The 65,557-nt window shown below is 39.7% G+C and overlaps 2 protein-coding genes across 5 annotated transcripts in view; one reads left to right on the top strand and one right to left on the bottom strand.

Annotated features, from left to right (window-relative positions):
- Window positions 1–5,380: 5,380 nt before the first annotated feature.
- Window positions 5,381–29,511, bottom strand: LOC310729582 (tripartite motif-containing protein 16-like). Of its 4 annotated transcripts, XM_083547959.1 has the most exons (9): window positions 28,871–29,511; window positions 26,446–26,541; window positions 25,532–25,765; window positions 25,192–25,351; window positions 23,920–23,979; window positions 22,943–23,002; window positions 11,573–11,632; window positions 6,026–6,085; window positions 5,381–5,904 (listed from the first exon to the last, which is right to left on the bottom strand). In XM_083547959.1, exons 1-9 carry the CDS (start codon window positions 29,438–29,440, stop codon window positions 5,387–5,389), a joined length of 1,818 nt encoding a protein of 605 aa, XP_083404085.1. In that variant the 5' UTR covers window positions 29,441–29,511; the 3' UTR covers window positions 5,381–5,386. The 4 variants fall into 4 exon arrangements, with proteins under 4 accessions (XP_083404085.1, XP_083404086.1, XP_083404087.1 ...); XM_083547960.1 differs by lacking the exons at window positions 11,573–11,632; window positions 22,943–23,002; XM_083547961.1 differs by lacking the exons at window positions 22,943–23,002; window positions 23,920–23,979; window positions 25,192–25,351 and adding an exon at window positions 14,203–14,356.
- A 22,919-nt stretch (window positions 29,512–52,430) lies between these two features.
- pkn2a (protein kinase N2a) overlaps window positions 52,431–65,557 on the top strand; it is a 41,984-nt gene continuing 28,857 nt past the window's right edge. The window contains exon 1 of the mRNA XM_083547848.1: window positions 52,431–52,757. Within this exon, the coding sequence (XP_083403974.1) occupies window positions 52,737–52,757 (21 nt within the window). The 5' untranslated portion in view covers window positions 52,431–52,736. The remainder of the gene's footprint in view (window positions 52,758–65,557) is intronic.

The raw sequence follows: 65,557 nt of genomic DNA, 5'->3' as shown, positions 1-65,557 counted from the left end.
TAACAGCGTCCACACACACTCTGAAGAAACCTTGAGAGGAACCACACTCAAAAAGGAACTCATCCTCGTCTACATCACCAAATGTACATTCATTATAGTTCCATCATTGTTCAGTGATGGGCGCAGTTCATGTAGCCTGTGGTCCTAAACCCTTGTAGCAGACTCTTGATATTATTTCCACTCCAAATCCATCCTTAAAGTTCTTGAGGTGATCAGTAACTTCAAGCCTCTTTAGGCTGTTGATTTATGATTTATGGATCCTCAGCCAGACACATCTCCAAGAAGTTAAACTTGATTTAGAGCTTCAATCTAAACAGGAACCTTTAGATTAGCGGTGTCCAAACTCAAACTCAAACACAACAGGCCGTTGTGGAACCAAACCAGTCCACACCAAATTCCACCTGCTTAAATCGAATTCTTTTCATTTTCAATGACTATAAGCTGTGGCCCTGGCCTGGTTCGAATAAAAACCTGCACCCACACTGTCTCTTTGTGGAAAAGGTTAGACACCTACGGTGGCTGAGAAGTGCAAAACACATTAACAAATCCAAAAACAAATTAACAAATTAGAAAACACAACAACAAAATTCAGACAAACCTGGAAAAGGTAGGTATAGTTTGTGAACGGAAACTTACCGATGATTGGACGAGACACCTGTCATTCAAAATATACAGGAAGTATAAAATCTTATAACTTTCTTGTATATGTGTAAAATTGTCCGTTTTCTTTAAACTTTTTATATTATTTGGATTAGTGCACCTTTAAATATAAAAAATAACAGAAATAAACATTGGCAAGCAAGGAGACACTGGAATTAATCCAAAGATACTTTGAGGAAGGAAATTCATATGCAGTGATGTTGGAGATGCTGCAGTATATCATGACAAAAAGATCTAACCTTCCACTGTTTGTACGACCCTAATGGCTGGGTTCGGTTCCCTGACCGGGAATTGAACCCGGGCCGCAGTGGTGAGAGCAACAAATCCTAACCACTAGACCACCAAGGAACCCAAACTGTGATAAACAATAACAGAGACGACTTTCTTGTTAATGATATACTTCTGATGGGAACATTTTATATACAAAATCGAAATACTTGAAACAAACGTTTTTAACGAGTTTATTTCTTTCACAACAGCCCTAAAAGTGATTAGAAAGAAAAATGCAATGAATCTTTTGTCCTTTATAGAAAAATATGATTTACAGAATAAACCATAGCCCTGTTTATTTTTACCCTTTTTTTTTTACTTAAATTTTATTATTATTATTATTTTTATTATAAATTGTATTTATGTATGTGTATATATTTGTATTTTCATGCACCTGTTCTGTGTATTGTAATGTAAATTGTACATGTTATTGACATGTTGTTTCTTTATGGTTAATTGCTTAATAAAAACATTTTTTTTTTTTTTCGGATTTGTTAATGTGATTTTTGGATTTGTTAATTTGTTTTCGGATTTGTTAATGTGTTTTGCACTTCTCGGCCACCGTAGACACCCCTGGCCTGCTGTTTCTTGTTTTGGGTTAATGCGAATTATTTTCCTTCTGTTTTGCAATTTTGCACCACCAGATGTCGCCATTGTATTCTTATGCCACTCATCGGTTTTTATTGAATCCGCTTGTGCCTAATTAGCCTGGGTGCAGGGGCGCCGTTAGGGGGGGTGCAGAGTATGCCAGGCATATGGGCCCAAGAGAACGCTAGGGGGCCCCACAATCATCAAATAAAATTTTTCCAATTAAGTTTTTTTTTTTTAATCGTACATACACACATTTTAAATTATAACACTGTGGTGAAATAAAATAAATTCCCTGTAAATAAAATTAAACTATATTAACTTTATTATTAATAATATAACATTAAATATATATATATATATATATTTATAGTGGAACCCACTTATCTCGACCTCGGTTAACTCGACAACTCTATTAAGTCGACGTTTTTGAAGTGGAACCGCCAAATTCTCGCTTTGTCTTAGTATTTTTTTTTCGGTTATGTCGATTTTTTAATGTCGCTGAACCCTGATATCTCGAGCACAAGAGGGGGAAAATTTGCCATTTAACATCAGTTATCTCAAAGTAATGGTATTTTCAAACTCAAGGAAAAAAGAGTTGGACCTGAATATTGTTACTGACCAGGGTAAAACAATTGAGGTAGTTTCATCTTATAAATATTTAGGATTTTTAATTGATAAGCAGCTTTTCTTTTGAGCTTCATATACAGAATCTAGTAAAAAAGTTGAAATTGAAGTTAGGTTTTTTCTTTAGGAACAAATCTTGTTTTACTTTTTCTGCTAGAAAAAGGCTAGTTGATGCCACATTTCTCTCTATTATTGATTATGGTGATCTGTTGTATATGAATGCCCCATCAAAGTGTCTTCAGATGTTGGATGCTGTGTTTCATGGAGCTTTAAGGTTTATTTCAAATTGCAGACCTCTCACGCATCATTGTACACTTTACACCAAAGTGAATTTGCCCTCTCTGTCAAATCGCCGGCTTACTCACCTTTATATTTTTATATATAAGGGTATTATAGGCAGGCAGAATATATATATATAGACCTATAAAATTAAATAAAAGCATGTCTCGAATAAAATCTATTCAAACCCAGAACAGAGCAGATGTGCCCAACCAATCAGATTTACGTCAACATCTTCTGACCAATCAATGTGACCGATGTGTGTAAAATGCTAGGGGAATGTTGTTGGGTAGGAGAACTTTACTGACAAGTCTGACCTGTTTCACTCTTCTTTATGAACAACCAAAAATGCTTAAAATAAAAGATTAAACATTAAATCAACTGAGTCTGTTTTGGAGGAGTCCCTTCACCTCCTTCTGATCCAAGCAACCATTAATGCACACCAATCAGAAACTACGGCCACAAAGATCCTTCAGGAGATCTAGACACATTGGACAGGTGAAAGGTTTTAGTGAAATATTGGGCATTTTCCTGCACTCAAACACTCAGAGAGAGAGAGAGTTAGGTGTGGCTTCAAGGAGAGAAAAAGGTTTAGTTATTAAGGATAATGTTTAGTTACACAACACCAGTGTTTTTAATGGTGTCAGGTTCTTGGGTACACACATTGCTGATGATCTCACCTGGACTCACCTCTCACGGTTTCTTCCTTATGCATCTCGGAGAGTTTTTTTCTTCAACACAGTCGCCACCGGCTCGCTCATCAGGGACAAACTTACACTTATAAAGAACATATTCACTTTTAATCACCACATTATCTGTGTAAAGCTGCTTTGAGACAATGTTCATTGTTAAAAGCGCAATACAAATAAAATTAATTAAATTGACTTAATCAATTTGTCCTCAAAGTTGATGTTAAAAGCAGGAAAAATAGGCATAAGGATTTGAATGATTTTGACAAATTGTTACGTCTAGACGTCTGGGTCAGAGCATCTCCAAAACTGCAGCTCTTGTGGGATGTTCCTGGTCTGCAGTGGTCAGTATCTATTAAAAGTGCTCCAAGAAAGGAACAGTGCTGAACCGAAGACAGGGTCGTGGACGGCCGAGGCTCATTGATGCACGTGAGGAGCGAAGACTGGAACTTGTGAGGACGGAACCAGAACATTTTGTTTTCCAATCAACTCATTCTTAGTAACCCAAATAACTGCAGTACCTTGAAGAGGGAGACTCCTGGGGGTCCATCATGCCATAAAATACACTGTGCCATTTCTATCTGGTCAGCCAATTATCAGACACTTCATACAAGCACAGACGTATAAAAGCATATATGTACAATACAAGAAGCTCTTAATCATTAGAATGATACTGTTTGAATATCTTGTATCTTATATCCTTAGTACTGTCAACTGATTGTATATTGGGCATTTGTATTTAGAAAGTAAGACAATTTATTAGTTATTATACATGTGGGAATGAGTCCTTTGACAAGCTAAAATAAAAGGCTAATACACGCATGTTTCAATAAAAACAAAATCAGAAAATAAATGGTAAGTAAATAAGAAAGGTCTCCTCTGGCACATTGATAAAAATCTCTGAGATAAAAAAAAATAATTGTTCAATCAAAGGTCTGTATAAAGTCTATGAAGTCTATGCTGTTTAAGATTAAATACAGTTTAAAGAATGAGAGATTACACAACTTGTCAAAAGTGTGGAAACACCAAGTCTTTTATGGTTTTTGAGAGACATTTGCATGTTCCTTTTGTTTCTATGCAACAAACTCGGTAATGTAACTGTATGAAGATTTCCTTTGACCAAACAAATCTATAAATGTCCAGATGCTCCACTTTATTTTCATTGAAAAATCCTCCCTTAGCATGAAGAACAGCTTTACACACTCTCAGCATCCAGACACTTTTTCTGGAACCTTCACTGCTCCAAAACATCCCCAAACCATTAAACTACCACCTCCACGAATGAGTGTGGAGGTGAGGGAGTCTGATCACATCTTTTTTCCTTTTCTGTCAGGCAACCACCAGCCACGTCTCCCTCCAAGGCTCTAACTCTTACTCAGCCTCTCCCTGCTCTAATCACCTACACCTGTTCAACATTTCCTTTACCCTTCATAAGGTCCCGATTCCACCTCGCTTACTGTCTGATCTTCTCGTTGCCATGATAGATCTACCAGACGTCCTACCACTCGTGTTCCCCGTACTTCCATGCTCCTGGCTTCGCTTCGGTTGAAGCACTCACGATAAGTTTGCTTTTGTAGGTTTAGCCTCAATAAAGACATTGTGGTTTACTCCTGGTTTCTGAAGCCTGGTCTATATCCATGACAGAAGATCCGACCCAAAACATAACCTACCTCGATGGATTACCAACCCGCGGCAATCACGGATCCTTTCGAGGTACTCGTTGCTGCACTCAGGGAGGCATTTCCACCAGCTCCAGCTCATGCTAGTGCCCTCCTATAACCCGATGGCATTTCCGGCTTCCTACTCCGGCAAAGTGGCTGAGTGCAGCGGCTTCTTGCAAAGTGTCAGCCTCTACATCAAGGGCGTCGCACCGCCGGCGGGCTTTGACGAGGCCGTCGCACTGCCACCTGGCCATGACGAGGGCGCCATCAAACCCCAGAGTCCCTCCGAAGGTGCCGTCGCCTTGTTCTCGTGCCGAGGGCATAATCGCGCTCTAGAGTCCTGCCGAAAGCGTTTCCTCCTGGTTTCTGACGCCTGCGCTTTTTACTGAGTTTGTTGCATAGAATATAAAGGAGCATTCATGTGCCTCAAAACCCAAAAAAGACTCAGTGTTTCCACACTTTTTACAGGCCCTGTAGATTTCTAGCTATTTTTCTGAATCAGATAATCACTTAAATATATTGTTGTTGGATATTAAATTTTGTTCATGCTCATAGAAGAGCAGCAGACTAAGAGAACAGCACAGTTCTGCACTGCTATTAGAACATTTTATTTTAAAATAAATTCACAGTTGAGTCATAAGAACCAATACAAAATCCAGCGTATAGAGGCTGAGTGAATTTGGTGTGGACTCTGTGGAGGAGCCTCATCGTATCAGAGACGCTGTAGAAGGACAGAGTTCCTGCACTGTGATCCACATACACTCCTATTCTGGTGAATGCTGGACCTTGGAGCTCAGTGTTAATGCTGTTGTGACAAAAACAAACAGAAGAGAAAAAACACACCAGACTCCAAGACTGAGTGTTGTATCCAAACAAACTCTCATCACCTTCTCCTTTTCTGCTGATATCTTTATATGAGACTAATATGGCCACATCACCGCTCCACTCCACCTCCCAGTAACAGCGTCCACACACACTCTCTTTACACAACACCTGAGACCAGTAGTCAAACCTCTCTGGATGATCAGAGTATTCTTCTTCTGTGATGATGCGCTTCACCACTGTGTTGTTCTCAGACAGAATGAGTTGATGATGTGCCGTGTTGGGATCCAGAGTCAGATTACAGAAATCTATAACAATAAAATGTCCACAGGTTAGATACTAATCACGGTGTGTGTGTGTGTGTGTGTGTGTGTGTGTGTGTGTGTGTGTGTGTGTGTGTGTGTGTGTGTGTGTGTGTTTTACACCTACATTGCAGAAATTCATCTTTATTCTTTGGTTGTGGGGGTAAACTCTTCTGAACTGCTGCAGCTGTAGAGACAAAGAGACAAAATGCACATGACAATAGAAGAACTTACAGCGCTCATGGCAGTTGCTTTAACACAGTTGTTAATCAAACATGTAGGATTATGTTTAATTAAAATATATCTATCAATAACCCCGAATTCTAGAAAAGAGAATGCACTGATTTGCATATATCATAAAGCCATATTTTTTTCACAGAAGAGCATGGAAAACATATCAGATGTTGAAATTTTGAAGAGAAAATATCAAGTCATTTTTATTTTTTTATAAAAAAAATCTTAAATTAAAATTTTATAAAAAAAAAAAGATTTTTTATTATTATTATTATTATTTTTATTATTATTATTAGAGGGACAGTGCATATAGGACGTTTTGGAGACAAGGTAAGGGAGGCGATTGAGATGGTTTGGGCATGTGCAGAGGAGGGACATGGGGTATATCGGTAGGAGAAAAAATAGGCAGTAAGATGGGCAGAGCTTCACATTGAACACGTGAAACAATTTGAGAATAAATCAAATTGTGAACACTCATTATCTATAGTACATAATATAATCAAAAGGTTCTGGAGAAATCTTTGTGTGCAAGTGGCAAGGCTGAAAATCAATATTGAATGCCTGTGATCTTCGGGCCCACAGGCAGCACTGCAATAATAACAGCCATCTATAATAGTAAACAATCGAGTCAGGTGCCCTGTGTTCAGCCCCTTGTACAGCAAATCACAACAGTGGTGGAGAATACGTGCTTTAAACACACACCAGAAAAAAAATCACCCCACCCAAAACATTTATCCATTTTTGAAACACCTCCTGGAGAATAACCCACACCAACAGAGAGTTGAACCTGGTCAAAAGACTCTATCCTTCCACGCAAGAGCTACTGAAGCTGCAAAAGTGGTGGCCCAATCCCACCCAGGAAGCACAGCACTTCCTCACAAAAATGACCGTAAGCTATGATACAGAAGAATTTATACACTCACCAGGCATAACATTATGACCATTGCCTGGTGAACATTATAACACTGATTATCTCTTCATTACGGGATCTGTTAGTCTGTAGGATATATTAGAAAGAAAGGAACATTTTGTCTTCAAAATTGACGTGTTAGAAGCAGGAAAAATGGGCAAGCATAAGGATTTGAACGAGTTTGACAAATTGTGATTTCTAGACGACTGGGTCAGAGCATCTGCAAAACTGCAGCTCTAGTGGACATTTTCTGGTCAGCAGTGGTCAGTATCTACAAAAAATGGTCCAAGAAAGGAACAGAGAAACTGGCTACAGGGACGTGGGCGGCCGAGGCAAATTGATGTACGTGGGGAACGAAAGCTGGTCCGTGGTGGTATGATTCAACAGTCAAATAAAATCAAGTTACGTTTATTTCTATAGCACTTTTTACAATGGACATTGTCTCAAAGCAGCTTTACAGAATTTAAGAATTAAAGTGAATGATGTGTGTTTATCCCTGATGCACAGCCTGGGCGACTGTGGCAAGGAATAACTCTCTTAGATTTAATGAAGAAAAAACATTGAGAGGAACCAGAGTCAATTTATGTGAACCATCCTCATTTAGGTGATATCAAGAGTGTGATTATATTCTTTAAACAATACAGAACACTGGAGAGTGAGAACTAACATGAGCACTGGAATGTAAGATTATAAGTAATGTCCTTTCCACAGTCTTATACAGTCATTTGAGATTATGGAACCAGGAGCTACTGAGCAAGTCATAAAATAGCTCAACATTTGAGATCATCATAAATCCAACCCCAGCTTCTCCATGCCAAAGCCTTTAAACACTCAAAGAGGTCCAATGTCACACTATACTAACACTACAGAAAGTGGAATCCAAATGGCGCTGGTACGTCTCTAGATGGTTTGGGATGTTTGCGGGGTTGGCATCTACTTCTTTAAAGGTCCACAATCTTCATGAGGTGGGACAAAACTGGAGCTGGCTCAAGCTCAGGATGCCTTGAGATGGGTAGTGAAAGACAAGCATTAATCATGTGGGTAATCATGGAAAGCGCGGCATCCCTGGCGGAGTGACATCAAGACCAGGCAGGTATAAAAAGCACATGGAGTGAAACCAGCGCTAGCTTCGGAAAAGGGAAGAAAGCACTGCAAGGAGGCAGTGTGTCATGGAGACACAGCGTCTAGTACCCTTGGGGAACCATGGTTTCATACGTAACCTGAAAACATTTTCCATCTGGAACATGGAGCTGCATCAACAATGCTTTGGGCACAGCTAGGTCGAAGGACTGAGGAGCCAGAAGTGGCACTAAGGTCAAGGCTATAAAACCTGACAAAGGTCAGTGGGGTGGACCAGCACAAAGGGTTGCAGATGTCTTGGAGAAAAACTCCAGAGAACAGAGCCTTAGAGGCTGCCACACTCTGATTAGAGTGAGCTCTGACCCCAAAAAGAAGCAGAGGGAGTCTAGAGGACTCATAGAGGATGAAATAGCATCCACAATCCTCCTGCTTAGCGTCTGCTTGTTTGCAGGTAGTCCTTTACTCGAAAGATGAACAGCTGCTCCAACTTCCTACACAGTTCCGTTCTGTGGACGTATGTGTCCAGGTACACAAACCATGGCCTGCCTGGCCACCGTGGGGCCCAGAAAGAAACAGACTTCGTCCCGGTGAACTCTTTCTAGGACTTTAGATAGTCTCTTACTGGAATCAGTCTCTCGAGATTTACCTCTGGTATGCCTAGAGCTGGAGCTATGCCCTGGTGCAGCTCAAGGGGGCCTCCAAGTCCGCAAATCCCTCAAGTCCGCTACAGTCCTGGCGAAAATCGAGGAGGGCACTTGCCGGAGTTGCCGTGTTGGGGCGGGCACCATTTAATGAGGTGCACAATGCTCCTTTCTAGTGGGATCCCCAGAAAGTCCTGTGTCAGGATTTTTTCTCTAAACCTCTCGGTGCCCAGAGGTGTTAGGTTAAATATGGGGCTGCGTCTACTGAGCAGCCCCATGAGAGCGACGTGGGAGGAAGCGTTGGAATGCCACTAACCGCTTTTTTGTCCTCCTGAAATCTGTCAGCAACTGTCAGGGTGAGCTGTAGGTGCCTTACTGTAGACACCATAGACTCTTTTGTAGACCTGAGAGCTAAATCCATCGCACGACAGAGCTTCCGGACTTCTTGGCCGCCCGAGATATCCCCCACGTCTATCTCTCGCAGCAGGTCAGCTTGACAGGCCTCCAACACCACCATGGTGTGCAGACAGACCTGCTGAGGCATAAGCCTTCCCCCCCACTGCCGAGGTAGTTTGAAGGGTCTTGGTGAAAAAAGCCGGGGTTTATTGGGATGATGCAACACCCAGGAGGAGATAGCTATCCAGCGTCTCTTCAACCTGGGGCATAGTCCCATATCCACACTCTTTCAGTCCAAATATATTGGAATATCAGTGTAATATATATATATATATATATATATATATATATATATATATATATATATATATATATATATATATATATATATATATAAAAAATGCCTAAGAGTGCTCGGAGAGAGCGGAGCATTTGCAAAGACATGCGAGCGCAATCTACGCACTCGGCTCCCTCAAGAACTGACCTTGCATGCTCCGCTCCCAAGTAAGCAACAACCAGCCAGAACAAGTGCTTACTCATGATGTTTGCTTTCATTTTCTTTCTTATATTTTTTTTCTGAAAAACACACACAAAGCGCTTCTTAAACAAAGAGAAGCTAGTGCTGGATTCACTCCATGTGCTTTTTATATCTTCCTGGTCATGACATCACCCTGCCAGTGACACTGCGCTTTCCATTGGACTGATTACACACGTGAGTCAGAGCGTGGACAACATGGAAGCGCTCCCAAATCGTTGTTGACGCAGCTCGATTTCCTGAATCGGAAAACCACAATATTAGGCAGGTGGACATAATGTTGTGCCTGATCAGTGTATTTGCATTTAAACGCATCGCCACACAGAAAGGCTGGCCAAAATGTCATTAGGCCCATCTCATCTACACCTTTCTTGCAGAGGAAATCCAAAGAGCCTACTGCAGCATCCATGTGGAATATGCCGCAAATTATTATGTGTTACAGGAGAAAATCTTGGCATGATGTGACCTGTCTCCCACTAAAATTGTGGCTAAATTTCTTCAGAGAACAAAAGTAGAACCAAAAAAAGGTGGCTGCAGCCGGAGACACGTTCCACCACAGAGTAAAAAGCCACGGGTATGTGGGACCCAAAGAACCCCAGTATTTTAACGTTACTCTACTCTTTTTATTTTTACCTTATATTGTATTTCTTCCATGTTTACAAGTTGTACAGTCAAATTCATACTCTGTATGAATGTGTATGTGACAAATACCTTAGAGAATGTTTGTTTTTGTCAGTTGCCGTTTTTCCCGTGCCACCCTGTATTTAAGGACAACTAAGACATTTACTCCTGGCAAGGTTATCTCATCGGCTTACTAAGTCTCTGAGAGTACTCTTGCCATCCTGCCTGTTCCTGTTCCTAATCCTGATCCTGATCCTGTTCCTTTTTTGCTCTGCCTCCCTGTTTAAACAGTTTGGACTTTGGGTAGATTCTGGAATTAGTTTTTACTCTGCCCTTAGCGTTGGGGTTGCCCCGTCCTAAATAGGCAAGCCAAGGACACACCCGAAACACTGTCAGGATCTTCTGGTTTCACAGCGCGCACTTCCGAGGGTCGCGGCGCGCCCTTTAGGGTTGGCGGCCATTCTTGCCATTATTATGACACCCTCTATTTAAGGATACTTGAGACATTTACTCCTGGCCAGATTGTCTTCCTAGACTGTTTTTGGATTTGGTTTAGTCTCTGCCTGCATTGCCCAGTTTCTTTGTGTTAAGACCCTAGACTGTTTTCTTGAACTTTGTTTTTGCTTTTGCCCCATTGCTACTTTTTATTTAAGCCTGCTTTCTATTACCCTCATGGCATCCTGCATTTGGGTCTTTTTCTCACAGTCACTTGTCACTGACAGGTCAAGGCAGAGCCTTGACTTGAACCCTAATGAACATCTCTGGAAAGACCTGAAAGTGGCTGTTCACCAACGTTCCCTATCAAACCTGTCCAGCTTGAAAGGAATTGCCTTGAAGAATTGCAAAAAACCTCCAATCCAATTGAATACTTTCCAAATGTACTTTATATATATATATATATATATATATATATATATATATATATATATATATATATATATATATATATATATATATATATATATATAAAGTATAAACTTTTTTGTTACCTATTGTAAAGTTTTTTTCTGTGGTTACTGCACTGAACAGCTGATCCACTATTTATCACACTGCTATTTATTGTAAATAGAACACTTATGCACTTTCTAATCTAAAAAAAGATATTAACTTGCCATAGCGACACTATGGTCTGCTAGTTCTTAGTTCTTTTGACTTTTGTAGAGTGTGTGTGTGTGTGTGTGTGTGTGTGTGTGTGTGTGTGTGTGTGTGTGTGTGTGTGTGTGTGTGTGTGTGTGTGTGTGTGTGTTTTACACCTACATTGCAGAAAATCATCTCTATTCTTTGGTTGTGGGGGTAAACTCTTCTGAACTGCTGCAGCTGTAGAGACAAAGAGACACAATGCACATGACAATAGAAGAACTCACAGCGCTCATGGCAGTTGCTTATCTATCTATCTACAACCCAGAATTCCAGAAAAGAGAATGCACTGATTTGTATATCTCATAAAGCCATTATTTATTCACAGAAGAACATAGAAAACATATCAAATGTTGAACATTTATAATTTTAAGGAAAATATAAAGTAATTTTTAATATGATGGCTGCAACATGGCTCAAAAAAGTTGTGACGTGACCAGTGTTGGGGGTAACGCGTTACAAGTAACATGCGTTACGTAATAATATGACTTTTCTGGAGTAACGAGTAAAGTAGCGAGTTACTTTATAAATTTACACATTAATATCAGAGTTACTTTAAAAAAAAGTAATGCTAGTTACTTTTTTCAGTTAAATTATTTTGCATAAGAAAATCAATACTGAATTAAAATGAACGTAGTCACGTAGAATCGCGCACTCAGACGTGCGAGCCGCGGGAACAGAAGCTGGTCAGAAGCGGAGATGGAAAACCAGAGCATTACATCACTGTGATGGAAGTGTTCTTATTATTATGAAAAGGTCAAGGAAAAGGAAAAAGGAATAATGGTTAAGTGTAGATTATGTGTTGGTGAAAAGCTCTTGTCAACTGCAAAAAATACCACTTAAAAAAAAAAACATCTGCATGCAAAGCACAGCACTACAGATGTGTGTGTGTGTGTGTGTGTGTGTGTGTGTGTGTGTGTGTGTGTGTGTGTGTGTGTGTGTGTGTGTATAATGTTGAATAAATGGAAATGGAGACAGAGATATAGAAAAGTTTTTTGCCGACATCTGCAGCTCTATGGACTGCTCAGAATAAAAGTTCTCCGTGGGAGACACATGTACGACGCCATCACGCGGAGAGAGAGAGAGAGAGAGAGAGAGAGAGAGAGAGAGAGAGAGAGAGAGAGAGAGAGAGAGAGAGAGAGAGAGAGAGAGAGAGCAAATTCACAGCTCATTTGCTCTTTGTGGGAAGATAAACTGCCACGGTCACTGATAATAGCGTGAACTTTGTAAAAGCGTTCAGAATGTTTCAAGCTGATGATGAAGCAGAGAATGATGTAGACGAGGACGAGGTGATATTTACGGAATTGCACGATGTTTTACGAGATGACAGAGAAAGGTATGTTCTCCCTCCACATCACCGGTGTGCAGCCCACACCCTTAACCTTATATACACGAACGATAGTTACATTCCTGACGGCGAAGGCAGATTGAAAAGCAGTGTACAGAAGGAAACTGTTTCCAGTGCGACTGGAAAGTGTTTAGCCTAATATAACTGATTTCTTAATGCCAATTATCTATATTACACCTGTTACACCTGTAAGGCCTGAAAGATATACAAGTAATGCAAAAGTAACGCAAAAGTTATATAACGCATTACTTGTCATAAACTAAGTAACGTAATTATTTACTTTTTTGGAGAGTAACTCAATATTGTAACGCATTACTTTTAAAAGTAACATTGCCCAACACTGGAAGTGACAACAAAATGTCTAGAAAAGTAAGTGTTAGTAAAACGAGGCAGCTGGAGAAACAATTTTGCAACTCAATCGCTTCATTGTTAAAATGTCACTAAGATGATTTCATATAAATAGTGTATCTTAGAGGTGCAAAGTCTCTCAGAAGTAAAGAAGCGTTCATTTTGTCCTCAATATTGACGTGTTAAAAGCAGGGCAAGTATAAAGATTTCAGCGAGTTTGACAAATTGTGATTTATAGATGACTGGGTCAGAGCATCTCCGAAACTGCAACTCTTGTGGGCTGTACAGTGGTCAGTGTCTATCAATAGTGGCAACCAAGGCACATTAATGCACATTGGGAGCGAAGGCTGGTCCGTGTGGACCACAGCAGACGAGCTACTGTAGTTCAAATTGCTAAAGAAGTCAGGACAGGTCAGGACTGTTTTGGCAGCAAAAAGGGGACCAACACAATATTAGGCAGGTAGTAATAATGTTATGCCTGATCAGTGTATTTGCATTCTAACGCATCGCCACCCAGAAAGGCTGGCCGAAAGGTCATTAGGCCCATTTCATCTACATCTTCTTGCAGAGGAAACCCAAAGAGCCTACTACAGCATCCCTGTGGAAAATGCTGCAAATTATTACTTGTTACAGGAAAAAAATCATGGCTAATCTTCCAACATCTATGCACAGTATATTGTATATTAATATATGTACATATATTATTACCTACTGCACCTTCTGTACATTATTTATCTTCACCCCTGTATACATGGACCTCACACCCTTCTTTATCACCCTGCTATTTATTGTAAATAGGCAACTTATTCACTTTTGGTTGGTTTTGTACATGTACCGAGGTACCTTGCACAATGGGAATAAAGTTGAATCCAACCTAATCTAATCTAAAAATAAATAACCTTGCCACTAGAGACACAATGGTCTGCTAGTTTTTAGTTCTATAGACTTTTTGTAGTTTTTTATATATGTATATCTAATTTCTATTTATTTTTTTTTGTTCCTGTAACATATCACTTTGTTTCTATGACAAAAAAATAAATGTTTGCTTCTTTACCTTGTGGAAGAATTTTGCTGAATTCCTTCTGACAGAGTTTCTCAACTTCTTGTTTCAGATGTGAGAGAGATTTCTGCAATCCATCAAATGAGAGATTGACAGTGAAGCTGGGTAACTCGTAAAGTCCAGGAGAAACACAGAGAAACAGGAAACTCTACAGAGAGGAAACACATCATAGAGAAGGAGAAAAGTGTAGGAGAGAAACAAATGAATCTCAGACTGAATTAGACCAAAGACACACCAAAAATGACTTTCATTCATCCCATACAAATATTAGCAATGTGGTTTTCTTTCAGATTACACCTAAACCTGACTGAAAATTCATTATATGCTGCTCCTCACCTTAATCATTTTCACAGTCTGTTTCATCTCCTGCACCTTCTCCTGCTTTTCCTGGATCATCTGCTGGGATTTAATCTGCTCCTCCTTTAGCTCATTTTAAGAGCAAATTAAATATATTTCAATGTCTCTGCATTATAACTGTAGAGAAAGCTGAAATGAAATAAATTCCTAACATGCACATCTTTTTTTATATATTTTGTCATTGATTATATAAGTAACTTTCTTTCGGCTTCTCCCATTAGGGGTCGCCACAGCGGACCATCCTCATGTTTGATTTGGCACATGTTTTTACGCTGGATGCCCTTCCTAACACAACCCTCCCCATTTACCCGGGCTTGGGACCGGCATTAAGGCTTGTGCAACCCTAATGGCTGGGGTTGGTTCCCTGACCGGGAATCGAACCCGGGCCGCAGCGGTGAGAGCGCCGCATCCTAACCACTAGACCACCAGGGGACCGTCGTTGATTTGTGTTGTGTAAAAATTGTGGCAGAAACAACATTGTCGCAAAGTAAAAACATTGCTGCCCAATACTTCTTAATATCAATATGCACTACTGCATTGTCACGTTCTGTGGGGTTTTTTTTGCACTGCTTATCCACCATGCATTTTTGCACAATCCATAACTTGGTTATCACCACATTACTGTATATTCCACCCATATTTATTCTGTCTATACTGTATCATACAACATTGATACTTACATAATTACATCATGTCATTTGAGCATGTTATCAATTTCAATTCATTTTTATTTGTATTGCGCTTTTAACAATAAACATTGTCTCAAAGCAGCTTTACACAGATAATGTGGTGATTAAAAGTGAATATGTTCTTTATAAGTAAGTTTGTCCCTGATGAGTGAGCCGGTGGCGATTATGGCAAGAAAGAACTCTGTACATCTACCTTGCACATTGACAATAAAGTTGAATCTAATCTAATCTAATCTAATTAGATTTTCTGTTAAATTTGGTCTCAATATCAATCTCTCTCCCCACAAGTGAAGTTTCCGCATAACAGGGCTGTAAATCAACCAACGCAAATGCAAGCAATGCAATCCAAAAAAACTCAAAACAAAACAGATTACCTTTCAAAGACATTCTCTCTCAGTTACTTTCCCTCTCACAAGGATCACAGCTACTTCCTCACATCATTCTTTACTACAAAAGTCACAGACAACTAAATAATAAAATCCCTCAGAAGCTGCCATGATCTATTTCCAGTTGCACACTGTAGCTGCTCACAGTCCTGTTGAAGTCCTGCAAACGGCACACGCAAACACAAAACCACTGGGTTTTAGCTTTATTAATGCTGCATCATGGATACATAAAGTTGCAAAAGGATCAAGACCTGCGGAAATGCACTGTTGATTTTTGGGTCTGGAGCAATTCAAATCTGTTTCAGTTCAGACCACTCACCAATAGAATCGTAGGCATATTATGGATGTTCCAGATGTTATAAATTATACAGTGTACTCATAAATAATTCCAAAATACATAAAATGAATCACCTAAATGGAAAATATACCTATATATAAATTGAAAAGATTTTTTAGATAGCTTTTACCTGTTTTTCAGTCCTTTCTGCTTTTGCTGCAACAGTATCATGACCTTTGTGTTTATCCATCGTACACAAGTAACAGATGAAGCTTTGGTCAGTACGACAGTAGATCTCAATCAGTTTGTTGTGTTGAAAACAAAACCTTTCTTGGAGATCTGCACAGGCTTCAACTAACTGGTGCTGCTTAAAAGCCTAAGACTGATAATGAGGTTTAAGATGTGCTTCACAAAAGGAGGCTTGACACATTAGACAGGACTTGATGGCTTTGCGTTTTTACCCAGTGCAGGAATCACAGTCTACATCTTCAGTTCCAACATCAGACTGGGCAGGAGAACCAGCTTGGAGTACATTCTTCATAAGTTTCCCTACAATGTTGTATAAATTTTTGTTCTTGCGTAGAACAGGCCTTGGGGTGGAAGAATCTCTACACCGAGGGCACCTGTAGATGTGCTTTCCATCATCCTCATACGAGCATTCATTAATACACACCTTACAGAAACTGTGGCCACAATTTAGAGTCACAGGAGTCATCAGGAGATACAGACATTCTGAACAGTTTAACTGATCTTGATCCATTGAAACGTCGCCAGCCACTTTTCTGTACTCACACACCCAGTATAAACAAGAGATTTCCAAAGTTTTATTTTCTCTGCAATGAGCTTCCTGAGTCTGTGCACTGAAGAAAAAGCTAGAATAGGTGTGGCCTTATAGAAAGAGGAAGTTTAGTCTGTAAAATGAGAAGAGGCATTTCTTAGTAAATGCAGGGGTGAACATTATTGAAATAACTCCAACGGATGTTACCCAATCACTGAGGTGCACACAACAAAAGCTAAGGATATCTTTTCAAAGTTTTTCCTTTCTTCTTTTATCCTTCCATCTTTTATTTTCTTTGACCTGTATTTTGCTCTTGTTTATTTGGGAAACCTCCTGTGCTTTCCTGTGGTGGCCAAAGTCAGCATTGCCCATGATGAACTCCCTGGTTTGTCGACGGTTCTTCTGAAAGATCATCTTTATCTAGTTACAATTTCGCTCCTGATGGGCTTGATCCCTTACAGGATCTCTCCACACCCAACTATAGGCTATAAGGGATCAGTACATGGTTTGATAAGGATGAACATCCTGAACTATCATTAAAAAAAAAACAACCAGGGAAAGGTTTTAGAAAACCAATTCAATTCTATTTAATTCAATTTAATTCAATTTTATAAAATGTAATTTATTTATAAAATATTAGGTGGAGGTGGACCTGCATCAAGAATCAGCTTGAGCCTTTTCCTGTTTGCAGTGGTGATGGACAGGTTGCTGGACGAGGCCAGACAGAAGACTCCATGGACTATGATGTTTGTGGATGATATTGTGATTTGTGGTGAGAGTAGGGAGCAGGTTGAGACGAGCCTGGAGAGGGGAGGTAGACGCTGGAGAGAAGATGCGCATAGTGGTCTTCAATTTAAGATTACTTCATCCAGACCTCATTCATAAAAATAAACTCCCAGCCACACACACGGTGTCTGAGAAATGCTCAATAAATCACAGCTGATCTCGTTCACAGCACACAGCCTGTTCAACAAACTGCCGTCAGGCAGGCGCTACCAGATTATTCATTCCAGAACCAACAGGCTGAAGAATAGAGTTTTCCCTCTGGTTATCAGAATCATTAACTCTAGTAGTTTAAGTCTCATTAAGTCTCACTGCAAATAACATCTGCCAACTGACTCTGTTACATTTAATACATATTTGCACTTTTCTGTTTCACACACTGGGACTGCACACTTAATTCTCATAACTCTATTTACAATTTATTAGTTATTATACATGTGTGAATGAGTCCTTTTACAAGATAAAATAAAAGGCTAATACACGCATGTTTCAATAAAAACAAAAACAAAAACTAAATGGTAAGTAAATAAAAAAGGTTTTGTCTGGCATATTCATAGAAATCTCTAAGATATAATAGAGAAGAATAATTGTTCAATCAAAAGTCTGTATAAAGATCATCCTTTTATAATGAAAATGCTGTTTAAGATTAAATACAGTTTAAAGACTGAGAGATTACACAATTTGTCAAAAGTGTGGAAACACCAAGTCTTTTGTGGTTTTTGAAAGACGTGTGCATGTTCCTTTTGTTTCTATGCAACAAACTCGGTAATGTAACAGTATGAAGATTTCCTTAAATCACCTACACCTGTTCCCCATTACCTTTTCCCTTTATAAGGTCCCGATTCTACCCCACTCACTGTCTGATCTATTCGTTGCCATGATAGATCTACCAGACTTCCTACCACTCGTGTTTCCCATACTTCCATGCTCCGGGGTCCGCTTCGGATGAAGCACTCACGATAAGTTTGCTTTTGTAGGTTTAGCATCAAAAAAGACATTGTGGTTTACTCCCGGTTTCTGATGCCTGGTCTATATCCATGACAGAAGATCCGACCCAAAACATAACTTACCTCTATGGATTACCAACCTGCGGTTACTCGTCGCTGCGCTCTGGGAGGCATTTGCACCGGCTCACCCGAGCGCCCTCATATAACCCGATGGCATATCCGGCTGCCTACTCCGGCAAAGTGGCCAAGTGCAGCGGCTTTCTGCGAAGCCTCAGCCTCTACATGGCAGTGGAACCCTGCCAGATTCTCCACCAAACGCTCAAAGATCGTGTTCCTAATCTCGCTACTGTCTGGGAAGGCTCTATCCTGGGAAAGACATCCTTTGTGCATACTACCTTTTCACCAGGCACTTCGCTGGGGTGTTTGGGGTGGCAACGGCTGACCACTACTACAGCCCCCACTGGTTTGGGAAGGCCCTGAACCAGACCGCCGACGTCAGGGGGTGCCAGAGCCTGGCTATCCAGCTTTTTACCAGGAGCCCGGGTTCCAGTCTGTCTGTTTTGGCAGTCTACCTAATCCCCAGTCTCCAAGCCCCACTGGGGGCATCGTCCAGCCGTTGGTCTTCGCTGGGGGTGCCGCTCAGTTCTGGAGATCCACTGGGCGTATTGCTTCACCTGTGTTTTTTTTTCTGTGGATGCCGCTCCACCCCAGAGCCCCGACAAAGACGTTGTTTCGCTCCTGAGCCCCGCCAAGGCTAATGTTCCACCCCCGGGCACCGACAAGGGGCGTCGCACAGCTGGCTGTCCACGTCAAGGGCATCACACCGCCTCCGGGCAGCGATGGGGATGTCGCAGCAATGCCTGGCCGCGACGAGGGCGCCATCAGGCCCCTTGTCCAAGACCCCTCCACCCACCCTCGACCGGTGGGGAGACCCTCCTCGGAGTGCCCTGGCCCACCTGGCGAAGGTGGCTTTGGGGCGTCAGGAGCCGCCCCTTGGGGGGGGGGGGGGGTTAATGTCAGGGAACCACCAAGCAATGCCTCCCTTAAAGGCTCTAACTCTTACTCAGCCTCTCCCTGCTCTAATCACCTACACCTGTTCCCCATTACTTTTCCCCTTTATAAGGTTTATCAATAAATACATTGTGGTTTAATCCCGGTTTCTAACGCCTGGTATATATCCGTGACATTTTTTCTGTTTTACACAAGTTCTTCTGATAGAGACAAAAATGTCCTGTTTGGACTCTTGAGTGTTGTGTGATTCTTAAGTGTTTTTGTTTTTTACTAAATATATTGCATAGAATATAAAGAAGCATGCATGTGCCTCAAAACCCAAAAAAGACTCAGTGTTTCCACACTTTTTACAGGCCCTGTAGATTTCTAGCTATTTTTCTGAATCAGATAATCACTTAAATATATTGTTGTTGGATATTAAATTTTGTTCATGCTCATAGAAGAGCAGCAGACTAAGAGAACAGCACAGTTCTGCACTGCTATTAGAACATTTTATTTTAAAATAAATTCACAGTTGAGTCATAAGAACCAATACAAAATCCAGCGTATAGAGGCTGAGTGAATTTGGTGTGGACTCTGTGGAGGAGCCTCATCGTATCAGAGACGCTGTAGAAGGACAGAGTTCCTGCACTGTGATCCACATACACTCCTATTCTGGAGGACGCTGGACCTCGGAGCTCAGTGGTAATGCTGTTGTGACAAAAACAAACAGAAGAGAAAAAACACACCAGACTCCAAGACTGAGTGTTGTATCCAAACAAACTCTCATCACCTTCTCCTTTTCTGCTGATATCTTTATATGAGACTGATATGGCCACATCACCGCTCCACTCCACCTCCCAGTAACAGCGTCCACACACACTCTCTTTACACAACACCTGAGACCAGTAGTCAAACCTCTCTGGATGATCAGAGTATTCTTCTTCTGTGATGATGCGCTTCACCACTGTGTTGTTCTCAGACAGAATGAGTTGATGATGTGCCGTGTTGGGATCCAGAGTCAGATTACAGAAATCTAAAACAATAAAATGTCCACAGGTTAGATACTAATCACGGTGTGTGTGTGTGTGCGTGTGTGTGTGTGTGTGTGAGGGTAAACTCTTCTGAACTGTTGCAGCTGTAGAGACACAGAGACAAAATGCGCATGACAATTGAAGAACTCACAGCGCTCATGGCAGTTGCTTTAAGACAGTGTGTTCATCAAACATGTAGGATTATGTTAATAGTAGGATAAAAATATATCTATCTACAACCCTGAATTCTAGAAAAGAGAATGCACTGATTTGCATATCTCATAAAGCTATATTTTATTCACAGAAGAGCATAGAAAACATATCAGATGTTAAAAATTTACCAGTTTAAGGAAAATATCAAGTCACTTAAAATTTTTTATAAAATATCTTACATTTAAATTTAATTAATTTTTTTTATTATTATTAGAGACAGTGCATATAGGACGTTTTGGAGACAATGTGAGGGTGGTGAAATTGAGATTGGTTTGCAGAGGAGGGACATGGGGTATATCAGTAGAAGAATGCTGAGGATGGAGCCACCAGGAAGGAGGAAAAGAGGAAGACCAAGGAGGAAGTTTATGGATGTGGAGAAGGAAGACATGCAGATAGTTGGTGTAAAAAAGGCAGATGTAAAAAAAAAAACACATGGGTATGGAGACGGATGATCCACTGTGGCGCCCCCTAATGGAAAAATCCGATTGTCCCAACTTTCCCAACTTTTTTTGAGACCTGACAACAAAATGTCTGGAAAAGTGAGTGTTAGTAAAATGTAACAGCTGGAGGAATATTTTGCACATCATTAGGTTCTTTGGTAACATATCACTAAGATGATTAGGTATCTTAGAGATGCAACGTCTCTCAGAAGTAAAGATGAGCAGAGCTTCACCAGTCTGTAAAAGAACTGCCTTTTCAAATTGTGAAACAATGTGAGAATAAATCATATTGTGAAGACGGGGCCGCACAGAAAGTATTCATAACTTACATTATTTTTGTTTTATTTATTATCTGATTCTGAACGATGTTTTATTTTTTTTAATTACCGGATTTTTATCTGTCTATGACTCACTCTTGATGCAGGTCATGATGCCTCTGTCATGTGTCTTACCTCCATCCACCACCTTCTTAAAGGTGCTACTCTGGCCGCTAACACATAATACATTACCGCTGAATACAAACAAGCAAACAAAATGAACAAAAAAACAACACAGTGGATTTAGGATTATTATTATTATATTTAGAAAATATCATTTTATTTTGTTGTATTTATCCGCCACACCTTTAATGCCGGTCTGTGAAAAAATTGCCCGACATTAAACCGGTCCGTGAAAATATTGTCTGACATTAATCCGATCCATGGCGCAAAAAAGGTTGGGGACCACTGATCTATAGTATATAATATCAAAAGGTTCTGGGGAAATCTGTGTGTGCAAGTGACAAGGCTGAAAATCAATATCAAATGCCTGTGATCTTTGGGCCCACAGGCAGCACTGCAATAATAACAGCCATCTGTAATGGTAAACAATCGAGTCCAGTGCCCTGTGTTTTGCCCCTTTTACTGCAAGTCACTACAGTGGTGGAGAATACGCGCTTTAAACACACACCAGAAAAAAACACTCCACCCAAAACATTTATCCATTATTGAAAATCCACCTGGAGAATAAGCTACACCAACAGAGAGTTGTAAGCGATGATACAGAAGAATTTATACACTCACCAGGCATAACATCATGACCATTGCCTGGTGAACTTTATAACACTGATTATCTCTAAATCACAGGATCTGTTTGTGTGTAGGATATATTAGAAAGGTAGTGAGGTGAACATTTTGTCTTCAAAATTGACGTGTTAGAAGCAGGAAAAATGGGCAAGCATAAGGAGTTAAGCGACTGTATTTGCGTCGTCGCTAAACAATTATTTTTGTCCTATATTGTATTTCTTCCACGTTTACAAGTCGGACAGTCAAAAACATACTCTATATGAATGTGTATGTGACAAATACAATTTAAATTTAAATTAGATAGATAGATAGATAGATAGATAGATAGATAGATAGATAGATAGATAGATAGATAGATAGATAGATAGATAGATAGATAGATAGATAGATAGATAGATAGATAGATAGAGTACAAGTCATTAGTTTAGACTTTAGTTTATTATATATTAAAACGGAAGACATCCGAAGTTTTACCTTGCTACATAAAAATGACCCTAAACACACAGCCAAGACCACACAGGAGTGGATTAAGAACGACTCTGTGAATGTTTTAAAGTGGTCTACATCTACCATGCACAATGACAATGAATTTAAATCTAATCTAATTAAAAAAATTTGATATAAAAAAATAACCTTGCCACTAGAGACACTACGGTCTGCTAGTGCTCAGTTAATTTAACTTTGTGTGTGTGTGTGTGTGTGTGTGTGTGTGTGTGTGTGTGTGTGTGTGTGTGTGTGTGTGTGTGTGTGTGTGTGTGTGAGTGTTTTACACCTACATTGCAGAAAATCATTTCTCCTCTTTGGTTGTGGGGGTAAACTCTTCTGAATTGTTGCAGCTGTGGAGACACAGAGTCAAAATGCACATGACAATAAAAGAACTCACAGCACTCATGCCAGTTGCTTTAAGACAGTGTGTTCATCAAACATGTAGGATTATGTCTATGTCTTTTATTCACAAAACATAGAAAACATATCAGATGTTGAAAAAATTTACCATTTTAAGAAAATTATAAACTAATTTTTAACATGATGGCTGCAACATGTCTCAAAAAAGTTGGTACCTGACAACAAAATGTATGGAAAAGAGAGTGTTAGTAAAACGAGGCAGCTGAGGAACAATTTTGCAACTCATTAGGTACATTGGTAACATAAACCTAAGATGATTTTGTATTATTAGTATATCTTAAAGGTGCAAAGTCTCTCAAAAGTAAAGAAGCAATATATTTTGTCCTCAATATTGACGTGTTAGAAGCAGAGCAAGTAAAAGCAAGTTTGACAAATTCTGATTCATTGATGACATTTTGCTTTCCCTCTGGCCCTTGTGCCTTGCTGGGGTGGCTTCCCAACCTCAGCCCTGCTGCCTGGCTGAGGGTATCTCCCTGCTCTCCTGACCTGCCGAGATCATGGCTCTGCCTTTCTGCCCTGCCAAGCACACCCCCCAGCCTGTCTCTTCGGCCAAGCTTGGTCCAGGTCAGGTCCGAGGCGGAGCGGCGCCCTCTATGGAGGTCCGAGGTCCTTACTTCCCAGAGACAAGGGCAAAAGAGGGCCGTAGAGGGGGGGTACTGTCAGGGTCTTCCGGTTTCACAGCGCACACTTTTTTTTAGGGTCGGGCGGCCATCTTGCTGTTTTTCCCTCGCCACCCTGTATTTAAGGATACCTGAGACACTTTTGTTACCTAATGTAAAGCTTTTTTCCTGTGGTTACTGCCCTGAACACTTTTGACTTATTGTGTGTGTGAGTGTTTTACACCTACATTGCAAAAAATCATCTTTCTTCTTTGGTTGTGAGGGTAAACTGTTCTGAACTGCTGCAGCTGTAGAGACACAGAGACAAAATGCACATGACAATGGAAGAACTCACAGCGCTCGTGCCAGGTGCCACCCTCTACTCTTCTCTCTTCTTACTCCATAGAGACAAGGGCAAATCAGGGCCATCTGGAGAGGGCTGGGGGGGGGGGGGTTTAGTCTCTGCCTGCATTGCCCTGTTTGTTGGTGTTACGACCCTGAACAGTTTTTTTGGACTTTGTTTTTGCTTTTGCCCCATTGCTACTTTTTATTTAAGCCTGCTTTCTATTACCCTCGTGGCATCCTGCATTTGGGTCCCTGTCTCTGAGTCACGCATCACTGACAGGTCCAGCCAGAGCCTTGACTTGAACCCTAATAAACATCTCTGGAGAGACCTGAAAGTGGCTGTTCACAGACGTTTCCTATCAAGCCTTTATGGCAGTTGCTTTAAGACAACAGACTACGTGTGTTCATCAGATACGTAGGATTATGTCTAATTAAAATATATCTATCTACAACCCCGAATACAAGAAAAGAGAATGCACTGATTTGCATATCTCATAAAGCCATATTTTATTCACTGAAGAGCATAGAAAACATATCGGATGTTGAAGCAGACAAGCTTCTGTAGTTCAAATTGCTGAAGAAGTCAGGACAGGTCAGGACTGTTTTGGCAGCAAAAAGGGGACCAACACAATCTTAGGCAGGTAATAATATTTCCTATATATGCCTGATTGGTGTCCATAAAGTTATGCCTGATCAGTGTATTTGCATTCTAACGCATCGCCACCCAGAAAGGTAGGAAGATCCTAAATGCCACTTGTTAAAGGAGAAAATTATCTCCCAACATCTATGTACAGTATATTATTACCTACTGCACCTTCTGTACATTATTCATCTTCACCCCTGTATACATGGACCTCATACCCTTCTTTATCACCCTGCTATTTATTGTAAATAGGCCACTTATGCACTTTTGGTTGGTTTTGTACATGTACCGATGTACCTTGCACAATGGGAATAGAGTTGAATCCAATCTAATCTAATCTAAAAACGAATAATAATAAATAACCTTGTCACTAGAGACACAATGGTCTGCTAGTTCTTAGTTCTATTGACATTTTGTAGTTTTATGTATATCTATATCTAATTTCTAAACCTATTGCAAATTTTTTTTGTTCCTGTAACATAAAATTTCCCTTTGTTTCTATGAAAAAAAAAATTAATGTTTGCTTCTTTACCTTGTGGAAGAAAGTTGCTGAAATCCTTTTGACAGAGTTTCTCAACTTCTTGTTTCAGATCTGTAAGAGATTTCTGCAATCCATCAAATGAGAGATGTTGATTGACAGTGAAGCTGGGTAACTCGTAAAGTCCAGGAGAAACACAGAAAGACGGGAAAATCTACAGAGAGGAAACACATCATAGAGAAGGAGAAAAGTGGAGGAGAGAAACAAATAAATCTCAGACTGAATCAGACCAAAGACACACGTGATCAGGAACATTTATTGTTGCTGTAATTAGCTGTTAGGAGGAAACTTTGTGAGGAACAGCGCCCTCTGTTGATCAGACTGTGAGTGTTACCTGGAGGAAGTGGATGTGATCGTGTGTGTGTGAAAGCTGCTCCAGATCATTGACTCTTTTCTGAAGATCAGCAATCTCCTGCTCCAGTTGCTTCAGAGGTTGTTCAACTCGATTCAGTTCAGCTTTCTCCCAATCTTTGATCATTACCGTCACCTCCAAGCGCCTTTTCACCATGGAGCGGATCATCTCATTAAAGATCTTTTCACTGTCATCTACTGCTGCTTGTGAACACTTCTGTTGGGAGAAACACTCAATGTTGATTCATTTAAAGATCATTTTAAAGCTGAAGCTTTAAACATTTATGTTCCCCTGGAAGTTAAACTCTACTGAACAGCTCTGGGAAAGAACCAATTCATGATCACAGCCACACAAATATCCAAGCTGACTGAAGAAGTGAACATATCAGTGATCAACCACAAGACCGTGCCTCCACCAGGACCGCTTGAGAACCTAGTTGAATGGGACGGTTACAGACCTGAATAACAATGCTGAATCCCATGACCAGATCCAAGACCTAGAGGGCGACCCATGATTAGAATGGTTCTTATAGTGACCCCTATGGGTGGTGTTTTGTTAGATCCATGGAGAGCTTTAGCTCCCAGAAACCTGCAGATCCTACAGACATGGCCACTGCGGACTACATCGGCAAAAACGCTGACAGACTTACATTTGCTAAGTCACCTTGCTTCTAATAAAACATAGCTGTCCGTAATTACACACACACACACACACACACACACACGCGCACACACACACACACACACACACACACACACACACACACACACACACACACACAATCTTGCCAGCTTTAAAAATGACTTTCATTAATCACACACAAATATTAGCAATGTTGTTTTGTTTCAGACTACGCCTACATACTGACTGAACATTCATTATATGCTGCTCCTCACCTTAATCATGTCCACAGTCTGTTTCATCTCCTGCACCTTCTTCTGCTTTTCCTGGATCATCTGCTGGGATTTAATCTGCTCCTCCTTTAGCTCATTCTAAGAGCAAATTAAATATATTTCAATGTCTCTGCATTATAACTGTAGAGAAAGCTAAAATAAAATAAATTACTAACATGAACATCTTTTTTATATATATTTTGTCGGTAATTTTAGACGAAGCATCGCGTCGATTGTATAGGTGTTGTGTAAAGATTGTGACAGAAACAACATTGTCGCAAAGTTAAAACATTGCTGCCCAATACTTCTTAATTCCTAATATCAAAATACACTTGAAGTGAATATTGTCACTTTCTGTGGGGTTTTTTTGCACTTCTTATCCACTATGCATTTTTGCACAATCCATAACTTGTTTATCATCACACTACTGTATATTCCACCCATATTTATTCTGTATATACTGTACCATACAACATTGATACTTAAATAATTACATCATGTCATTTGATCATGTTATCACCGACATCTATGCACAGTTTATTGTATATTTCTATATATACATATATTATTACCTACTGCACCTTATGTACAGAAGTATCTCTGTATCTCTGTATATATGGACCCAATACCCTTATTTATCATACTACTATTTATTGTACAGACCCTGACAAAAGTCTTGTCGCTTGTGTACAAATTGACCTGAAGTGCCGCTGAAATAAATTTCTTTTACAAGAAATGGCTCATTTTAATCCCAACAGCTTTTGTAATAATGTTTCAGTGCAAAACGAAACTGTCAAAAAGTATTCTAATATTCACAGCTTGGTAAAGCCCATTGAGTCAATTTTTGCAAGACATAAGTGTTGTCGCCTTGTCATATGAGCTTCACCTCTGACTAATAATGGATCAATTAGGTCTCAGGTGTGTATGAAAAAAACCCCAGTACACTGGATCTTCACATCAAATGCAACTAGACCTCTGCAAACATGCCTAAGATTCACCCTGAGACTAAAGTTTTGATTATCAAGAGGCTGAAGACCAGATCCACTGCTGATGTGGCAGACACCTTCACTGTGTCTCAGCGTCAAGTACAGAGGATAAAAAAGATTTGAAGAGACTGGAGACGTTCTTGACAAGCCCAGGTCAGGCAGACCCCTCAAGACAACGGCTCGAGAGGACCGTTTGTTGGCTCAAAAATCCAAGACCAGCCCATTTTCCACTGCAGCAGAGCTCCACGAGACCTGGTCACCTGAAGTCCCTGTGTCAACCAGAACAGTTTGTCAGATTCTGTCTCGAAATGGCCTCCATGGTCAAATCAGTGCCTGGAAACCAGCACTAAACAAAAGACAATTGAAAATCGGTGTGGCATTTGCCAAGGCCCACAGCCTGTTTTTTCAGATGAATCTTCTGTTGAATTACACCACAGTCGCCGCAAATATTGCAGGAGACCTGCTGAAGCCTGCATGGATCCGAGATTCACCCAGAAGTTTGGTGGCAGAAAAATCATGGTCTGGGGTTACATCCAGTATGGGGGTGTGCGAGAGATCTGCAGGGTGAAAGGCAACATCAATAGTCTAAAATACCAAAAAATCTTAGCTACCTCTTATATTCCCAACCATAAAAGAGGCCAAATTCTGCAGCAGGAGCACATACTTCCATCTCCACATCAAAGTTTCTCAAGGCGAAGAAGATCAAGATGCTCCATGATTGGCCAGTCCAGTCACCAGACATGAACATCATTGAGCATATGTGAGGTAGGATGAAAGAGGAAGCATGGAAGACGAAACCAAAGAATATTGATGAACTCTGGGAGGCATGCAAGACTGCTTTCTTTGCCATTCCTGATGACTTCATCAATAAATTGTATGAATCCTTGCCAAACCACATGGATGCAGTCCTTTAAGCTCATGGAAGTCATACAAGATATTAAATTTGGATCTCGCAGCACCATTACTTAATATGCTGACATATTTTTGTAATTGCAGGAAATTTGTACAATTCCTGTATAGGCGACAAAACTTTTGTCTTGCCAATAATAAATTTTTAAATAATAAAATCCCTCAAAAGCTGCCATGATCTATTTCCAGTTGCACACTGTAGCTGCTCACAGTCCTGTTGAAGTCCTGCAAACGGCACACGCAACCACAAAACCACTGGGTATCAGTTTTATTAATGCTGCATCATGGATACATAAAGCTACAAAAGGATCAAGACCTGCGGAAATGCACTGTTGATTTTTGGGTCTGGAGCAATTCAAATCTGTTTCAGTTCAGACCACTCACAAATAGAATCGTAGGCATATTATGGATGTTCCAGATGTTATAAATTATACAGTGTACTCATAAATAATTCCAAAATACATAAAATGAAATCACCTAAATGGAAAATATACCTATATATAAATTGAAAAGATTTTTTAGATAGCTTTTACCTGTTTTTCAGTCCTTTCTGCTTTTGCTGCAACAGTATCATGACCTTTGTGTTTATCCATCGTACACAAGTAACAGATGAAGCTTTGGTCAGTACGACAGTAGATCTCAATCAGTTTGTTGTGTTGAAAACAGAACTTTTCTTGGAGATCTGCACAGGCTTCAACTAACTGGTGCTGCTTAAAAGCCTGAGACTGATAATGAGGTTTAAGATGTGCTTCACAAAAGGAGGCTTGACACATTAGACAGGACTTGATGGCTTTGCGTTTTTTCCCAGTGCAGGAATCACAGTCCACATCTTCAGTTCCAACATCAGACTGGGCAGGAGAACCAGCTTGGAGTACATTCTTCATTAGTTTCCCTACCATTTTTTGTAGATTTTTGTTCTTGCGTAGAACAGGCCTTGTCGTGGAAGAATCTCTACATTGAGAGCACCTGTAGATGTGCTTTCCATCAACCTCGTCCGAGAATCCATTAATACACACCTTACAGAAACTGTGGCCACAATTTAGAGTCACAGGAGTCTTCAGGAGATACAGACATTCTGAACAGTTTAACTGATCTTGAGCCATTGAAACGTCGCCAGCCACTTTTCTGTACTCACACACCCAGTATAAACGAGAAAATTCCAAAGTTTTATTTTCTCGGCAATGAGCTTCCTGAGTCTGTGCACTTAAGAAAAAGCTAGAATAGGTGTGGCCTTATAGAAAGAGGAAGTTTAGTCTGTAAAATGAGAAGAGGCATTTCTTATTAAATGCAGGGGTGAACATTATTGAAATAACTCCAAAGGATGTTACCCAATCACTGAGGTGCACACAACAAAAGCTAAGGATATTTTTTCCTTCCTTCTTTTATTTTCTTCGACCTGTATTTTGCTCTTGTTTATTTGGGAAACCTCCTGTGCTTTCCTGTGGTGGCCAAAGTCAGCATTGCCCATGATGAATTCCCTGGTTTGTCCAAGGTTCTTCTGAAAGATCATCTTTATCTAGTTACAATTTCGCTCCTGATGGGCTTGATCCCTTACAGGATCTCTCCACACCCAACTATAGGCTATAAGGGATCAGTACATGGTTTGATAAGGATGAACTATCATGAAAACACCAACCAGGGAAAGTTTTTAGAAAACCATCTATTCTATTTAATTAAATTTAATTCAATTTTATAAAATTTAATTTATTTATAAAATATTACGTGATGGTGGAACTGCATCCAGAATCAGCTCTGAGCCCTTTCCTGTTTGCAGTGGTGATGGACAGGTTGCTGGACTAGGTCAGACAGAAGACTCCATGGACTATGATGTTTGTGGATGATATTGTGATTTGTGGTGAGAGTAGGGAGCAGGTTGAATAGAGCCTGGAGAGGTGGTGGTATGTGCTGGACAGAAGATGCACATAGTGGTCTTTAATTCAAGATAACTCCATCCAGACCTCATTCATGGAAATAAACTCCCAGCCACACACAGTGTCTGAGAAATGCTCGAAAAATCACAGCTGATCTTCTTCACAGCACACAGCCTGTTCAACAAACTGCCATCAGGCTGAAGAATAGAGTTTACCCTCCGTGTATCAGAATCATTAGTGAACTCCAGTAAAGTTTCACTGCAAATTAACATCTGCCAACTGACTCTGTTACATTTCATACATATTTGACCTTTTCTGTTTCACACACTGAGACTGCACACTTAATTCTCATAACTCTAAATACCACTGCACTCAGTCTATTGCACCTCATTGCACAATACGTACACTTGCATATTCTTTTGCACACCTATTAACACATTTTACCTCATGCTAAAATGTCATAGATGTAAATACTCATACATTTCATTTTATTTATACAGTTGAAACCAGATATTTACATACACTTCAGAAATAAACACAAAAACTTTTGTTTCTTTACTGTCATACATTAAATCAGAGTAAACGTGTTCTGTTTTAAATCAATAAATATTAACATATTTTTGCATTTGTTAAATGTCAGAATCGAGTGAGGAAGAATTTTTATGTATTTTTATTATCACTTTCATTAAAGTCAGAAATACATACACTTCCTTAGTATTTGATGGAATTGCACCAAAACTGTTTCACTTGGGCCAAACGTTTTGGGTATCCTTCCACAAGCTTTCTACAATAGTTTGCTGGAATTTTGGCCCACTCCTCTTGACAGAACTGGTGTAACTGGGTCAGGTTTGTAGGCCTTGTTGCTCGCACTCGCCTTTTCAGTGCCGCCCACAAATTTTTTATGGGATTAAGATCAGGGCTTTGTGATGGCCACTCCAATACCTTGACTTTGTTGTCCTTAAGCCACTTTGTAACTAATTTGGAGGTATGCTTGGGGTCATTGGGGTCTAACTTCCTGGCTGATGTCTTCAGATGTTGCTTTAATATATCCACATCATTTTCTTTTCTCATGATGCCATCTATTTTGTAAAGTGCACCAGTCCCTTCTGCAGAAAAGCAGCCCCACAACATTATACTACCACCCCCATACTTGACAGTTGGGATGGTGTTCTGAGGCTTCAAAACTTCGCCCTTTTTCCTCCAAATATACCGTTTATCATTATGGCCGAACAGCTCAATTTTTGTTTCGTCAGACCACAGGACATGTCTCCAGAAATTAAGATTTTTTTCCATCATGTGCAGTTGCAAACTGTAGTCTGGCTTTTTTATGGTGGTTTTGAAGTAATGGCTTTCTCCTCCCAGAGTAACCTTTCAGCTCATGGCGGTACAGTATTCATTTTACTGTGGATAATGACACTGTCTTACCAGTTTCAGCCAGCATCTTCACAAGATCTTTTGCTGTTGTCCTGGGGTTGATTTGCACATTTCACAACAAAAAACGTTCCTCTCTGGGACTCAGAATCCGTCTCCTTCCTAAACGGTATGATGGTTGTACATGTTTTTTATACTTGCGTATTATTGTCTGAACGGATGAAGGTGGGACCTTGAGGCATCTGGAAATTGCACCTAAGGATGAGCCATACTTGTGGAGGTCAACAATTCTTTTTCTAATGTCTTGGTGGATTTCTCTTGATTTTCCCATGATGTCAAAGAAAAAGGCTCTGTGTTTGAGGTGTGCCTTTATATGCATCCACAGGTGTGCCACCAATTAACTCAAATGGAATCAATTAACCTATCAGAGGCTTCTTAAGCTCAGAATGGAATGGAGTTTCGTCTTAAAACTTGATTAAAGGAACAAAATGAACTAAATGACTAAAAAAAGATTTGTTCATTTTGATAAACAAGATTCAAAGAACCAAGTCACTAAAATGATCTGATCTTCCCATAACTAAGAGAGAGAAGAGAGAGAGAGAGAGAGAGAGAGAGAGAGAGAGAGAGAGAGAGAGAGAGAGAGAGAGAGAGAGAGAGGAAGAAGAGAATAGGGGTGACAGGAAGAGAGAAATAAGGATGATTAAGTATCCTTATTGATACATAAAAGTTAAAAAAGACTGTACAGTGTGATCAGGGTGTAAGTTTGGACTCCGGCAGCATACGGTAGCATAACTAAAAGGAGTTGGCAGAGCAGGAGGTAACACAGGCATGAGGGATCTCTGGGATAAGAGATGCCACCACACCTCCATCAACTAGCCTGTGAATGCATGGGAGTGAGGGGATGACATCATTCAAATATCCCAGTTCACTGAAACACTCTATATCCATTATCTGCTCATTTACATTAGAAACACCTACTGATAAAAGGATTGACATCAACCTAGACTTGTTCACTGAGACTGTGTCTGAGTCCTGAACATTGGAGGGCTGTTCCATAACTGTGGCGCTTTGTAAGAGAAAGATCTGCCCCCTGCAGTAGTCTGCATTATTTGAGGTACCAACAAATAGCCTGTACCATTTGATTGGAAATTATGATCAAGTTGAACATAATAAAATTAAAACTATTGTTTATTCCTCCAGTACAGTTCTTAAGCTATACAGTATAATTAAGGAAATGAAGCAGTGAAGCTTAAATGATAAAGTATATATATTGTTTTTTTTTCCCTTTAAACAGTCTTATTTAAATACTTAACCCAGCCATTATGGATGCACAAGCCAGTGCACTCTTAGTGTCGGTCCCAAGCCCGGGTAAATGGGGAGGGTTGCGTTAGGAAGGGCATCCAGCGTAAAACATGTGCCAAATCAAATATGCGGATCACAAATGAGAATTTCATACCGGATCGGTCGAGGCCTGGGTTAACAACGACCACCACAGGTATCGTTAGCCGACAGGGTACCGGTGGAAATTGGGCTACTGTTGGCCGAAGGAGGAGAAGGAGAGGAGGAAGACGTCTACAGAGACAGCAGGAAAAGGAGCAGTGCAGGAGAGTGGAGGTTCGGGTTGGTACTTTAAATGTTGGTACTATGACGGGTAAAGGGAGAGAGATAGCTGATATGATGGAGAGGAGAAAGGTAGATATGCTGTGTGTTCAGCAGACCAAGTGGAAAGGGAGTAAGGCCAGGAACATTGGAGGTGGGTTTAAACTGTTTTATCATGGTGTGGATGGGAAGAGAAATGGTGTAGGGGTGATTCTGAAGGAAGAGTACAGTAAGAGTGTAGTGGAGGTGAAGAGAGTTTCTGATAGGGTGATGATCGTGAAGGTGGAAGTTGAAGGGATGATGATAAATGTCATCAGTGCCTATGCTCCACAAGTTGGCTGTGAGATGGAGGAGAAAGAAAGATTCTGGAGTGAATTAGATGAAGTGGTAGATGGTGTACCTAGGAAAGAACGATTGGTGATTGGGGCAGACTTTAATGGGCATGTAGGTGAAGGGAACAGAGGTGATGAGGAGGTGATGGTAGGTATGGTTTTAAGGAGAGGAATGTGGAAGGGCAGATGGTGGTAGATTTTGCTAAAAGGATGGAAATGGCAGTGGTGAACACTTATTTGAAGAAGAAGGAGGATCATATGGTGACGTATAAGAGTGGAGGAAGGTGCACACAGGTGGACTATGTGCTATGCAGGAGATGCAACCTGAAGGAAATTGGAGACTGTAAGGTGTTGGCAGGGGACAGTGTAGCAAGACAGCATCGGATGGTGGTCTGTAGGATGGTTTTGAAAGTGAAGAAGAAGAGGATGAGTGTGAAGACTGAAAGAAGAATAAGATGGTGGAAACTGAAGGAGGAAGAGTGTAGTGTGAGGTTCAGGGAAGAGGTCAGACAGAGGCTCAGTGTTGTTAAGGAGGTGTTGGATGATTTTGCAACTACTGCAGGGGTGATGAGGGAGGCAGCTAAAATAGTACTTGGTGTGACATCTGGAAATAGAAAGCAAGACAAGGAGATGTGGTGGTGGAATGAGGAAGTGCAGGAGAGCATAAGGAGAAAGAGGTTGAAAGAGAACAGAAGTGGGATAGACTGAGTGATGAGAAAAGTAGGCAGGAGTACAAGGAGATGCGGCAGCAGGTTAAGAGGGATGTGGCGAAAGCCAAGGAAAAGGCATATGAGGAGCTGTATGAGAGGTTGGACACTAAGGAAGGAGAAAAGGATTTATACCGATTGGCCAGACAGAGGGACCGAGCTGGGAAGGATGTACTGCAAGTTAGAGCAATAAAGGATGAAGAGGGAAATGTGTTGCCTAGTGAGGAGAGTGTGTTGAGAAGGTGGGGGGAGTATTTTGAGCAGCTGATGAATGAGGAAAATCAGAGAGAGAGAAGGTTGGATGATGTGGAGTTGGTGAAGCAGGATGTAGATAGGATTAGTAAGGAGGAAGTGAGAGCAGCGATTAAGAGGATGAAGAGTGGAAAGTCGGTTGGACCAGATGACATACCAGTAGAAGCATGGAGATGTTCAGGAGAGATGGCAGTGGAGTTTTTGACCAGATTGTTTAACAGGATTTTGGAAGGTGAGAAGATGCCTGAGGAATGGAGAAGAAGTGTGCTGGTACTGATCTTTAAGCATAAAGGAGACGTGCAGTCTTGCAGTAACTACAGGGGAATTAAATTGATCAGTCACACCATGAAGTTATGGGAAAGAGTAGTGGAAGCCAGGCTGAGAGAAGAGGTGACAATTTGTGAGCAACAGTATGGTTTCATGCCGAGGAAGATCACCACAGATGCCTTATTTGCTTTGAGAATGTTGACGGAGAAGTATAGAGAAGGACAGAAGGAATTGCATTGTGTATTTGTGGATTTAGAGAAGGCGTACGACAGGGTGGAGAGAGGAGTTGTGGTATTGTATGAGGAAGTCAGGTGTGTCAGAGAAGTATGTGAGGGTGGTGCAGGACATGTATGAGGACAGTGTGACGGCAGTGAAGTGTGCAGTAGGTACGACAGACTGGTTTAGGGTGAAGGTTGGACTGCATCAAGGATCGGCCCTGAGCCCTTTCCTGTTTGCAGTGGTGATGGACAGGTTGACGGACGAGGTCAGACAGGAGTCTCCCTGGACTATGATGTTTGCGGATGATATTGTGATTTGTTGTGAGAGTAGAGAGCAGGTTGAGAAGAGCCTGGAGAGGTGGAGATATGCGCTGGAGAGAAGGGGAATGAAACTCAGTAGGAGTAAGACAGAATACATGTGTGTAAATGAGAGGGAGGGCAGTGGAGTGGTGCAGTTGCAGGGAGAAGAGGTGGAGAAGGTGAAGGAATTCAGGTACCTGGGGTCAACAGTGCAAAGTAATGAAGAGTGTGTTAGAGAAGTGAAGAAAAGAGTGCAGGCAGGGTGGAGTGGGTGGAGAAGAGTGACAGGAGTGATTTGTGATAGTAGGGTATCTGCAAAAATGAAAGGGAACGTTTATAGGTCTGTGGTGAGACCTGCGATGTTGTATGGATTAGAGACAGTGGCATTGAGTAAAAGACAGGAGGTGGAGCTGGAGGTAGCAGAGCTGAAGATGTTGAGGTTTTCGTTGGAAGTGACGAGGATGGACAAGATTAGAAATGAGTTTATTAGAGGGACAGCACATGTAGGATGTTTTGGTGACAAGGTGAGGGAGGCGAGATTGAGATGGTTTGGACATGTGCAGAGGAGGGACATAAATTATATTGGTGGAAAAATGCTGAGGATGGAGCCACTAGGTAGGAGGAAAAGAGGAAGGCCAAGGAGGAGGTTCATGGATGTGGTGAGGGAAGACATGCAGGTAGTTGGTGTAAAAGAGGCAGATGTAGAGGACAGAGAGGTATGGAGACGAATGATCCGCTGTGGCGTCCCCTAATGGGAGCAGCCGAAAGAAGAAGAAGAAGAAGTCTTATTTAAATACTTATAATTAATTACTGTTTTTTCTGGTAGAATAAATGCAGCTTCATACTTCCTGTGTTCAAATCAAGAAGATCAAGCTCGTTCGGAAAAAAACAACCTGTGATTTTTCATGAAAACCCTACTTTTATTCTTCAACTGATCTGTAAAATGAACAGATATAGTTCAGACATTGACAAGGATAATACAATATTAGTTTGAAACAAAAATGTTGTTTCCTTTGGCATCCTTCCAGTCAACATGTTGAGGTAAGCCAAAAAAATTTCTCCTCCCTTCTTGAAGCACATCCTACAATGTAGACTGGGTTAATTGGTAGTTTGTAGGAAACATATGGTCCAGTTATTCCTACCAAAGTTTTGTAGGGTTGAGATCTAGTAACTATACACATCAGTCCTGAACAGTCCTGAACATCCATCCTGAATAACAGCTCACTGCTTCTTCTCTTCTTCATCCAGCATAGTTTACAGGTGTGATTTTGATCATTGTCTTGTTGTAGAAGGAAACTGAGATGTTGGACACTGGAATGTTGTGAATTCCCAGCACAACCAAGCTACCAATTATGGGCCCTTGAGCAAGGCTTTTAACCCTCAACTGCTTATTTGTACATGTACCCCATCCATGGGGTATAGCATTGATTTGCAAAATTGAGGCAGATCCCTCATCAACCATCATCAACCTTCATCCTTCAACAAGCATCTCTTACTTTTGAAAGCTCAGATATGATTTTTTTTTTTTTTTTTTTGTTATCACCGACATCTATGCACAGTTTATTGTATATTTCTATATATACATATATTATTACCTACTGCACCTTATGTACAGAAGTATCTCTGTATCTCTGTATATATGGACCCAATACCCTTATTTATCATACTACTATTTATTGTACAGACCCTGACAAAAGTCTTGTCGCTTGTGTACAAATTGACCTGAAGTGCCGCTGAAATAAATTTCTTTTACAAGAAATGGCTCATTTTAATCCCAACAGCTTTTGTAATAATGTTTCAGTGCAAAACGAAACTGTCAAAAAGTATTCTAATATTCACAGCTTGGTAAAGCCCATTGAGTCAATTTTTGCAAGACATAAGTGTTGTCGCCTTGTCATATGAGCTTCACCTCTGACTAATAATGGATCAATTAGGTCTCAGGTGTGTATGAAAAAAACCCCAGTACACTGGATCTTCACATCAAATGCAACTAGACCTCTGCAAACATGCCTAAGATTCACCCTGAGACTAAAGTTTTGATTATCAAGAGGCTGAAGACCAGATCCACTGCTGATGTGGCAGACACCTTCACTGTGTCTCAGCGTCAAGTACAGAGGATAAAAAAGATTTGAAGAGACTGGAGACGTTCTTGACAAGCCCAGGTCAGGCAGACCCCTCAAGACAACTGCTCGAGAGGACCGTTTGTTGGCTCAAAAATCCAAGACCAGCCCATTTTCCACTGCAGCAGAGCTCCACGAGACCTGGTCACCTGAAGTCCCTGTGTCAACCAGAACAGTTTGTCAGATTCTGTCTCGAAATGGCCTCCATGGTCAAATCAGTGCCTGGAAACCAGCACTAAACAAAAGACAATTGAAAATCGGTGTGGCATTTGCCAAGGCCCACAGCCTGTTTTTTCAGATGAATCTTCTGTTGAATTACACCACAGTCGCCGCAAATATTGCAGGAGACCTGCTGAAGCCTGCATGGATCCGAGATTCACCCAGAAGTTTGGTGGCAGAAAAATCATGGTCTGGGGTTACATCCAGTATGGGGGTGTGCGAGAGATCTGCAGGGTGAAAGGCAACATCAATAGTCTAAAATACCAAAAAATCTTAGCTACCTCTTATATTCCCAACCATAAAAGAGGCCAAATTCTGCAGCAGGAGCACATACTTCCATCTCCACATCAAAGTTTCTCAAGGCGAAGAAGATCAAGATGCTCCATGATTGGCCAGTCCAGTCACCAGACATGAACATCATTGAGCATATGTGAGGTAGGATGAAAGAGGAAGCATGGAAGACGAAACCAAAGAATATTGATGAACTCTGGGAGGCATGCAAGACTGCTTTCTTTGCCATTCCTGATGACTTCATCAATAAATTGTATGAATCCTTGCCAAACCACATGGATGCAGTCCTTTAAGCTCATGGAAGTCATACAAGATATTAAATTTGGATCTCGCAGCACCATTACTTAATATGCTGACATATTTTTGTAATTGCAGGAAATTTGTACAATTCCTGTATAGGCGACAAAACTTTTGTCTTGCCAATAATAAATTTTTAAATAATAAAATCCCTCAAAAGCTGCCATGATCTATTTCCAGTTGCACACTGTAGCTGCTCACAGTCCTGTTGAAGTCCTGCAAACGGCACACGCAACCACAAAACCACTGGGTATCAGTTTTATTAATGCTGCATCATGGATACATAAAGCTACAAAAGGATCAAGACCTGCGGAAATGCACTGTTGATTTTTGGGTCTGGAGCAATTCAAATCTGTTTCAGTTCAGACCACTCACAAATAGAATCGTAGGCATATTATGGATGTTCCAGATGTTATAAATTATACAGTGTACTCATAAATAATTCCAAAATACATAAAATGAAATCACCTAAATGGAAAATATACCTATATATAAATTGAAAAGATTTTTTAGATAGCTTTTACCTGTTTTTCAGTCCTTTCTGCTTTTGCTGCAACAGTATCATGACCTTTGTGTTTATCCATTGTACACAAGTAACAGATGAAGCTTTGGTCAGTACGACAGTAGATCTCAATCAGTTTGTTGTGTTGAAAACAGAACTTTTCTTGGAGATCTGCACAGGCTTCAACTAACTGGTGCTGCTTAAAAGCCTGAGACTGATAATGAGGTTTAAGATGTGCTTCACAAAAGGAGGCTTGACACATTAGACAGGACTTGATGGCTTTGCGTTTTTTCCCAGTGCAGGAATCACAGTCCACATCTTCAGTTCCAACATCAGACTGGGCAGGAGAACCAGCTTGGAGTACATTCTTCATTAGTTTCCCTACCATTTTTTGTAGATTTTTGTTCTTGCGTAGAACAGGCCTTGTCGTGGAAGAATCTCTACATTGAGAGCACCTGTAGATGTGCTTTCCATCAACCTCGTCCGAGCATTCATTAATACACACCTTACAGAAGCTGTGGCCACAATTTAGAGTCACAGGAGTCTTCAGGAGATACAGACATTCTGAACAGTTTAACTGATCTTGAGCCATTGAAACGTCGCCAGCCACTTTTCTGTACTCACACACCCAGTATAAACGAGAAAATTCCAAAGTTTTATTTTCTCGGCAATGAGCTTCCTGAGTCTGTGCACTTAAGAAAAAGCTAGAATAGGTGTGGCCTTATAGAAAGAGGAAGTTTAGTCTGTAAAATGGCAAGAGGCATTTCTTAGTAAATGCAGAGGTAAACATAATTGAAATAACTCCAAAGGATGTTACCCAATCACTGAGGTGCACACAACAAAAACTAAGGATATTTTTTCCTTCCTTCTTTTATTTTCTTCGACCTGTATTTTGCTCTTGTTTATTTGGGAAACCTCCTGTGCTTTCCTGTGGTGGCCAAAGTCAGCATTGCCCATGATGAATTCCCTGGTTTGTCCAAGGTTCTTCTGAAAGATCATCTTTATCTAGTTACAATTTCGCTCCTGATGGGCTTGATCCCTTACAGGATCTCTCCACACCCAACTATAGGCTATAAGGGATCAGTACATGGTTTGATAAGGATGAACTATCATGAAAACACCAACCAGGGAAAGTTTTTAGAAAACCATCTATTCTATTTAATTAAATTTAATTCAATTTTATAAAATTTAATTTATTTATAAATTATTACGTGATGGTGGAACTGCATCCAGAATCAGCTCTGAGCCCTTTCCTGTTTGCAGTGGTGATGGACAGGTTGCTGGACTAGGTCAGACAGAAGACTCCATGGACTATGATGTTTGTGGATGATATTGTGATTTGTGGTGAGAGTAGGGAGCAGGTTGAATAGAGCCTGGAGAGGTGGTGGTATGTGCTGGACAGAAGATGCACATAGTGGTCTTTAATTCAAGATAACTCCATCCAGACCTCATTCATGGAAATAAACTCCCAGCCACACACAGTGTCTGAGAAATGCTCGAAAAATCACAGCTGATCTTCTTCACAGCACACAGCCTGTTCAACAAACTGCCATCAGGCTGAAGAATAGAGTTTACCCTCCGTGTATCAGAATCATTAGTGAACTCCAGTAAAGTTTCACTGCAAATTAACATCTGCCAACTGACTCTGTTACATTTCATACATATTTGACCTTTTCTGTTTCACACACTGAGACTGCACACTTAATTCTCATAACTCTAAATACCACTGCACTCAGTCTATTGCACCTCATTGCACAATACGTACACTTGCATATTCTTTTGCACACCTATTAACACATTTTACCTCATGCTAAAATGTCATAGATGTAAATACTCATACATTTCATTTTATTTATACAGTTGAAACCAGATATTTACATACACATCAGAAATAAACACAAAAACTTTTGTTTCTTTACTGTCATACATTAAATCAGAGTAAACGTGTTCTGTTTTAAATCAATAAATATTAACATATTTTTGCATTTGTTAAATGTCAGAATCGAGTGAGGAAGAATTTTTATGTATTTTTATTATCACTTTCATTAAAGTCAGAAATACATACACTTCCTTAGTATTTGATGGAATTGCACCAAAACTGTTTCACTTGGGCCAAACGTTTTGGGTATCCTTCCACAAGCTTTCTACAATAGTTTGCTGGAATTTTGGCCCACTCCTCTTGACAGAACTGGTGTAACTGGGTCAGGTTTGTAGGCCTTGTTGCTCGCACTCGCCTTTTCAGTGCCGCCCACAAATTTTTTATGGGATTAAGATCAGGGCTTTGTGATGGCCACTCCAATACCTTGACTTTGTTGTCCTTAAGCCACTTTGTAACTAATTTGGAGGTATGCTTGGGGTCATTGGGGTCTAACTTCCTGGCTGATGTCTTCAGATGTTGCTTTAATATATCCACATCATTTTCTTTTCTCATGATGCCATCTATTTTGTAAAGTGCACCAGTCCCTTCTGCAGAAAAGCAGCCCCACAACATTATACTACCACCCCCATACTTGACAGTTGGGATGGTGTTCTGAGGCTTCAAAACTTCGCCCTTTTTCCTCCAAATATACCGTTTATCATTATGGCCGAACAGCTCAATTTTTGTTTCGTCAGACCACAGGACATGTCTCCAGAAATTAAGATTTTTTTCCATCATGTGCAGTTGCAAACTGTAGTCTGGCTTTTTTATGGTGGTTTTGAAGTAATGGCTTTCTCCTCCCAGAGTAACCTTTCAGCTCATGGCGGTACAGTATTCATTTTACTGTGGATAATGACACTGTCTTACCAGTTTCAGCCAGCATCTTCACAAGATCTTTTGCTGTTGTCCTGGGGTTGATTTGCACATTTCACAACAAAAAACGTTCCTCTCTGGGACTCAGAATCCGTCTCCTTCCTAAACGGTATGATGGTTGTACATGTTTTTTATACTTGCGTATTATTGTCTGAACGGATGAAGGTGGGACCTTGAGGCATCTGGAAATTGCACCTAAGGATGAGCCATACTTGTGGAGGTCAACAATTCTTTTTCTAATGTCTTGGTGGATTTCTCTTGATTTTCCCATGATGTCAAAGAAAAAGGCTCTGTGTTTGAGGTGTGCCTTTATATGCATCCACAGGTGTGCCACCAATTAACTCAAATGGAATCAATTAACCTATCAGAGGCTTCTTAAGCTCAGAATGGAATGGAGTTTCGTCTTAAAACTTGATTAAAGGAACAAAATGAACTAAATGACTAAAAAAAGATTTGTTCATTTTGATAAACAAGATTCAAAGAACCAAGTCACTAAAATGATCTGATCTTCCCATAACTAAGAGAGAGAAGAGAGAGAGAGAGAGAGAGAGAGAGAGAGAGAGAGAGAGAGAGAGAGAGAGAGAGAGGAAGAAGAGAATAGGGGTGACAGGAAGAGAGAAATAAGGATGATTAAGTATCCTTATTGATACATAAAAGTTAAAAAAGACTGTACAGTGTGATCAGGGTGTAAGTTTGGACTCCGGCAGCATACGGTAGCATAACTAAAAGGAGTTGGCAGAGCAGGAGGTAACACAGGCATGAGGGATCTCTGGGATAAGAGATGCCACCACACCTCCATCAACTAGCCTGTGAATGCATGGGAGTGAGGGGATGACATCATTCAAATATCCCAGTTCACTGAAACACTCTATATCCATTATCTGCTCATTTACATTAGAAACACCTACTGATAAAAGGATTGACATCAACCTAGACTTGTTCACTGAGACTGTGTCTGAGTCCTGAACATTGGAGGGCTGTTCCATAACTGTGGCGCTTTGTAAGAGAAAGATCTGCCCCCTGCAGTAGTCTGCATTATTTGAGGTACCAACAAATAGCCTGTACCATTTGATTGGAAATTATGATCAAGTTGAACATAATAAAATTAAAACTATTGTTTATTCCTCCAGTACAGTTCTTAAGCTATACAGTATAATTAAGGAAATGAAGCAGTGAAGCTTAAATGATAAAGTATATATATTGTTTTTTTTTCCCTTTAAACAGTCTTATTTAAATACTTAACCCAGCCATTATGGATGCACAAGCCAGTGCACTCTTAGTGTCGGTCCCAAGCCCGGGTAAATGGGGAGGGTTGCGTTAGGAAGGGCATCCAGCGTAAAACATGTGCCAAATCAAATATGCGGATCACAAATGAGAATTTCATACCGGATCGGTCGAGGCCTGGGTTAACAACGACCACCACAGGTATCGTTAGCCGACAGGGTACCGGTGGAAATTGGGCTACTGTTGGCCGAAGGAGGAGAAGGAGAGGAGGAAGACATCTACAGAGACAGCAGGAAAAGGAGCAGTGCAGGAGAGTGGAGGTTCGGGTTGGTACTTTAAATGTTGGTACTATGACGGGTAAAGGGAGAGAGATAGCTGATATGATGGAGAGGAGAAAGGTAGATATGCTGTGTGTTCAGCAGACCAAGTGGAAAGGGAGTAAGGCCAGGAACATTGGAGGTGGGTTTAAACTGTTTTATCATGGTGTGGATGGGAAGAGAAATGGTGTAGGGGTGATTCTGAAGGAAGAGTACAGTAAGAGTGTAGTGGAGGTGAAGAGAGTTTCTGATAGGGTGATGATCGTGAAGGTGGAAGTTGAAGGGATGATGATAAATGTCATCAGTGCCTATGCTCCACAAGTTGGCTGTGAGATGGAGGAGAAAGAAAGATTCTGGAGTGAATTAGATGAAGTGGTAGATGGTGTACCTAGGAAAGAACGATTGGTGATTGGGGCAGACTTTAATGGGCATGTAGGTGAAGGGAACAGAGGTGATGAGGAGGTGATGGTAGGTATGGTTTTAAGGAGAGGAATGTGGAAGGGCAGATGGTGGTAGATTTTGCTAAAAGGATGGAAATGGCAGTGGTGAACACTTATTTGAAGAAGAAGGAGGATCATATGGTGACGTATAAGAGTGGAGGAAGGTGCACACAGGTGGACTATGTGCTATGCAGGAGATGCAACCTGAAGGAAATTGGAGACTGTAAGGTGTTGGCAGGGGACAGTGTAGCAAGACAGCATCGGATGGTGGTCTGTAGGATGGTTTTGAAAGTGAAGAAGAAGAGGATGAGTGTGAAGACTGAAAGAAGAATAAGATGGTGGAAACTGAAGGAGGAAGAGTGTAGTGTGAGGTTCAGGGAAGAGGTCAGACAGAGGCTCAGTGTTGTTAAGGAGGTGTTGGATGATTTTGCAACTACTGCAGGGGTGATGAGGGAGGCAGCTAAAATAGTACTTGGTGTGACATCTGGAAATAGAAAGCAAGACAAGGAGATGTGGTGGTGGAATGAGGAAGTGCAGGAGAGCATAAGGAGAAAGAGGTTGAAAGAGAACAGAAGTGGGATAGACTGAGTGATGAGAAAAGTAGGCAGGAGTACAAGGAGATGCGGCAGCAGGTTAAGAGGGATGTGGCGAAAGCCAAGGAAAAGGCATATGAGGAGCTGTATGAGAGGTTGGACACTAAGGAAGGAGAAAAGGATTTATACCGATTGGCCAGACAGAGGGACCGAGCTGGGAAGGATGTACTGCAAGTTAGAGCAATAAAGGATGAAGAGGGAAATGTGTTGCCTAGTGAGGAGAGTGTGTTGAGAAGGTGGGGGGAGTATTTTGAGCAGCTGATGAATGAGGAAAATCAGAGAGAGAGAAGGTTGGATGATGTGGAGTTGGTGAAGCAGGATGTAGATAGGATTAGTAAGGAGGAAGTGAGAGCAGCGATTAAGAGGATGAAGAGTGGAAAGTCGGTTGGACCAGATGACATACCAGTAGAAGCATGGAGATGTTCAGGAGAGATGGCAGTGGAGTTTTTGACCAGATTGTTTAACAGGATTTTGGAAGGTGAGAAGATGCCTGAGGAATGGAGAAGAAGTGTGCTGGTACTGATCTTTAAGCATAAAGGAGACGTGCAGTCTTGCAGTAACTACAGGGGAATTAAATTGATCAGTCACACCATGAAGTTATGGGAAAGAGTAGTGGAAGCCAGGCTGAGAGAAGAGGTGACAATTTGTGAGCAACAGTATGGTTTCATGCCGAGGAAGATCACCACAGATGCCTTATTTGCTTTGAGAATGTTGACGGAGAAGTATAGAGAAGGACAGAAGGAATTGCATTGTGTATTTGTGGATTTAGAGAAGGCGTACGACAGGGTGGAGAGAGGAGTTGTGGTATTGTATGAGGAAGTCAGGTGTGTCAGAGAAGTATGTGAGGGTGGTGCAGGACATGTATGAGGACAGTGTGACGGCAGTGAAGTGTGCAGTAGGTACGACAGACTGGTTTAGGGTGAAGGTTGGACTGCATCAAGGATCGGCCCTGAGCCCTTTCCTGTTTGCAGTGGTGATGGACAGGTTGACGGACGAGGTCAGACAGGAGTCTCCCTGGACTATGATGTTTGCGGATGATATTGTGATTTGTTGTGAGAGTAGAGAGCAGGTTGAGAAGAGCCTGGAGAGGTGGAGATATGCGCTGGAGAGAAGGGGAATGAAACTCAGTAGGAGTAAGACAGAATACATGTGTGTAAATGAGAGGGAGGGCAGTGGAGTGGTGCAGTTGCAGGGAGAAGAGGTGGAGAAGGTGAAGGAATTCAGGTACCTGGGGTCAACAGTGCAAAGTAATGAAGAGTGTGTTAGAGAAGTGAAGAAAAGAGTGCAGGCAGGGTGGAGTGGGTGGAGAAGAGTGACAGGAGTGATTTGTGATAGTAGGGTATCTGCAAAAATGAAAGGGAACGTTTATAGGTCTGTGGTGAGACCTGCGATGTTGTATGGATTAGAGACAGTGGCATTGAGTAAAAGACAGGAGGTGGAGCTGGAGGTAGCAGAGCTGAAGATGTTGAGGTTTTCGTTGGAAGTGACGAGGATGGACAAGATTAGAAATGAGTTTATTAGAGGGACAGCACATGTAGGATGTTTTGGTGACAAGGTGAGGGAGGCGAGATTGAGATGGTTTGGACATGTGCAGAGGAGGGACATAAATTATATTGGTGGAAAAATGCTGAGGATGGAGCCACTAGGTAGGAGGAAAAGAGGAAGGCCAAGGAGGAGGTTCATGGATGTGGTGAGGGAAGACATGCAGGTAGTTGGTGTAAAAGAGGCAGATGTAGAGGACAGAGAGGTATGGAGACGAATGATCCGCTGTGGCGTCCCCTAATGGGAGCAGCCGAAAGAAGAAGAAGAAGAAGTCTTATTTAAATACTTATAATTAATTACTGTTTTTTCTGGTAGAATAAATGCAGCTTCATACTTCCTGTGTTCAAATCAAGAAGATCAAGCTCGTTCGGAAAAAAACAACCTGTGATTTTTCATGAAAACCCTACTTTTATTCTTCAACTGATCTGTAAAATGAACAGATATAGTTCAGACATTGAGAAGGATAATACAATATTAGTTTGAAACAAAAATGTTGTTTCCTTTGGCATCCTTCCAGTCAACATGTTGAGGTAAGCCAAAAAAATTTCTCCTCCCTTCTTGAAGCACATCCTACAATGTAGACTGGGTTAATTGGTAGTTTATAGGAAACATATGGTCCAGTTATTCCTACCAAAGTTTTGTAGGGTTGAGATCTAGTAACTATACACATCAGTCCTGAACAGTCCTGAACATCCATCCTGAATAACAGCTCACTGCTTCTTCTCTTCTTCATCCAGCATAGTTTACAGGTGTGATTTTGATCATTGTCTTGTTGTAGAAGGAAACTGAGATGTTGGACACTGGAATGTTGTGAATTCCCAGCACAACCAAGCTACCAATTATGGGCCCTTGAGCAAGGCTTTTAACCCTCAACTGCTTATTTGTACATGTACCCCATCCATGGGGTATAGCATTGATTTGCAAAATTGAGGCAGATCCCTCATCAACCATCATCAACCTTCATCCTTCAACAAGCATCTCTTACTTTTGAAAGCTCAGATATGATTTTTTTTTTTTTTTTAACTCTGCCTAGATGTCCAGCATACTGGAATCACTTGACTGAGACTTTTTGTGTTTAGCCAGCTGAAGACCAGTAGAATTCCTGATGTTTCTTAAACTCTGAGGTTCTTGTTCATTTGCTCAGTTGTGTTTGAGCACCTCTCATTTATCGTTCTGTCCTGTTTAGAGCCGGTTTGTGCTGTTTGTATGTAAAGGGTAATGCACATTTTTAGAACAACAGACAGATTTTTATTTTTTTTAAAGATACTACTGGCCAATGGATCGCACCGAAGCATTGTGGACTGGACTTTATTTTAGGTGCTACTCTTGACCACGAGGGGGCAGCATTTAGTTTTAATGTCAGAGCGCCACTTTGATGAGTCAACAGAGGAGATAAATTTCCCGGGCTGAGACAAACTAGCTAGCTTTGGGGTTGGCCGACCTCCTCACGATATATAACTTTTCTTGAAAATTTATTTTTAAGTATGTCTGAGACCAAATTAATTTCTCTTCCTCCGTAGGTATAAAAAAGTCTAACTCCGATGTATTAATGTGTGCAGAGCTACACACGTGTTTTACCAGTCAAACTCGGCTGTAACAGTTTCCCTCTGAACAACCAATCAGAAGACGGAAAAAAGCTGACACTATTCTGAGCCAGCGAGCTGCCCTGTGAGGAGAATCTGAAATCTAATTGGCTAAAGAAACAGACTTATTGATAATATTTTCTATGGTAAAAAGGCCAGCAGTACTGACTCTGAAGGCTCTGTGCAGATTCGATCCACATGGCAGCACATAGAGGCTGAAATCTAATTGGACAAAAAATCTAACATCCACATACACGTACTGGAAGCAATGTACTAATGTACTTTACACAGGCTTTAACGAAAGACACGTTACAAAACGTGGGAAAAAAGTAGCGGTTAATAGTCCGAAAAATACGGTAAATGGACCTTTTTACTGTACTTAAGCAATTTTTTGGCTATTTTGTTTTATTTTGTTTGGTTTTAAAGATTTAAGTGACTTTTCCTCTCTAATCAACTACATTTATGAATCAATAGATGTACTTTTTACTCCACTATATAGTAATTACACTATGAGCGTTATTAATTACATTTAACGCCTCTGTTAAAGATGTCAATCACATCCCCCGACCTTTTTATCACCGCTAGCCTCATTTTCAGTCCAAAAAGAACTCGAATTAAATTATAAAAACTTTGAGAAGCTTAGTTGATGTTCAATAAAACATTTCCCCTCTGTGAGCCTGAGAGCTGCTTCACATCACGGTCAGTTTGGTTACTTTGTGACATGATTCTGTCATTTTATTGGTTAACTGAAGATTGTTTTGAAAGATCAAAGCTTTACTACTTTGTCTTGTTTGATCTTTGTTTCATTCTGCAGTGTTGAAGACGATGTTGTGTTGATGGTTGACGCAATGTTAATGAGGTGTACAATTTTGTATTTTAGGAAATAAAACCTCACAAATCGACTGTTTTTGACTTTTCACTAACACATGTCGAGGTGTTGAGGTCCAGAGTATCTTTAAACTGACGTTCAATACCAGTCGAATACTCAAATACTGTTTAAATCAGATACTCGAAGACTTTTACTCAAGTTACAGGTAGTCGTCGACTTAAGTAGAGTAGGCTATATGTACAGTACTGCGAAATGATGCCGGAAGCTGGTACACACTTTTGCAAGTCGACGACTACCTGTATATTGAAATTGGTGACTTCAATCTTGTAATGGAGGAAGTTTTACCATATCTATACTTTTGAGATACCCTAACGGCTAATCGGATTAAATCCCACCAGACCTACACAAACCCCCCATTTGTGTATATATGTATAGATAACCTGAGACTAGCATACAGACTCCACACATCCTCACTAATCCACTATACACACTTCAAGTTGATCTCACTGTGACCTGGGATCTCACTAATCCCCGTTTACACGCTGTGCTTAGAGCGGAACTGTCTCATTAGAGAAATCTGTCACAGAATAGACGTTCCGTTATCCCTGTACAGGTAATCCCCTACTTACGATGGAGATACGTACGACAACCCCATCATAAGTTAAAAATATCGTAAGTCAAAGATGCTGTGACAGTCTTTCCTTGGAAGACATGCTTTTTTCACTAAAATTGCTGTTTGAAACAAAACAAAAAAAAAAACACTGAGAAACTTTACATTGTACGCTGCTGCCTGTGTCTGTTGCGCAAAAATATTGACAATTTTGTCGTCGCGCTATCGTCATCGCAAGATCAAAATATCGTAAGTCGAACCATCGGAACTCTGGGACCATCTGTATCTGCATTGTGTCCTTGTATCCCCCCAGACCTGATTAACGTCAAGGTATTGAAAGAAGCTTTTGAAGGTGTTATGTGGAAAATAAAAAAAATAATCTGCATGTCTGTAAAAATATTCAGTTGCACGCTAGCAGTGGATACGTGTATTTTTGTGTATGCTTTGGGTGTACAGTAGGCGCAATAAAGCAGCAGGTTTGCCACATGTTCCCACACAGTGATGAACAGTAAGGAAGTAAATGTAATTCGTTACTGCACTTCAGAACCTTTTTCACATATCTGTACTTTACTGAAGTGTTTCCATTTGGGAAAACATTTACTGTAACTTCACTACATTTAACATCTCTACTTTAACTCAGGTTTGTGTACCTCATCCACCACTGTTCCCACGTTACTACCTTCAAATCTTTTTTGAGAAACTTGGGTTTGCTGCTCAGTAGTGAGTAATTATACACACTTGAGTTACCTGTGGAGAGTTTTGCGTAGGAAACGTATTTCTCATGTTACATATTACAGGGAATGTAATTAGTTGAATGCTGGATTTTGCAGCACAGCTCTGATAACATGTTCATTTGAGTCTGTAACTCCAGTGTTTGCTTCTTCCCACTGGCCCTCAGTTTCATACAGAATGAAACTTAAACAATTTTTCTTTTCAATTCAAACAGGTGTTATTTGTATAGCGCTTTAATAATGGAAATTGTCCCCAAACCAGCCTCACAGAAATAAATATAAAGTTTTAATAGAAATGAGTCTGTAACTGTATCTCTAATAAGTAGTAACAGTGGAAACAAAACCTCCTTGGTCTGAGGAAGAAACCTTAAGAGGAACTAGACTTAAAATGAAACCCATCCTCATCAGTATGTGTCAAGTCAAGTTTATTTCTTTAGCACTTTTCACAACAGACATTGTCTCATAGCAGCTTTACATAATTTAACAGTGAAGGTGAATGGTGTGTATTTATCACTGATGAGCAGCCGTGGAGACTGTGGCAAGGAAAAACTCCCTTAGATGTTATGAGGAAGAAACCTTGAGAGGAACCAGCCTCAAGAGGGGAACCCATCCTCATTTGGGTGACATCAAGAGTGTGATTATAGTCTTTAAACACTACAGAACACTGGAGAGTGAGAACTAACATGAGCACTGAAGTGTATGATTATGAGTGATGATCTTTCTACAGTCTTTTACAGTCATTTGAGATTATGGAACCAGGAGCTGCTGAGCAACTCATAAAATAGCTCAACATTTGAGATCATCACAGATCCAACACCAGCTTCTCCATGCCAGAGCCTTTAAACACTCAAAGAGGTTCAGTGTCCAAACTCCACATAAAGTGGAATCCATTTGGCACTGGTACGTCTCTAGATGGTTCGGGATGTTTGCAGCATCTACTGCTTTAAAGGTCCATAATCTTCATGAGGTGGGAGGTGACTGGAGCTGGAGCAACCTCAGGATGACTCGGGATGGGGAGAGAAAGAGAAGCAGTGGAGAGGAATGAGCGTAGCGGCTGTTCATGATATTAACAGCACAAGTTCATAATGTGATGTGATCAGATGTTCTGGAGCACAAGGTTATGATGTGATGTGTGTCATGTGTAAAACTCGCTAAAAAAATACGTCTTTAATCTGCACTTAAACTGGGTGAGTGTGTCTGAGCCCTGAACACTGTCAGGAAGACTATTCCAGAGTTTAGGAGCTAAATGTGAGAATGTTCTACCACCTTTAGTGGACTTTGCTATTCTAGCAACTACTAGAAGTCCAGAGTTTTGAGATCTCAGGGAGCGTGACGGATTGTAGCGTGTTAGAAGACTGGAGATACATGGAGATAAACCATTTCGTTTTTTATAAGTAAGAAGCAGTAGTTTGTAGTGGATTTGAGACTAAACAGGAAGCCAGTGTAGGGATGAGAAGATTGGGGTTATATGGTGATATTTTCTCGACCTTGTGAGAACTCTGGCTGCTGCATTCTGGACAAACTGAAGCTTGTTTATTAATGATGCAGGACATCCACCTAGTAATGCATTACAGTAGTCTATTCTGGAGGTCATGAACGCATGAACGAGCTTCTCTGCATCAGATATGATGTGTATAATCTGTGTGGAAGAGCCTACATGGTCTTGCACCTGCCTATCTTCCAGATCTTATTTCCATTCATTTGCCTAGAGCAAATAGGTCCTCAATTAGCTTCCAGTTAACTATCACCAGGACATGGTTTTAAAACAAAGGGTGACAGAGTGTTTTCTCAGTTGCTGGACAGAGGCTCTGGAATGAGTTGCTGTTCCGTATCAAGTCCTCACCAAATCTTGTTGATTTGTCACGTCCTACAAATATGACTCAGCGTATGACTCAGTGTATGACTCAGTATAAGTCTTTGTTTTGTGTTTTCCTTTATCTGTTTCAACAGTCATTGTTTGTAAATGTGTTTTATATTTAAATTGTGACTTGACTTGACAGTTCCCATAAAGCTCAAGTCTTCCATACACTCAAATGGAACCTCCTGCCCATGAAGCTCCACTGCATCACAGAAAAACGTAAAAGATCGATCGATATTTCAGAACTGACGCTGCTTAGTTGAACGAACACTGATTCCGTCATATTGTGTGTTGAGTCACTCCTATGAAACACCTAACGAAGGCCACCTTCCGGTATTTGTGATCCCTTTCTACTTCTTATAACTGCTTTGAAGTTAAGAAGACCTGGACATAGTTTGAGTACACCTTAGGTAGGTACTGCAAAGGGCTTTGAAGGTTTCCTGAAGGCTGATGTTTGTGAACCTTTAAAACCAAACCGATTTCTCCTCCTCAGTCAACTGTTATGAATGAATTGAGTGCAGTTTGCTACAGATGCAGGTTGTGAGCTCTGACTAGTGATGCTATAAATCACAGCGTTTCTATGGAAACATCTCGTTCAAATCAGTTCAGTTTCGGTTGCATGGCATTTTGGACGATGGACATCGTCACAATGCTGCTTTAGAGAAATAAAAAGATTGAAAATATTATAATTAAATTGATTAGTTTATGCCTAACGAGTGAGCCAGTGGTGACGGTGGTGAGGGAAAAACTCCCTGAGACTTTAAGAGGAAGAAGCTTTGACAGGAACCAGACTCAACATCTTCACTCAAAAAATGCCCACTGATTATAGTTCCATTATTGTTGAGATGATCAGCTGTTCACTCACGGAGACTCAAGTGCAAAAGTCATAAGCCGTTCTAGCAGAACTGTTTGTATTCCAAAGGTATTCTCATGGTTTATCAGTGGAACCATGCACAGAAATCTCAAGGATCTTCAGGCCGTCTATGTGAAGCCTTGGCTCCTCAGCTGGAGCAGTTCATGAAGATGTAGGACATCAGGATGGATCAGAATGGTTTTTTTGGGGAAAATTGTGTATGATAATCGCTGTGTATAAGAGGAAGGTGTTTTTCTGGAAGGAGTTTCCTGTGTCAGAATTATGATTATTATTTGGTAAAGTGTTGAAATGTTTTTTGTTTTTTTTAATGGAGTAAACATGAAATACAATCTGGCAACCAAGGGATAAACGATCCAATCTGGCAACCCTGTATGTGTTCACATGTACGGGACAACAGCTTCTCCTCAGCAGTGTGCGCGCGCGGGTTCTTCACGTTCTTCTCCTGCAGAACCTTCTTACTGGACAACTTTCCCGCTTGCGCAATGGGACAGAGTGTGTGTCCGGCCCTCGGTGTGGATTGTGTAGTTGTGGAGTATCGGCTCGTGTCGGTGGTTGAAGAGTGAAAAACAGGGTGTTGTTGGTGGTGTGGTGGTGTTTTTTTGCCCCTCTCACCCCCCTCACCACACAGTGTTGGAGTTGGAGTTGGAGTTGGAGGGCCAAGATGGCCGCTGATCCATTGCAGGTAGGAAAAGTTTCGCATTTTGTTTACAAACAGTGTATTGTTTTTCACAAAGTTTTAGGGGCGGTGTAGACTCCTAATTCCTCTTTAGAGTGTGCGCGCGCGTGCGCGTGTGTGTGGTTTACAGTGATTACTGACTCCGTTACGCGCTGAAAGTCACAACACACCGCGATTCCACCGTTAGTGTGTGTGTGGTACAGTGTGTGGTATAGTGTTACAGTGTGTGTTACAGAGTGTGTTTCAGTTTGAGTCTTTTACAGTTTGTTAGTGTTATTGCGTTACAATGTGTGTTATAGGTTTGCAGTGCGCGTTACAAAGTGTGTTTGTGTGTATTTGTGTGTCCGTTACAGTGTGTTACAGTGTGTTACAGTGTGCATGAGTTTGTGTCTTTTACAGTTTGTTAGTGTTATTGCGTTACAATGTGTGTTATAGGTTTGCAGTGCGCGTTACAAAGTGTGTTCGTGTGTATTTGTGTGTCCGTTACAGTGTGTTACAGTGTGTTACAGTGTGTATGAGTTTGTGTCTTTTACAGTTTGTTAGTGTTATTGCGTTACAATGTGTGTTATAGGTTTGCAGTGTGCGTTACAAAGTGTGTTCGTGTGTATTTGTGTGTCCGTTACAGTGTTATAGTGTTACAGTGTGTTACAGAGTGTGTATCAGTTTGTCTTTTACAGTTTATGTTAGTGTTATTGCGTTACAATGTGTGTTATAGGTTTGCAGTGTGCGCTACAAAGTGTGTTCGTGTGTATTTGTGTGTCCGTTACAGTGTTTTGGTGTTACAGTGTGTGTTACAGAGTGTGTATCAGTTTGTGTCTTTTACAGTTTATGTTAGTGTTATTGCGTTACAATGTGTGTTATAGGTTTGCAGTGTGCGCTACAAAGTGTGTTTGTGTGTCCATTACAGTGTTATAGTGTTACAGTGTGTGTTAGAGTGTGTATCAGTTTGTGTCTTTTACAGTTTATGTTAGTGTTATTGCGTTACAATGTGTGTTATAGGTTTGCAGTGTGCGTTACAAAGTGTGTTCATGTGTATGTGTGTCCATTACAGTGTTATAGTGTTACAGTGTGTGTTACAGAGTGTGTATCAGTTTGTGTCTTTTACAGTTAGTTAGTGTTATTGCGTTACAATGTGTGTTATAGGTTTGCAGTGTGTGTTACAAAGTGTGTTCGTGTGTATTTGTGTGTCCGTTACAGTGTTATAGTGTTACAGTGTGTTACAGAGTGTGTGTTAGTGTGTAGTAGTGTGTGTTAGAGTGTTATAGTGTTTAAGATAAGTGGGGAATTTCTGTGTTACAACAGCAAAGAAAAAGAAATGTGAAAATTAAAAAATTAAAAAATATAAACATAATACAGTACAGTATGTTTCAGTGTTGCAATGTGTTATAGTGTACAGTGTAAGTGTGTGTTACAATGTACAATGTGTTACAGTGAGTGTTACAATGTGTTATAGTTTTACAATGTGTGTTGTAATGTACAGTGTGTTATAGTGTTACAGTTTGTGTTATAGTATGCTGTGTGTTACAACATGTTATTGTGTTATAGTGTGTTATAGTGTTGCAGTGTATTATAGTGTTACAGTGTGTATTATAGTGTTAGTGTTATAGTGTTACAATTTGATATAGAATACAGTTAATGTTAATGTTACCCGGAATGTTACAGTGTGTTATTGTGTCTTCCAGAGTGTTAGTGTTACAGTGAGTGTTACAGTTAGTGTTAGTGTCACAGCATGTTGTAGTGTTACAGTGAGTGTTACAGTGTGTTGTAGTGTTACAATGTGTTTTCCTGAGTGTTAGTGAGTGTTACAGTGTCTGCTAATGTGTTTCAATATGTTATTTTTTTATTTTTTTTATTGTAGTTTTGTTTTTGTTAAGACTGCAGTAAACACAGTAGATTCAGAGTGACTCACAGGCATTGTGCTGTTGTTGTTGTTTTTTATTTTTATTCAGTGGACATCATTATATTGTTCCTGTTAATGTTAAAGTTTCTGTTCCTGTAACTGGTAGCATTTGTACACTGTGTTAGTGTTGATATGTGTGTTTTGTTAGTGCTTGTGTTACTGGTTATTCTTTGTACACTGAGTCAATGCACAGTTTTAGTGCTCATGTTAGTGTTACTATTAGTGTTTTTGTTTGTGTTAGTGTTATTATTTGTGTTAGTGTTATTGTTTGTGTTAGTGTTATTGTTTGTGTTATTGTTTGTGTTATTATTTGTGTTAGTGTTATTGTTTGTGTTAGTGTTATTGTTTGTGTTAGTGTTATTATTTGTGTTAGTGTTATTGTTTGTGTTAGTGTTATTATTTGTGTTAGTGTTATTGTTTGTGTTAGTGTTATTGTTTGTGTTAGTGTTATTGTGTGTTAGTGTTATTGTTTGTGTTAGTGTTATTGTTTGTGTTAGTGTTATTGTGTGTGTTAGTGTTAGTGTTAGTGTTAGTGTTATTGTTTGTGTTAGTGTTATTGTTTGTGTTAGTGTTATTATGTTTGTGTTATTGTTTGTGTTAGTGTTATTATTTGTGTGTTAGTGTTATTGTTTGTGTTAGTGTTAGTGTTTGTGTTTGTGTTATTGTTTGTGTTAGTGTTATTATGTTAGTGTTATTGTTTGTGTTAGTGTTATTGTTTGTGTTAGTGTTATTGTTTGCGTTAGTGTTATTGTGTGTGTTTGTGTTATTGTTTGTGTTAGTGTTATTGTTTGTGTTAGTGTTATTGTTTGTGTTATTGTTTGTGTTTGGGTTATTGTTTGTGTTTGGGTTATTGTTTGTGTTATTGTTTGTGTTTGTGTTATTGTTTGTGTTTGTGTTATTGTTTATGTTAGTGTTATTGTTATTGTTTGTGTTATTGTTATTGTTTGTGTTAGTGTTATTGTTTGTGTTAGTGTTATTGTGTGTGTTTGTGTTATTGTTTGTGTTAGTGTTATTGTTTGTGTTAGTGTTATTGTGTGTGTTAGTGTTATTGTGTGTGTTTGTGTTATTGTGTGTGTTTGTGTTATTGTTTGTGTTTGTGTTATTGTTTGTGTTAGTGTTAGTGTTTGTGTTAGTGTTATTATGTTAGTGTTATTGTTTGTGTTAGTGTTATTGTTTGTGTTTGTGTTATTGTTTGTGTTATTGTTTGTGTTAGTGTTATTATGTTAGTGTTATTATTTGTGTTAGTGTTATTATGTTAGTGTTATTGTTTGTGTTAGTGTTATTATGTTAGTGTTATTATTTGTGTTAGTGTTATTATGTTAGTGTTATTGTTTGTGTTAGTGTTATTATGTTTGTGTTATTGTTTGTGTTAGTGTTATTATGTTAGTGTTATTGTTTGTGTTAGTGTTATTGTTTGTGTTTGTGTTATTGTTTGTGTTATTGTTTGTGTTAGTGTTATTATGTTAGTGTTATTATTTGTGTTAGTGTTATTATTTGTGTTAGTGTTATTGTTTGTGTTAGTGTTAGTGTTTGTGTTAGTGTTATTATGTTAGTGTTATTGTTTGTGTTTGTGTTATTGTTTGTGTTTGTGTTATTGTTTGTGTTTGTGTTATTGTTTGTGTTTGTGTTATTGTTTGTGTTAGTGTTATTATGTTAGTGTTATTATGTTAGTGTTATTGTTTGTGTTAGTGTTATTGTTTGTGTTAGTGTTATTATTTGTGTTAGTGTTAGTGTTTGTGTTAGTGTTTGTGTTAGTGTTATTATGTTAGTGTTATTGTTTGTGTTAGTGTTATTGTTTGTGTTTGTGTTATTGTTTGTGTTTGTGTTATTGTTTGTGTTATTGTTTGTGTTAGTGTTATTGTTTGTGTTAGTGTTATTATGTTAGTGTTATTATTTGTGTTTGTGTTATTGTTTGTGTTATTGTTTGTGTTAGTGTTATTGTGTGTGTTTGTGTTATTGTTTGTGTTAGTGTTATTGTTTGTGTTAGTGTTATTGTGTGTGTTTGTGTTATTGTTTGTGTTAGTGTTATTGTTTGTGTTAGTGTTATTGTGTGTGTTAGTGTTATTGTTTGTGTTTGTGTTATTGTGTGTGTTTGTGTTATTGTTTGTGTTTGTGTTATTGTTTGTGTTAGTGTTATTGTTTGTGTTAGTGTTATTATGTTAGTGTTATTGTTTGTGTTAGTGTTATTGTTTGTGTTTGTGTTATTGTTTGTGTTATTATTTGTGTTAGTGTTATTATGTTAGTGTTATTGTTTGTGTTAGTGTTATTATGTTAGTGTTATTATTTGTGTTAGTGTTATTATGTTAGTGTTATTGTTTGTGTTAGTGTTATTATGTTAGTGTTATTGTTTGTGTTAGTGTTATTGTTTGTGTTTGTGTTATTGTTTGTGTTATTGTTTGTGTTAGTGTTATTATGTTAGTGTTATTATTTGTGTTAGTGTTATTATTTGTGTTAGTGTTATTGTTTGTGTTAGTGTTAGTGTTTGTGTTAGTGTTATTATGTTAGTGTTATTGTTTGTGTTTGTGTTATTGTTTGTGTTTGTGTTATTGTTTGTGTTTGTGTTATTGTTTGTGTTAGTGTTATTGTTTGTGTTAGTGTTATTATGTTAGTGTTATTATGTTAGTGTTATTGTTTGTGTTAGTGTTATTGTTTGTGTTAGTGTTATTGTTTGTGTTAGTGTTATTATTTGTGTTAGTGTTAGTGTTTGTGTTAGTGTTAGTGTTTGTGTTAGTGTTATTATGTTAGTGTTATTGTTTGTGTTAGTGTTATTGTTTGTGTTTGTGTTATTGTTTGTGTTATTATTTGTGTTAGTGTTATTATGTTAGTGTTATTGTTTGTGTTAGTGTTATTATGTTAGTGTTATTATTTGTGTTAGTGTTATTATGTTAGTGTTATTGTTTGTGTTAGTGTTATTATGTTAGTGTTATTGTTTGTGTTAGTGTTATTGTTTGTGTTTGTGTTATTGTTTGTGTTATTGTTTGTGTTAGTGTTATTATGTTAGTGTTATTATTTGTGTTAGTGTTATTATTTGTGTTAGTGTTATTGTTTGTGTTAGTGTTAGTGTTTGTGTTAGTGTTATTATGTTAGTGTTATTGTTTGTGTTTGTGTTATTGTTTGTGTTTGTGTTATTGTTTGTGTTTGTGTTATTGTTTGTGTTAGTGTTATTGTTTGTGTTAGTGTTATTATGTTAGTGTTATTATGTTAGTGTTATTGTTTGTGTTAGTGTTATTGTTTGTGTTAGTGTTATTGTTTGTGTTAGTGTTATTATTTGTGTTAGTGTTAGTGTTTGTGTTAGTGTTAGTGTTTGTGTTAGTGTTATTATGTTAGTGTTATTGTTTGTGTTAGTGTTATTGTTTGTGTTTGTGTTATTGTTTGTGTTTGTGTTATTGTTTGTGTTATTGTTTGTGTTAGTGTTATTGTTTGTGTTTGTGTTATTGTTTGTGTTAGTGTTATTATGTTAGTGTTATTATGTTAGTGTTATTGTTTGTGTTAGTGTTATTGTTTGTGTTAGTGTTATTATGTTAGTGTTATTATTTGTGTTTGTGTTATTGTTTGTGTTATTGTTTGTGTTAGTGTTATTGTTTGTGTTAGTGTTATTATGTTAGTGTTATTATTTGTGTTTGTGTTATTGTTTGTGTTATTGTTTGTGTTAGTGTTATTGTGTGTGTTTGTGTTATTGTTTGTGTTTGTGTTATTGTTTGTGTTTGTGTTATTGTTTGTGTTTGTGTTGTTATTTGTGTTTGTGTTATTGTTTGTGTTAGTGTTATTGTTTGTGTTAGTGTTATTATGTTAGTGTTATTATTTGTGTTAGTGTTATTGTTTGTGTTTGTGTTATTGTTTGTGTTTGTGTTATTGTTTGTGTTTGTGTTATTGTTTGTGTTTGTGTTATTGTTTGTGTTAGTGTTATTATGTTAGTGTTATTATTTGTGTTAGTGTTATTATTTGTGTTAGTGTTATTGTTTGTGTTAGTGTTATTATGTTAGTGTTATTATTTGTGTTTGTGTTATTGTTTGTGTTATTGTTTGTGTTAGTGTTATTGTTTGTGTTAGTGTTATTATGTTAGTGTTATTATTTGTGTTTGTGTTATTGTTTGTGTTATTGTTTGTGTTAGTGTTTGTGTTAGTGTTATTATGTTAGTGTTATTGTTTGTGTTAGTGTTATTATGTTAGTGTTATTATTTGTGTTTGTGTTATTGTTTGTGTTATTGTTTGTGTTAGTGTTATTGTTTGTGTTAGTGTTATTATGTTAGTGTTATTATTTGTGTTTGTGTTATTGTTTGTGTTATTGTTTGTGTTAGTGTTTGTGTTAGTGTTATTATGTTAGTGTTATTGTTTGTGTTAGTGTTATTATGTTAGTGTTATTATTTGTGTTTGTGTTATTGTTTGTGTTATTGTTTGTGTTAGTGTTATTGTTTGTGTTAGTGTTATTATGTTTGTGTTATTATTTGTGTTTGTGTTATTGTTTGTGTTATTGTTTGTGTTAGTGTTATTATTTGTGTTAGTGTTATTGTTTGTGTTAGTGTTATTATGTTTGTGTTATTATTTGTGTTTGTGTTATTGTTTGTGTTATTGTTTGTGTTAGTGTTATTGTTTGTGTTAGTGTTATTGTTTGTGTTAGTGTTATTATGTTTGTGTTATTATTTGTGTTTGTGTTATTGTTTGTGTTAGTGTTATTGTTTGTGTTAGTGTTATTGTTTGTGTTAGTGTTATTGTTTGTGTTATTGTTTGTGTTAGTGTTATTATGTTAGTGTTATTATTTGTGTTAGTGTTATTGTTTGTGTTAGTGTTATTATGTTTGTGTTATTGTTTGTGTTATTGTTTGTGTTAGTGTTATTGTTTGTGTTAGTGTTAGTCTTTGTGTTAGTGTTTGTGTTAGTGTTATTGTTTGTGTTAGTGTTATTGTTTGTGTTAGTGTTTGTGTTAGTGTTCGTCGAAATAATCACAATGATCTACAGCAAGAACATTTCTGTGTAAAAGTGTCTGTGAACTCCATCCATTAATCCCTGATTTATCATAAGATCATAATAATAACGATGTGATGACATATTTGTCAACATGCAGAATATTTTCAGAATATGACATTAGCGTTTATTTTTGCATGTTTAGCACAATTGAGCTTTTATTTAGCTAAAAGGATGGAAATGGCAGTGGTGAACACGTATTTTAAGAAGAAGGAGGATCATAGGGTGACGTATAAGAGTGGAGGAAGGTGCACACAGGTGGACTATGTTCTATGTAGGAGATGCAACCTGAAGGAGATTGGAGACTGAAAGGTGTTGGCAGGGGGCAGTGTAGCTAGACAGCATCGGATGGTGGTCTGTAGGATGGTTTTGAAGGTGAAGAAGAAGAGGAGGAGAGTGAGGACTGAAAGAAGAATAAGATGGTGGAAACTGCAGGAGGAAGACTGGATAGGATTAGTAAGGAGGAAGTGAGAGCAGAAATTAAGAGGATGAAGAGTGGAAAGTCGGTTGGATCAGATGACGTACCAGTAGAAGCATGGAGATGTTTAGAAAAGATGCAGTGCAGCTTTTAACCAGATTGTTTAACAGGATTTTGGAAGGTGAGAAAACGCCTGAGGAACGGAGAAGGAGTTTGCTGGTACCAATCTTTAAGAATAAGGGAGATGTGCAGACCTGCAGTAACTACAGGGGAATAAGGTTGATCAGTTACACCATGAAGTTACAGGAAAGAGTAGTGGAAGCCAGGCTGAGAGAAGAGGTGACCAGCAACAGTATGGTTTCATGCCGAGGAAGAGCACCACAGATGCATAATTTGCTTTGAGAATGTTGATGGAGAAGTATAGAGAAGTTTAGAAGGAGTTGCATTGTGTGTTGTGGATTAAGAGAAAGGGTACGACAGGGTGGAGAGAGGAGTTGTGGTATTGTATGAGGAAGTCTGTGTGTCAGAGAAGTATGTGAGGGTGGTGCAGGACATGTATGAGGACAGCAGTGACGTGCAGAGTAGGAACAACAGACTGATTCAAGGTGGAGGTTGGACTGCATCAAGGATCACCCCTGAGCCCTTTCCTTTCTGCAGTGGTAATGGACAGGTTGAAGGACGAGGTCAGACAGGAGTCTCCCTGGACTATGATGTTTGCGGATGATATTGTGATTTGTGGTGAGAGTAGTGAGCAGGTTGAGAAGATCCTGGAGAGGTGGAGGTACGTGCTGGAGAGAAGGGGAATAAAAGTCAGTAGGAGTAAGACAGAGTACATGTGTGTGAATGAGAGGAAGGGCAGTGGAGGGGTGCGGTTACAGGGAGAAGAGGTGGAGAAGGTGGAGGAGTTCAGGTACCTGGGGTCAACGTTGCAAAGTAATGGAGAGTGTGTTAGAGAAGTGAAGAAAAGAGTGCAGGCAGGGTGGAGTGGGTGGAGAAGAGTGATAGCAGGAGTGATTTGTGATAGAAGAGTATCTGTGAGAGTAATAGGGAAAGTTTATAGGACTGTGGTGAGACCTGAGATGTTGTATGGATTAGAGACAGTGGCATTGAGTAAAAGACAGGAGGTGGAGCTGGAGGTAGCAGAGCTGAAGATGTTGAGATGTTCATTGGGAGTGACGACGATGGACAGGATTAGAAATGAGTTTATTAGAGGGACGGTGCATGTAGGACGTTTTGGAGACAAGGTGAGGGAGGTGAGATTGAGATGGTTTGGACATGTGCAGAGGAGGAACATGGGGTATATCAGTAGGAGAATCCTGAGGATGGAGACACCAGGACGGAGGAAAAGAGGAAGAACAAGGAGGAGGTTTATGGATGTGGTGAGGGAAAACATGCTGGTAGTTGTTTTAAAAGAGGCAGATGTAGAGGACAGGGGGGTGTGGAGACGGATGATCTGTTGTGGCGCCCCCTAATGGGAGAAGCCGGAAGAAGAAGAAGAAGAAGCACAAATGAGCATTTCTGAGGTTGTATCGCTACATGTTTCTTCCTTCACTTCTTATAGGATTTAAAAATCTTGTCTTTGTGTGTATAGATGTTTGTTGGATGTGTGTTATGATGGTAATAAACTCCATGGGCACGTGCTAGGTCAGATTTCTGTCCTGTTATCTAGGTTTATTGTGGTTTATTATTTAATGACGTTGTATATTTTAGATAAATTGATTACACTGTAATTACTGCGTAATATACGTTCGTCCACACCACAGTGCAGTAGAAGATGCTGACTGGAGGGTGAAGGTTTATTATCAATTTCACTCTGGTCAGTGTGAATGCTGAATTGTGATTGGATGATAAATTAACATTTTACGGAAAAAAGTAAACGTTAGAAATGAGAAACCGGAAGACACCTCCAGAAGGTGTCTAATCTCTGACAACGGTGTCAAAAAGGCGAGCTGGATCTTCATCTTCTGGATGAGGGCCAGGTCTGCAGGAGCCAAATCTGCCGAGTAGGGTGGGTGTGGAAGTGAGAACATGATGTGCCGATCAACATTTTCGGGGGTTGAACTTGATAAAGGTCTTCCTAATCTCTCGTCATCTTTCAGTGATGTTCTCCAGGAATACACTCCAAATCAATACAATCAAGTTCCAAATAGAATTTGTGGTCAAAGAAAAATAATCCGTAATCAAGCATTGTTCAGATCGAACCGTGACGCAGACTGTCCTGAATTTACACCAAAAACACAAGTGAGGACCAAAGAAACAGTTTACGGATTCACGTTATTAGTCACTGAATAACTTTCTTTGTGCCAATACTTTTGCACACATTTATACATATGCAAAGATGCACAGCATGGATTTTATGCTCACACATCCAGAGACGTCTAATCCAATTGTGTGCGTCCGAGTTGTGTGTGAAAAAGTCAGGTGTCACAATACTTTTGTCCACAGTGTGTATAAGAGAGTGGATTTGTTGTTGTGTAACATGTTTACTGCACTCCATGAACACGAGCACTGGCTGGAAATCAGATGAACACTAACACAAACACTGATATCGTGAGAAATTAAAGGATTTTCCTTTTAAACATTATAATCCAAATATTTCCTGTGTGTGTGTGTGTGTGTGTGTGTGTGTGTGTGTGTGTGTGTGTGTGTGTGTGAAAGAGAGATTAAGTTTGTAAGCCGAAGTGTGTGTGTGAGATTAAGTGTGTGAGTATAAGTGTGTGTGTATGTGTATGTATATGAGTATGAGTATAAATGTGTGTGTGTGTGTGTGTGTGTGTGTGTGTGTGTGTGTGTGTGTGTGTGTGTGTGTGTATGTATATGAGTATGTGAGTATAAATGTGTGTGTGTGTGTGTATGTATATGAGTATGTGAGTATAAATTTGTGTGTGTGTGTGTATGTATATGAGTATAAATGTGTGTGTGTGTGTGTGTGTGTGTGTGTGTGTGTGTGTGTGTGTGTGTGTGTGTGTGTGAGATGAAGAATGTGAGTATAAGTGTGTGTGTATGATGCAGTAGGTGAGTGTGTGTATATGTATATATATATATATATATATATATATATATATATATATATATATATATATATATATATATATATATATATGTGTGTGATTATAAGTGTGTGTGTGTGATAAATAATGTGAGTGTAAGTGTGTGTGTGTGTGTGTGTGTGTGTGTGTGTATGTATATATATATATATATATATATATATATATATGTATGTGAGTATAAGTGTGTGTGTGTGTGTGTGTGTGTGTGTGTGTGTGTGTGTGTGTGTGTGTCTGTGTGTGTGTGTGTGTGAGATGAAGAATTTGGGTAAAAGTGTGTGTATGAGTATGAAAGTAAAAATGGGACGTTGATGACATATATACAAACCCGATTCCAAAAAAGTTGGGACTTTGTACAAATTGTAAATAAAAAAGGAATGCAATAATTTACAAATCTAATAAACTTATATTTAATTATATATATATAGAATATAGAAACATATCAAATGTTGAAAGTGAGACATTTTGAAATGTCCTGCCAAATATTGGCTCATTTTGGATTTCATGAGAGCTACACATTGCAAAAAAGTTGAGACAGGTAGCAATAAGAGGCCGGAAAAGTTAAATGTACATTAAAGGAACAGCTGGAGGACCAATTTCCAACTTATTAGATCACTTGGCAACATGAGTGGGTATAAAAAAGAGCCTCTCAGAGTGGCAGTGTCTCTCAGAAGTCAAGATGGGCAGAGGATCACCAATTCCCCCAATAGTGGAGCAATATCAGAAAGGAGTTTCTCAGAGAAAAATCACAAAGAGTTTGAAGTTCTCATCATCTACAGTGCATAATATCTTCCAAAGATTCTGAGAATCTGGAACAATCTCTGTGCGTAAGGGTGAAGGCCGGAAAACCATACTGGATGCCCGTGATCTGCATCACATACAGGAATGCTACTGTAATGGAAATCACAACATGGGCTCAGGAATACTTCCAGAAAACATTGTCGGTGAACACAATACACCGTGACATTCGCCGTCACCGGCTAAAACTCTATAGGTCAAAACAGAAGCCGTATCTAAACATGATCCAGAAGCTCAGGTGTTTTCTCTGGGCCAAGGCTCATTTAAAATGGACTGTGACAAAGTGGAAAACTGTTCTGTGGTCAGACGAATCAAAATCTGAAGTTCTTTTTGGAAAACTGGGACGCCATGTCATCCGGACTAAACTGGATAAGGACAACCCAAGTTGTTATCAGCGCTCAGTTCAGAAGCCTGCATCTCTGATAGTGTGGGGTTGCATGAGTGCGTGTGGCATGAGCAGCTTACACATCTGGAAAGGCATCATCAATGCTGAAAGGTATATCCAAGTTCTAGAACAACACATGCTCCCATCCAGATGTCGTCTCTTTCAGGGAAGACCTTGTATTTTCCAACATTAAATGCCAGACCACATACTGCATCAATTACAACATCATGCTGTGTAGAAGAAGAATCTGGGTACTGAAATGGCCAGTCTGCAGTCCAGATCTTTCACCCAGAGAAAACATTTGGCGCATCATAAAGAGGAGAATACGACAAAGAAGACCTGAGACAGTTGAGCAACTAGACGTATTAGACAAGAATGGGCCAACATTCCTATTCATAAACTTGAGCAGCTTGTCTCCTCAGTCCCCAGACGTGTACAGACAGTTATAAAAAGAAGAGGGGACGCCACACAGTGGAGACACGGCCTTGTCCCAACTTTTTTTTTAGATGTGTTGATGCCATGAAATTTAAAATCAGTGTCCCAACTTTTTTGGAATCGAGTTTGTAAGTGTGTGTGTGTGTGTGAGAGAGTGTCTGTGTGTGTGTGTGTGTGTGTGTGTGTGTGTGTGTGTGTGTGTGTGTGTGTGTGGTGTGTGTGTGTGTGTGTGTGTGTGTATGAGTATGTGAGTATAAGTGTGTGTGTGTGTGTGTGTGTGTGTGTGTGTGTGTGTATGAGTATGTGAGTATAAGTGTGTGTGTGTGTGTGTGTGTGTGTGTGTGTGTGTGTGGTGTGTGTGTGTGTGTGTGTGTGTGTATGAGTATGTGTGTATGAGTATGTGAGTATAAGTGTGTGTGTGTGTGTGTGTGTGTGTGTGTGTGTGTGTGTATGTGTGTATGAGTATGTGAGTATAAGTGTGTGTGTGTGTGTGTGTGTGTGTGTGTGTGTGTGTGTATGAGTATGTGAGTATAAGTGTGTGTGTGTGTGTGTGTGTGTGTGTATGAGTATGTGAGTATAAGTGTGTGTGTGTGTGTGTGTGTGTGTGTGTGTGTGTGTGTGTATGAGTATGTGAGTATAAGTGTGTGTGTGTGTGTGTGTGTGTGTGTGTGTGTGTGTGTGTGTGTGTGTGTGTGTGTGTGTATGAGTATGTGAGTATAAGTGTGTGTGTGTGTGTGTGTGTGTGTGTGTGTATGAGTATGAGTATGTGAGTATAAGTGTGTGTGTGTGTGTGTGTGTGTGTGTGTGTGTGTGTGTGTGTGTGTGTGTGTATGAGTATGTGAGTATAAGTGTGTGTGTGTGTG

Source organism: Silurus aristotelis (assembly GCF_946808225.1).
Source record: "Silurus aristotelis genome assembly, chromosome: 8".
Lineage (NCBI taxonomy): Eukaryota > Metazoa > Chordata > Actinopteri > Siluriformes > Siluridae > Silurus > Silurus aristotelis.
This window is presented reverse-complemented; position numbering and strand designations above follow the sequence as displayed.

Excerpts from the sequence above, each read along its gene's own strand:
- LOC310729582 (XM_083547959.1), bottom strand. The coding sequence starts at position 29,440 with ATGGCTCAAGATCAGTTAAACTGTTCAGAATGTCTGTATCTCCTGAAG. Across the intron at positions 23,980-25,191 it reads CAGCAACTTTCTTCCACAAG|CTGCAGCAGTTCAGAACAGT; the intron begins GTAAAGAAGCAA and ends GTGTCTCTACAG. Across the intron at positions 6,086-11,572 it reads TAGAGATGATTTTCTGCAAT|CTGCAGCAGTTCAGAAGAGT; the intron begins GTAGGTGTAAAA and ends TTGTCTCTACAG.